The sequence below is a fragment of the Anomaloglossus baeobatrachus genome, chromosome 3 (assembly GCF_048569485.1).
Source record: "Anomaloglossus baeobatrachus isolate aAnoBae1 chromosome 3, aAnoBae1.hap1, whole genome shotgun sequence".
NCBI lineage: Eukaryota > Metazoa > Chordata > Amphibia > Anura > Aromobatidae > Anomaloglossus > Anomaloglossus baeobatrachus.
In genome coordinates this window covers 301,099,216-301,171,304 of record NC_134355.1, presented here as the reverse complement: position 1 = coordinate 301,171,304, position 72,089 = coordinate 301,099,216, and the positions used below count along the sequence as shown (strand labels likewise).

General features: G+C 48.4%; 1 protein-coding gene across 1 annotated transcript; it reads right to left on the bottom strand.

Moving 5' to 3' along the window:
* Positions 1–27,444: 27,444 nt before the first annotated feature.
* Positions 27,445–68,659, bottom strand: SERINC1 (serine incorporator 1). Its single transcript, XM_075340000.1, has 10 exons — positions 68,542–68,659; positions 61,755–61,916; positions 61,462–61,655; positions 53,538–53,617; positions 52,964–53,101; positions 48,274–48,443; positions 46,856–46,946; positions 37,766–37,907; positions 36,969–37,196; positions 27,445–28,738 (listed from the first exon to the last, which is right to left on the bottom strand). The coding sequence occupies exons 1-10, from the start codon at positions 68,578–68,580 to the stop codon at positions 28,600–28,602; spliced, it is 1,383 nt and encodes a 460-aa protein (XP_075196115.1). The 5' UTR covers positions 68,581–68,659; the 3' UTR covers positions 27,445–28,599.
* Between the last annotated feature and the right edge of the window lie 3,430 nt (positions 68,660–72,089).

Below are 72,089 nucleotides of genomic sequence, written 5' to 3'. Positions count from 1 at the left end.
AAGAGATCATGTGAGGGAAGGCCCCTGGACACCACAAGAAGGTCGGAGCTCCTCAAATCTCAGGGAATCATGTGCGGTCAGGAAGGCTATTCACTCCCTCTTTCCACTCTTGGTGGGGAGCGACGTCAGGGTTCTCTCCGACAACAAGGTGGCAGTATCCTACATCAACCACCAGGGGGGCACGAGGTCCCCCTCCCTTATGTGGGTGACGGAGCAGATTTTTTTCCCTGGCACAATTACATCTGTCTTCCCTCACGACACTTCACATTCAGTGGGTGGACAATGTAAGGGCCGACTTCCTCAGCAGGAATCCTGTGCATCAGCGGGAATGGTGCCTGCACGAAGAGTTCTTCCGACAGAGTGCAGCTTTGGGGGTCTCCGACTATGGACCTTTTTGCTACCCGAGCCAACAGAAAGGTCAGTCAGTTTTGCTCCCTCAACCTGCCGGACAGGCCCTAGACAGTGGACGCCTTTCTTGGGGCTCCGGTCTCCTTTATGCCTTCCCACCCATCATTTTGATTCCGGCAGTTCTGAGGAAGACCTGGAAGGACAAAGCTCGGTTGTTGCCCCTTTTTGGCCCAGGAGGGCTTAGTTTTTCTGGCTTCTAAAAATGTCAGTGTTAGACCCTTGGATCCTCCTGTAGAGACACGATCTCCTCTCCCAGGGCCCTCTACTTCATTCTCAACTTCCGGGCCTTCATTTGACAGCCTTGAATTTGAGAGGCAACTGTTAGAGGGTCAGGGTGTCACGGGGTCCTTCTGCCATATCACACAATCAACAGAGTGAGAGATGGCGGTACAATCCGAAGAGCATTTATTCCAAGCAAATCAAATGGTCCATAAAATAATCCACAAAACAGAGTGTAAAATTGTCCAGTAGTGGCATAAATGTCTCCGTCTCTCTGAAAAGTCCCAGCTTCTCCCAGAGGATCAATCCTTCTTCCTTAAAGTTCTCAAACAGAGTGACAAATCTCACAGGTAAGCAGAGAGTACACAGTAGGTGGACTCTAGGCCAACCTCCCCCCACACCCAGGGATGGAAGCACCTCAAGAGGCTATAACCTTGCACTATAGGGGGTGATTACTTACAAACAATACAGTGTACACAGAAGCAGTACAAATAATAGACAGTGAACCAAGCTTAAAATAGGAATCTGTACAGCAAGATACACCTCCCCCATATCCCACCATCACACAGGAGTTCTCCTCTAGTCTGGTTTCCACTCTCCTGTGGAGTAAGAAGCCAACTACCACCAAGATATACGCCAGAGTATGGAGACGGTTCTTGTCCTTTTCCGGGAGGAGTCCATTGGGCGAGCCTCTGGTGGAGGACATTCTGGAGTTTCTTCAGAAGGGGTAGGAGATAGGATTCTCAGTCAGCACTTTGAAAGTCCAGGTATCAGCCTAGGGGTGTTATATAACTCAGACTTAGCTGGTAATCGGTGGGTTAAGCGGTTTATTTCATCCTGTCAGAGGGCAAGGCCTCTTCCCTGTTTAACAGTTCCTCCATGGGATCTCAATCTGGTTCTGGACTCCTTGACAGGGCCCCTGTTTGAGCCCCTGACTGGTGCTTCTATTAAATTCCTGACTTTTAAAGTTGCCCTGTTGGTGGCTCTGACATCAGCTAGACGAGTCAGCGACCTTCAGGCCCTCTCGGTGAACCTCCCCCCTCCTATACACAGTTTTTTGATGACCGAGTACTCCTGCGGACTGACCCTGCCTATTTACCCAAGGTAGCTAGGTCTTTACATAGATCTCAGGAAATTGTTCTTCCTTCTTTCTGTCTAGCCCCTAGGAATCCTAAGGAGGAACGTTTACATACATTAGATGTGTCTAGGGCCTTAAGTCACTACATTGAGGTCACTAGGGCCTGGCGGAAAAGTCAGGCTCTTTTTGTGTGTTTTCAGGGTCCTAGACAGGGGTGTTCCGCTTCCAAGGGTTCGATAGCTAGATGGGTCAGGGAGGCGATTAAGGCAGCTTCTGTAGCCCAGAATAGACCCATCCCGCAAGGTATCACGGCTCATTCTACCAGAGCGGTGGCGATTTTTTTTTTGGTCCGAGAGAGAGGATGTCCCCTTGGATCTCATATGTAAGGTGGCTACCTGGTCTTCTACGACTTTTTTTCAGCACTACCGTTTAGACTTGTCAGTTACGGTGGATCTGACCTTTGGTAGAAGGGTACAAGAGGCTGTGGTCCCTCCATAAAGTTGTCTTCAGAATCTCTCTGGTGGCGCTGTCGTGGTGAAGGGAAAAATCTTAAATTACTCACTGGTAATGATTTTTTCCAGAAGCTACGACAGCGCCACTGCTTCCCCCCACTTTCTTACTTATCACCCTGTGGCTTCTTGAGATCCACGGTCCGACAGATTTTCATTTCATTGGGTGTAGGTGATGGTATTGTGTTTGATTTATTGTGTTTCTGGTATTCCTCTCTTTGCTCTGTAACCAAACTGATGCGGTAGAGAAATGCCGCCCTCTTATTTCAGTGGGTTTCCTGTCCTAAGATGGGCGGACCTATCTCTCTGGTGGCGCTGTCATGGCTTCTGGAAAAAATCAATAACGGTGAGTAATTTTAAGATTTTTTTTTTTATCTGTATTTCACTGAACACAAGAACAATTTCTAAAATTTTGACAAGACTGCATTTTATAAACCCGTTGTTTTTTGGGGGGTTTTTTCATCCATAATACAAAGGTAAGGTCAATAATATAACTTTCATTACAAAATCTTCAGTTTTTCTCAAACTAGTTGATGAAAAAATTGAAGACACTCCACATCAAAAACTACTACTTCCAGTTTTTTTAAGGACATTATCAACTTTTCTAGGCATGGAATGAACAAATTGGTAACAGATGTTGCAGTATCTTTTCCCATTCTTCAAGAACGATCTCTTAGAGCAGGGGACTCAAACTCGGCTGGGTGTATGGGCCGCACAGCGGAAAAAAATAATTTCGGGGGCCGCATTCTTTGCAGGACAAAGTGACATTTTTATTGGTACCATATTTTTATTTTTTTTATTTTTTTTTACACACACCTTTTGGATTACTGGTTTTGAACATTTTGCACTTGTTTATTATAACAAACGTGCATGTTCTTTGTTTAACCCCTTAAGGACGAAGCCAGTTTTGTACTTAATGCCAGGGCCATTTTTTGCAATTTTGACCAGTGTCACTTTATAAGGTTATAACTCTGGAATGCTTCAATGGATCCCGGTGATTCTGAGATTGTTTTTTCATGACATATTGGGCTTCATGTTAGAGGTAATTTAGGATGATTTTTTTATTTGTGAAAAAATCTGAAATTTGACAAAAAAATTAAAAATTTTGCAATTTTCAAACTTTTAATTTTTATGCCCATAAACCAGAGAGTTATGTCACACAAAATAGTTAATAAATAACATTTCCCACTTGTCTACTTTACATCAGCGCAATTTTTGAAACAAAATTTTTTGGGGTTAGGAAGTTAGAAGGGTTCAAAGTTCATCAGCAATTTCCCATTTTTTCAACAAAATTTACAAAACCATTTTTTTTTTTTAGGGACCACATCCCATTTGAAGTGACTTTGAGAGGCCTAGGTGACAGAAAATACCCAAAAGTGACACTATTCTAAAACCTGCACCCCTCAAGGTACTCAAAACCACATCCAAGAAGTTTATTAACCCTTCAGGTGCTTCACAGGAACTAAAGTAATGTGGAATGAAAAAAAATAAAAATTAACATTTTACCAAAAAATGTTGCTTTAGCACTAATTTTCTTACTTTTTCAAGAGGTAACACCAAAAATTGGACCTCACACTTTGTTACCCACTTTCTTATGAGCACGCCGATACCCCACATGTGGTCAGAAACCTTTGTTTGGGTAAATGGGAGAGCTTGGAACGAAAGGAGCAATATTTGAATTTTGGAAAGCAAAGTTGGCTGAAACAGATTGCGGGCACCATGTTGCATTTACAGATCCCCTAAGGTACCTAAACAGCAGGAACCCCCCTCAAGTGACCCCATTTTGGAAACTAGACCCCTTAAGGCTTGTATCGAGGGGTATAGTGAGCATTTTGGACCCACAGGTACTTCACAGATTTTGATAACATTACGTTGTCATATTGAAAATTGTCATTTTTTTCTCACAAATGTTGCTTTAGCATCAATTCTCTCACTTTTTCAAGAGGTAATTCCAAAAATTTGACCCAAATGTTTGTTACCCACTTTTTTATGAGCACGGTGATACCTCACATGTGGTCTGAAACCTTTGTATGGACAAATGGGAGGGCTTGGAACGAAAGGAGCAATATTTGAATTTTGGAAAGGAAATTTGGCTGAAAAAGATTGCAGGCACCATGTCGTATTTGAAGGATCCCTAAGGTACGTAAACAGCAAAAAAACACCACAAGTGACCCCCATATTGGAAACTAGGCCTCTCAAGGAATTTATCTAAATGTTTGGTGAGTACCCTGAACCCCCAGGTGCTTCACAGAAGTTTATAACGTTGAGCCATGAAAATAAAAAAATAAAATTTTACCACAAAATTGTTACTTCAACCAGGTAGCTTTTTTTCACAAGGGTAACAGGAAAAAATCACCATGAAATTTATTGTGCAATTTCTCCTGAGTTTGGTGATATCTTATATGTGGTGGAAAGCAACTGTTTGGGGACACGGCAGGTCTTAGAAGGGAAGAAGTGCAATTTGACTGCAAAATTGGCTGGAATCAATAGCGGACACCATGTTGCATTAGGAGAGCCCCTGAGGTGCCTAAGCAGTGGAGGTCCCCCACAAGAGACCCCATTCTGGAAAATAGACCCCTCAAGGAATTTATCTAGATGTTTGGTGAGTACCCTGAACCCCCAGGTGCTTCACAGAAGTTTATAACGTTGAGCCATGAAAATAAAAAAATAAAATTTTACCACAAAATTGTTACTTCAACCAGGTAGCTTTTTTTCACAAGGGTAACAGGAAAAAATCACCATGAAATTTATTGTGCAATTTCTCCTGAGTTTGGTGATATCTTATATGTGGTGGAAAGCAACTGTTTGGGGACACGGCAGGTCTTAGAAGGGAAGAAGTGCAATTTGACTGCAAAATTGGCTGGAATCAATAGCGGACACCATGTTGCATTAGGAGAGCCCCTGAGGTGCCTAAGCAGTGGAGGTCCCCCACAAGAGACCCCATTCTGGAAAATAGACCCCTCAAGGAATTTATCTAGATGTTTGGTGAGTACCCTGAACCCCCAGGTGCTTCACAGAAGTTTATAACGTTGAGCCATGAAAATAAAAAAATAAAATTTTACCACAAAATTGTTACTTCAACCAGGTAGCTTTTTTTCACAAGGGTAACAGGAAAAAATCACCATGAAATTTATTGTGCAATTTCTCCTGAGTTTGGTGATATCTTATATGTGGTGGAAAGCAACTGTTTGGGGACACGGCAGGTCTTAGAAGGGAAGAAGTGCAATTTGACTGCAAAATTGGCTGGAATCAATAGCGGACACCATGTTGCATTAGGAGAGCCCCTGAGGTGCCTAAGCAGTGGAGGTCCCCCACAAGAGACCCCATTCTGGAAAATAGACCCCTCAAGGAATTTATCTAGATGTTTGGTGAGTACCCTGAACACCCAGGTGCTTCACAGAAGTTTATAATGTTGAGCTGTGAAAATAAAAAAAATACATTTTTACCACAAAATTGTTACTTCAACCACATAGCTTTTTTTTAACAAGAGTAAAAGGGAAAAAAAGCAGCATAAAATTTATTGTGCAATTTCTCCTGAGTATGCTGATACCTTATGTGTGGTGGAAATCAACTGTTTGGGTGCACAGCAGGGCCCGGAAGGGAAAAAGTTCCATTTGACTGAACATTTGGCTGGAATAATTAGTGGACACTATGTCGCATTTGGAAAGCCCCTAAAGTACCTAAACAGTGGAGGTCCCTCACAAGTGACCCCATTCTGGAAACAAGACACCTCAAGGCTTTTATTTAGGTGTATAATGAGCATTTGGAATCCACGAATACTTCACAGAATTTGATAAGCTTAGGTTGCCATATTGAAAATTTTCATTTTTTTCACAAAAATGTTTCTTTAGCATCACATTTCTCACTTTTTAAAGAGGCAACAACAAAACGTGGACCCCACAGGTTGTTATCCAATTTCTTGTGAGCGCAAGGATACCCCATATGTGGCCAAAAACCTGTTTGGATAAATGGGAGGGCTTGGAATGGAAGAAGCACCATTTGAATTTTGGAAAAGTTGAAATAAATTGCGTGCACAATGTCACATTAGCAGGGCCTCTTGGGTACCAATACATTAGAAACCCCCCACAAGTGACCCCATTTTGGAAACTGGACCCCTCAAGGATTTTATTCAGGAGTATAGTAAGCATTTTGAATCCACAGGTACTTCACAAAAATGTTGCTGTAGCAACAATATTCTCACTGTTAGGCTATGTGGCCATGATCCAGCGACACGGCGTCTAGTACACAGTGTCAGCCTTCCTGCAGAGATGTGGGTGTTGTCCACGGGAGAACGCAGCTGCCCATGCCCACGATTTGGGTTCAGGCTGCTGTGGACTTTAGTTCTATTCTACCTGCAGAGAACACTCATCTCCGCAGCATAAATTGACATGCTGAGGCTTGGGAAGCTGCACCACAGGTCGGTTTATGCTGCGGAGAAAAGAAGCTCAACGAACACGCGATTTCTAAAAATCCTTCCACTGTGCTTCTACCGCACAACGTAGCGTTATGGATGCAGGGAAAACACTCTGCGCCCAAAACGCTGCAAACCCTGATTGTGGGCACACAGCCTAAAATGCTACAATAGATGAATGGATAGATGTCAAACATATATAACGTCCCACCCCCTGCATATTCTAAGCTGGCGCCCTTTAGTGCCTTTCATGTGGCAGTAAAGGATGCCTAGCCTTGTATTTAGCCCAAAAAGAGAAAAAATAATTAAAATAAATGACGTGGGGGTCCCCCCTACTTTTGATAGCCAGCTAGGGTAAAGCAGATAGCTGTAGCCTGCAAACCACAGCTGACAGCTTCACCTTGGCTGGTGATCAATTTGGAGGGCTCCCCAAGCTGTTTTTTTTTTAATTATTTATAAATAAATAATTAAAAAAACAAAACAAATGTAGGGTCCCCCCAAATTAGATCACCAGCCAAGGTGAAGCTGACAGCTGGGGTCTGGTATTCTCAGGGTGGGAAGAGCCATGGCTATTGGACTCTTCCCAGCCTAAAAATACCATGTTTTTCCAAAAATAAGATACTGTCTTATATTTTTTTTGCCCCCCAAAAAAGCACTAGGGCTTATTTTTGGAGGAGGTCTTATTCTTGGAGAAACACGGTTGGGGGTTAGTTTACCCCCCCAAAAAGCAGACCCCCCCCACTTCCCAGGAGACTCATACTCACCAGACCAGGACGTCTGCGTGGTTCCCAGGTCCTCCTGTGATCTCCGGTAGGTGCTGCACGCCGTTCTCCCCTGCTGCTAGCTGACACGCTGACACACACAGCAGATCACACACACACACACACACAGATCGCAGATATACACAGCAGATCACACACAGCAGATCGCAGGCACACACAGCCGATCACAGATACACACAGCCGATCACAGATACACACAACCAATCACAGGCACACACACACAGCAGATCGCAGATATACACAGCAGATCACACACAGCAGATCGCAGGCACACACAGCCATCACAGATACACACATCCTATCGCAGGCACACACAGCCATCACAGATACATACATCCGATCGCAGGCACACACATCCGATCGCAGGCACACACAGCCGATCACAGATACACACATCCGATCGCAGGCACACACAGCTGATCACAGATACACACATCCGATCACAGGTACACACAGCCGATCACAGATACACGCAGCCGAACGCAGAAAAACACAGCCGATCGCAGACACACACACAGCAGATCACACACACACACATCACATCACATCCAACACTTACGGCAGCAGGGAATGAGAGCAAGTCACGTGTCTGGCCGCAGGTCCTGTTCCTTGCGCTCCAACTGCACTGCCTCTCCGGATTCTCCTGGCGAGAAGACATCGGTGTCGCTGGATGAGGGGAGTGTGTATGCGATCCGATGTGTGTGCGATCCGATGTTTGTGTGTGTGATTTGATGTTTGCGTGTGATCCGATGTTTGTGTGTGCGATCTGATTATGTGTGCGATCTGACTGTGTGTGCGATCCGATGTTTGTGTGTGAGATCTGGTGTGTGTGAGATCTGATTGTGTGTGTGTGTGTGTGTGTGAGAGAGAGCTGATGTGTGCCGGAGTGTGATCACTGCAGGTCCTGCCGCTCAGCATCGGGTGAGTAATTGCCGGGTGCCGCTGTCTATAATGAAGTGTTCTACAGTATCTGTAACTTTTTTAGCGCAGGGACACTTCATTATTGATCCGCGACTAGGGCTTATTTTCGGGGGAGGGCTTATATTTAAGCCTTTCTCCGAAAATGCTGAAAATCCCTGCTAGGGCTTATTTTTGGGGGAGATCTTATTTTTGGAAAAACACGGTAGCAGGCTGCAGCCGCCCCAGAAGTGGCGCATCCATTAGATGTGCCAATCCTGGCGCTTCGCCCCAACTCATCCTGTTGCCCTGGTGCGGTGGCAAACGGGGTAATAAATGGGGTTGATACCAGATGTGTGATGTCACCTGGAATCAAGCCCAGCAATTAGTTATGTCACGGCGTCTATTTGATACCAGACATAACTAATTGACAGTAATAAAAAAAAAAAATTGACAACAAAAAATAATTATTTGAAAAAACACTCCCCAAAAACATTCCCTCTTTGACCAATTTATTGAAAAGAAAAAAAAAAAATCGGGTCCCTGCTGTAATCCATTGTGAAAGTCCCGTGGCGATTCTGGACCTTCTAGAATATGGGGGGCACGTTCAGGGAACGTATCCCCCATTTTCTAGGAGTGCAGACCCTCCATTTGAGAAGAGTGGGTGCAAAGAATTTGCATCCACCCTCCCCGGGTCACAGCTGCAGTGTGCGAGCAGCAGCCAGCGTCTCTGAAAGCAAACCAGGAAGCTGAGCTGTCAGCTGCGCTCTGCACATGTGACTGGCGTGCACTGTGAAGGAGGAGGGGGCCGCGGGGGATCAGAGCTGGCAGGTACGGGGGACACCGGGGAAGACCAGGGTGGGAATAGGGGGTGACCTGGCAGGGCCTGGGGAGCAGTTTTCTGTCGTATGTGTGATAGCACATGCGACAGAAACCAGAGGAACAAGGTAAATGCGGCCGGCGCTGCTATGCGCGTCGGTGTGCGCGGCACCATGTTAGATTTTCGGGAGGGAGGGGGGGGGTTTGACACTTTGGCGACACCAGGGGACCGGAGAGGACCGGGGGATGAGATTTATCTCCCATCTGACATGTTGGTTTATGCCAGATGGGAGATAAATGATTTTTTACCGGCGCGGTCATTTACTGTAAGGTGATCACGTGAGCGGGGACCGGAAAAAACGGCCAGAATCATGATCTCCAGGGTCTCAGCTACCCCCGGCAGCTGAGACCCCGGAAATTTTCCGACTGTGGGGGGCGCTAGACCCGTTTTTCCAACCGCCGTTAAAAAGCAGCGGTTTGGAAGAAGTACCCTAATTTGTCGCCGTTAAAAGGCGTATCGGCGGTCGTTAAGGGGTTAAATATATAAACAGAACCAAACATTTTTGATGGTAAAAAAGTCATGCCTTATTTTGATTTTATTTTTTTATTTTTTAACATTTTATCTATTACTTGTAACTGATACTGTTACAATTAGCACTATATAGAAATTTTGGTCAACATCTTTTAGTAAAGTTGCCCATCTTGTTGTAATGTGCCCATCCTTGTCCCCTTGTAATATTGTGCCCCATCCTACAGTAATGTGCCCAACCTTGTCCCCATCTTGTAGTAATGTGCCTCATCCCTATCCCCATCCTATAGTAATGTGCCAATCCTTGTCCCCATCCTATAGTAAGGTCCCCAGCCTTGTCCCCATCCTATCATAATGTGCCCATCCTTTAGTAATGTTTTCATCCTTGTCCCCATTTTTTTTTTTTAATCAACTTTTTATTTTTGAAAAAAGATTTTAAACAAGTTTTACAGTAAATCAGAAACAGATAAACATGGGAAGAAGACATTTCCCAGGTATGCCATTAGATACATTATGCAATACACAGATGTAATATCGGGTAGAGAAAAAGGGGGGGAGAATCCCCCAGCACACTCCGGCCTTGGAAAGGGGAGAGAAATCAACACCACTTATTCGGGCTCAAATCTGGAACGTATTTCCAAAATCATCCCACAGAGACCATATCTTTACAAATCCATCCATTGTGTTGTGGAGCTGGGCCGTCAATCTCTCCATATTTCTCACGTCTTTTATCCTAGCATAAAGATCTGAGATTGACGGCGGTGCTACCCTCTTCCAGAATAGTGATATTAGACATTTGGCCGCGGTGAGAATATGCAAGAGGAGCTTTAATTCAGATTTGCTTAAAGACGGAGGGAGGGCGTTTAGTAAATATACCACCGGATCCCTACTCAGATTTCTACCTACCAATCTACCCATCAGGGACTCGACCTCCTCCCAAAAACCACCGATAGCTGGGCATGTCCAGAATATATGATATAAAGAAGCTCCCCCATGTCCACATCTCCAACATTCATCTGGATAGGAACGGTTGAACTTATGCAAAAGCTCTGGAGTGTGATACCATGTCATAAGGACTTTGACTTGGTTCTCCTTATAGAGAGTGCTGACTGAGGACCGAAATGTCCTAGTCCATATTACCGACCAGAGTGCTTCTGATATAGGTCGACCGATCCAGCCCTCCCATCTCTTCATATATGTGTGCTTTACTATCTCTAAAGAGTTCCCTCTTGACAATATGTTGTAGATGGCTGAAATCAAACCCTTAGTTGAAGTGCGCCCTGAGCAGAGGGCCTCAAAAGTTGAGGGACGACATGACGCCATCTGTCCTCTAATGGTCGAGAAGAAATGCGCTATCTGTTGGTATGAGAAATGGAGGTAGAGAGGTAATCTGTATTGGTGTCGTAGGTCTGAGAATGTCTTTAATTTTAAGGTGACTGGGTTAACAATGTCACGGAAACAGTACAAGCCCGCCTTTGCCCATTGCCCCACCACACCCGGGCTCATGCCCTGTGTCAAGTGTGGAGTGAACAGGAAGGGAGTGAGTAGGGAAGACTGCGTTGCCAGTTGGAACTTTATCCTGCACTGCCGCCACAGCTCCCTTATAAATGCCATTGGGCCTAAAAGATCTCTCGAATGAGTTTCACTAGGGCGGCCCCAGATTAGAGAGCTTGGGTGGAAAGGTGCCATCCAGAGCTTCTCAATCTCCGTCCATTTATTATATGCTGGCAGGGTTGTCCAAGAGGCCAGGGTACGTAAATGAGAGGCATAATAATAGAGTATAAGATTCGGGCACGATAGACCCACTTTTGAACGTGGTGCACACAGGACTGAGTCTGGGATGCGATGCCTCCCCGAGTGCCAGATGAATTGCATAAGCATTGACTGGACTCTTTTCAACACCCCCATAGGGACTCGTACCGGGAGTGTTTCGAACAGGTACAGAAATTTTGGGATTATTGACATTTTAATTGTAGCTATTTTGCCTAGAAAAGAGATCTGCAGGGAAGACCATTTCTTTAGGCTATTTTCAACATCTCGAATCAAGGGTGGGAAATTTGTCTGATATATTGTTTTGTAGCTGGGGGTTATTTTAACCCCTAAGTATCGTAGGAAGTCCGAACGCCAGGAATACTTAAAATTTTGCTTAAGGGACCGCACTTTACCTTCCGGGATGTTAATGGGTAGTGCCTCCGTTTTATCTGAGTTAAGTTTATATCCCGAGAACCTCGCATACTGGGCTAAGACTGCATGCAGGTTTGGCAGTGAGACAACAGGGTTAGTCAGGGACAACAAAACATCGTCCGCAAATAAAGCCACCTTAAAGGATTTTTCCCGAACTTTGACCCCCATTATATCTGGGTTAAGCCGAATTTGAGCTGCCAGCGGTTCAATGCTAAGGACATATAAAAGAGGGGACAGTGGGCATCCCTGCCTCGTTCCATTTCTGATAGGGAGGGATTCTGAGTGAGCGTGAGGGAGGCGAATTGTTGCTGCCGGACATGAGTATAAGCCTCTTAATGCCGAGACAAATGGCCCCGACAGTCCGAAATGGCCCAACACAGAAAACATGAAGGACCAGTCCAGCCTGTCAAAGGCCTTCTCCGCGTCCAGGCTTAGAAGCAAAGCCTCCCCTCCCTCCCTGTTCACCACCTCCACCAAGTCCAGAATCCTACGTGTGTTATCTCCCGCCTGACGGTAGCGAACGAACCCAACCTGGTCTTTATGGACCAAGGACGGGAGCCAATTATTTAGACGTTCAGCTAAAAGTTTAGTAAATATCTTGAGGTCCGAATTTAAAAGGCTAATCGGGCGGTAGCTCGCACATTCCATCGGGTCCTTACCGGCTTTGGGAATAATAGTGATATAGGAATGTAGGAATGTATTTGGAATGTCTACACCCTCCATGAACAGATTGAAGAGGTGTGTTAGGTGAGGAGACAGCTCCTCTACAAAAGTCTTGTAGTATAGGTAAGTGAACCCATCAGGACCCGGGGCTTTATGACCTGGCAGGTCTTTGATCACTTGTTGTATCTCATCTGGGGATATATTCCGATTGAGTTCTTCCACTGCCTCTTGGGATAACCTTGGGAGGTGACAGGTGGCCAAGTAATCATTCACTATTTTTGCTCTATCTGGTTGGGACTCTGGAAATGGCGAGGGGATAGAGTATAATGATGTGTAGTAAGCTTGAAACAATTGGGCCATTTTTGTGGGGTCATATTGGGGGATACCCAAAGTGTCCTTTATCGCGCAAGGGGCAGTAGCCATCGTTTGGTCTCTGAGTTTTCTGGCTAACATCGTGTGCGGTTTATTCCCATATTCATATTATTTCTGGCGAGAATACCGGAGAAGTTTTTCTACGTGACCCTGCGTAATCTCTTTTAATTTAGATCTCAGGTCTATCACTTTTTTCAGGCGAATCCTAGAGGGACGGGTACAGAGCTGTTCCTCTGCTGCACGTAGATCCTTTTCACATTGGCGATAGAGCTGTTGAGAATCCTTTTTAATCCTAGAGGAGAGGGCTATGCACTCCCCCCTAACAACTGCCTTGTGGACTTCCCATATCAGCGGGAAGGATGGAGGTGACTGAGAGTTTTCCGTAAAATAATTCTGTATGGCCCGTCGGAGGGATTCTCTAGAGGAAATGTTAGTTAATAAAGATTCATTAAGTCTCCAGTGGGTTCTCTTTAAAGGGGCAGTTGTCAGGTTCAGAAATATCGATACGGGGGCATGGTCCGACCAGGTGATGCTACCAATCTGTGCCTGCTGAAGTGCTCTAAGTGTGGGGATATTGCCAAAGATGTAGTCTGTTCGACTATGTGAGTTGTGCGGATGTGAGAAGAAGGTGTATTGTCTTGCTGTTGGGTTGTCTATTCTCCAGAGGTCATACAATTGGTGTTTACGGATCAGCCTGCGGAAACCAACAGATAATTGTGATGGTCTATGTTGACTTACGGGATGTGAGGGTGCATGCATTTTATCAGCATTCTCCGAGAACACCATGTTAAAGTCCCCTCCTACAATGTGTATGGCCCCACGATCTGCTGAAAGACGTGCCAAGACAGATGAAACAAATTTAAGCTGATTGACGTTAGGAGCATATAGGTTACAGAAGATTATCCGCTTCCCATTGAGAGTTCCCCTGATAATCAGATAGCGGCCTAACGGATCTGCCTCACACTTGCTCACTTGAAATGGGCAAGTGCGGGAAATCAATACGGCCACCCCTGCTCTCTTCTTTGAGTTAGTGGCTGAAAAGGATTGAGGAAACCAATGGCGGGCAAAGCTAAAAGACCCTTTGTTTGTAAAGTGTGTTTCTTGCAGTAACACTACTGCCGCCCTTGACTTCCGCATCTCCTGGAGGACCAGCCTCCTCTTCACATCAGAATTCAACCCCTTAACATTAAGACTCATTATCTTCGCCATCCCATGACCTCTAGATGTGCTCGTGTGGAGGCTAATATCTGAGACTTTCGTTTAGTGTGCGTGGCAGGTGGTCCCCCTGAACCCCTCTGTGATATAGCAGATATAATTTGATAAATTGCATACCTGTGGATCTTATCAAGACCTAAAATAACAAATTCAAACATAACTATGTTCAACTATAAAAAAAAGTAACTTTCAATTATGAGATAAGTATACGGCAGTCGAAACTAACCGCCCACTATCCCAATACCAGAGCCGACTTATATTTACTCAGAGTAGAGAGTATTACACTGGATATAACCTGCACTATAAACTAGAGTGCGAAAAACTTTAGTACGACTCTGCCAGTGGGTAGGTGGCAAAACTCCACAAGTCTGGCACACTGGCCCCAATCCCCCCTATATAGGTAAACCCATTAGGACGAAGTAACTTCCCAGGGTCTTTAGACATCTTTGGGGGCTTCTTCTTCCCCATTTCGGATCCTCCAAGCTGATATAAAGGTGCTGATTATGATCCCAGGCGAGGGAGCTCAGGCCTCAGGCGTCCTGCCTCATGGAGTTCCAGACACGCCCCCCCTTGTCCCCATTTTATAGTAATGTTCCCCATTCTTGTCCCCTTGTAGTAATGTCCCTATCCTGTAGTACTGTGCCCATCGCATAGTAATGTCCCCATCCTATAGTAATGTGCCCATCCTGTAGTAATGTTTCCATCCTTGTCCCCATTTTATAGTAATGTTCCCCATCCTTGTCCCCTTGTAGTAATGTCCTATCCTGTAGTACTGTGCTCACTGTGCACTGTGTAGTACTGTGCCCATCGTATAGTAATGTCCCCATGTTTGTCCCCATCCTGTCGTAATGTCCACATTCTATAGTAAAGAGCCCCATCCTATTATAATGCCCCCATCCTGTAGTAATGTCCCCATCCTTGTCCCCATCTTATAGTAATGTTCCTCATCCTTGTCCCCTTGTAGCAATGTCCCTATCCTGTAGTACTGTGCCCATCCTATAGTAATGTCCACATTCTATAGTAAAGAGCCCCATCCTATAGTAAAGTACCCACCTTGTCCCCATCCTATAGTAATTCCCCCATCCTGTAGTAATGTGCCCATACTTGTCCGCATCCTGTAGTAATGTGACCACCTTGTCCCCATCCTATAGTACTGTCCCCAGCCTTATCCCCATCCCATAGAAATGTGCCCACCTTGTTCCCATCGTATAGTAATGTCCCCAGCCTTGTCCCCATCTCACAGTAATGTTCCCACCTTGTCCCCATCCCACAGTAATGTTCCCACCTTGTCCCCATCCTATAGTAATGTCCCCAGCCTTGTCCCCATCCTATAGTAATGTGCCCACCTTGTCCCAATCCTGTAGTAATGTGTCCCATCACTGTCCCCTTTTACTAATCTGCCCATGGAGGTCCTCTTCTTGTAGTAATGTGACCTTTCCTGGTCCTCTGCTTGTAGTTTTGTCCCATACTGGTCCCTTAATGTGCCGTTATATACACACACACACACCAAAAACCATTCTTGTCACCTGTGCCCTGTTCCCTCGGATGCCTCATCACTGCTTCTTGCTGTCTGCAGGCCCGTGCCCCCGTTGACTATCGTGGCTGGTGCAGGGGCAGTAGCCACTGTCAGCGCTTTATGTCAGATGATTGTTTTGCCACCGCTGCGCGCGCAGAGTCAAGCTTTGTGCACAATATTTCCAATGCAGCCGTAGCCGTCCGCCAACCAGAGGTAAGCAGCTGAGGTCAGGCAGTTTCCATTGGAGGAATAGTTGTGCACAGAGCGCATGACTCTGAGCGCGCAGTGCCGGCAAAACATTCATCTGACATAAAGCGCAGACAGTGGATGCGGCCCCTGCAACAGCCGCGATAGTCAACAGGGGCACGGGCCTGGGGGCCGCACGAAGCAGCCTGAGGGGCTGCGTGTTTGAGACCTCGGTCTTAAGGGTGCTTTACACACTGCGACATCGCAGGCGATCTTGTTAGCGATGTGACACACCAGATCGCAGATGTGATCTGCCTAGATCGCACATGTGACCGACACTACAAAAACAACCTATGTGCGATCTCGGGATATCGCATCTGCGATCTGGCGTGTCACATCGCTAACGAGATCGCTAGCGATGTCGTAGCATGTAAAGCACCCTTTAGAGCCTGGATGCAGGATGGAGAGTTATGACAACTTGTCTCTTCAGAATTCTGCATAGGTATTCAATTGGGCTCAAAACAGGAGACCTACTTGGTCACTGATTCCCTTTCATCCTGTACTTCAGAAATGAAACAGATGTGTGTTTTTGATCATGGTCATGTTGTAAAAGTGCCCATCTATCAAGGGCATGGAGTGATGATAGAATGTTCCTTTCCAATATAGAGCTGCACATTTGTGAATTCATGATAACTTCTATAAAATTTGAGTTGCCTGACACTAGCAGCACTCGTGCAGCCCCACATAAGGACACTGCCACCACCATGTTTCACTGTAGGCACCATACATTTTACTAAATTAATTTTTCTAATTTCTCATTAAAAATGTTTTCCATTCTCAAGAACAGTACTAGTTTACTGATCCTTGCCTAAGTTACCAGCCTCCACAGCAATCTATCCGTGGTAGCCAGTATAGGCACAGACCTCTTTTCTCACCAGCTTTTATATACAGCTTGTAGAGATGAGCGAACTGTCTGCTTCACCTAGCTAGTTATCAAAAAAAAGAGAATTTTGTTTACTTACCGTAAATTCTTTTTCTTATAGTTCCGTATTGGGAGACCCAGACATTGGGTGTATAGCTTCTGCCTCCGGAGGACACACAAAGTACTACACTAAAAAGTGTAGCTCCTCCCTCTGAGCCTATACACCCCCTGGAGAACGAGATCTAGCCAGTTTAGTGCAAAAGCTGAAGGAGAATAGCCACCCACAAGTAAAAACAGAGCAAGAACCGGAACAACCAGAGACACTATCCACGACAACAGCAGGTGATAACACGCGAAACAAGAAACTGGCAACAGGCAACAGGGAGGGTGCTGGGTCTCCCAATACGGAACTATAAGAAAAAGAATTTACGGTAAGTAAACAAAATTCTCTTTTTCTTTATCGTTCCTATGGGAGACCCAGACATTGGGACGTCTCAAAGCAGTCCATGGGTGGGAGTAAACAGAAAAACTGAGAAGTAGGCGAAACCTAACTTCACAAATGGACGACAGCCGCCTGAAGGATGCATCTGCCCAAGCTCGCATCTGCCGAAGCATGAGCATGCACTTGGTAGTGCTTTGAAAAGGTATGCAGGCTAGTCCAAGTGGCAGCCTGACAGACTTGCTGAGCCGTAGCCTGGTGCCTGAAAGCCCAAGAGGCACCGACAGCTCTGGTCGAGTGTGCCTTGATCCCCGGCGGGGGAGGCACCCGAGAACCCTGGTAGGCATCGGAAATGGTCGACCTAATCCAACGGGCTAAGGTCGGCTTAGAAGCAGAGAGGCCCTTACGCCGACCTGTGGTTAGCACAAAAAGAGAGGTGCACCGCCGAAGAGCAGCGGTGCGAGACACATAGATCCGGAGCGCCCGCACCAGATCCAGAGTATGCAACGCTTTTTCCAAGCGATGAACAGGAGCCGGACAAAAGGAAGGCAGGGTAATGTCTTGGTTAAGGTGGAAAGGAGAAACCACCTTAGGGAGAAAGTCCGGAGTCGGACGGAGAACCACCTTGTCTTGATGGAAAATCAAAAAAGGTGACTCCGAAGAGAGCGCAGCCAAATCAGAGACTCTCCTGAGGGAAGTTATGGCCACTAGAAAGACTACTTTCTGTGAAAGACGAAACAAGGAAACCTCCCTAAGAGGCTCAAAGGGGGGTTTCTGCAAGGCCGTAAGGACCAAATTGAGGTCCCAGGGATCCAAGGGCCGCCGGTAAGGCGGAATCCGTTTGTGTGCCCTCCAGATCCCACAGCCCGGACCCCCAAGCAGCTTAGCAGGGATGCTGCAGCCAGCGCTGATCGCAGAGAAAACCGCTGATAAAATGGCGCCGGAGCGAGGAGAGGGGACGGGACCTGCTCTGAGAGCGGGATCTGGAGGGCCAAGGAGACTTACAGGGGTGGGGACATGTACTCAGAGAGGAGTGTCCCTCCCCTGTGCCGAACGGCCGCTGGGCGGAGCCGCACTGTCCCTCTGCATGATTGACATGCGAGGGCAGTGAAATCGAAAGTAGGCCTCCAGCGAAGCCGGGGCCTAAATTTGAGCGATGCGGCCGGCGCCCAGGCACCATCGGCGCGGTTCTCAGGCGACAGCCAGAGAACCGGCCGGAAATGTCAGAAAAGTTACACAGCACACTCTCCCACCATAATAAAGTACAGGGACCCCCAGAATATAAACGTCTCAGGTACTTAGCTTGCTGAGACGCAGGGTTCCAAGTCCCTGGGGATGAGTGCTCCGTCCAGCAGGATCCTGAAGGGCTGCGGATGGAGACGGGTCTCCTGCAAAGCATGGAGAACCGTGCTGGCTCCCACTTCAAGCCAGAGCCCGAGGGATGGTGAAGGAGCGCGGCATGTAAGGCTCCAGCCTTGGAATCAACCTTAACAACACCGCCGACACAGTGGGGTGAGAAGGGACATGCCGGGGGTCCAGACTTGGACCCGCTTTTCTTTAAAATCTTTCCAAAAATGAAAAATCAGATGAGAATGCATGTGTGGATGTATGCCTCCTGAACACAAAGCAATGAACTGGCTAGATCTCGTTCTCCAGGGGGTGTATAGGCTCAGAGGGAGGAGCTACACTTTTAAGTGTAGTACTTTGTGTGTCCTCCGGAGGCAGAAGCTATACACCCAATGTCTGGGTCTCCCATAGGAACGATAAAGAAAAGAGGGGATCACCCACAGTTTTTTTTGGTTTATTTTTTAAATGTATTGTTTATTATTTATTTATTTGTGGGTAAAATGTTTGGAGGGTTTTTAAGGGATACTATTATGGAATGTCTCAATGTTAATAATTGTTTAACTCCATATCAACATGGATTTATGAAGGATCGCTCCTGTCAAACTAACCTGATCAGCTTCTATGAGGATGTAAGCTCTCACATGGCCCGAGGAGAATCATTGGATGTCATTTATCTCGACTTCGGTAAAGCATTTGACACTGTCCCACATAAAAGACTGCTAAGTAAAATGAGAAAGCTTGGGCTCGGGGAAAATGTGTGTAGATGGGTAGGTAGCTGGCTTAGTGGTAGAAAACAAAGAGTGGTTATTAATGGCGCATACTCAGATTGGGCCAGGGTTACTAGTGGGGTGCCACAGGGGTCTGTATTGGGGCCCCCTACTATTTAATATATTTATTAATGATCTGGTGGATGGTTTACAGAGTAAAATATCAGTATTTGCAGATGATACAAAACTATGTAAGGTAGTTAACACAAAGGAGAACAGTTTGCAACTACAGATGGATTTGAGTAAATTCGAGAATTGGGCTGAAAAATGGCAAGAGGTTTGAGGCTATGTGCGCACGTGTGCGTAATTCATGCAGTTACGCTGCGCTTTGTAGCGCAGCGTAACTGCATGCGTCCTGCGTCCCCTGCACAGTCTATGTCACATGTGCTCTTCAGATTGCTGCAGAAAATTCTGCAGTGACTGTACGCAACGTGCGCACATAGCCTAACACAGATAAGTGTAAGGTTATGCACATGGGAAGGAGAAACAGATGCTACGATTACTTACTAAATGGGAAACTGCTGGGGAAATCAGACATGGAAAAAGACTTAGGCATCTTAGTCAATAAGAATCTAAATTGGAGTGCCCAGTGTCAGGCAGCAGCCACCAAAGCAAATAGGGTGATGGGATGCATTAGAAGAGGTCTGGGGGCACGAGATGAAAACATCATTCTCCCTCTGTACAAATCACTCGTCAGACCACACTTAGAGTATTGTGTGCAATTTTGGGCGCCGGTGCTCAAGAAAGACATTCCTGAACTTGAAAAGGGTTCAGAGGCGGGCTACTAAAATAATAAATGGAGTGGGTGCATTACAATACACGGAAAGGTTATCAAAATTAGGTCTTAGGGGAGACCTAATAAATATGTACAAATATCAGAGGGCCATATAGAGATCTCTCCCATGATCAGTTTGCACCAAAGACTATGACAAGAACAAGGGGGCATTCTCTTCGATTGGAGGAAAGAAAATTCCTACATCAGCATAGAAGAGGGTTCTTCACGGTAAGAGCAGTGAGGCTCTGGAACTCTCTTCCTGAGGAAGTGGTGATCGCCAACTCACTGAATGAATTTAAGAGAGGAATGGATGCTTTTCTTGATAGCAAAAGTATAGAAGGTTATAAATACCATAATCTTACAGGTAGAAGAGCGACCAAGATTATTAGAGGAATGGGCGGGCTGCAACACCAAGACAGGTTATTAAACTTGGGGTTATTTAGTTTGGAAAAACAAAGGCTTAGGGGGGGATCTAATCACAATGTATAAACATATGAGGGGACAGTACAGAGACCTTTCCAAAGATCTCTTTACACCTAGGCTTGCGACTGGAACACGGGAGCATCTGCTACGTCTTGAGGAAAGAAGGTTTAATCATAATCACAGACGAGGATTCTTTACTGTACGAGCAGTGAGACTATGAACTCTCTGCCGCATGATGTTGTAATGAGTGATTCCCTACTAACATTTAAGCAGAGCCTGGATGCCTTTCTTGAAAAATATAATATTACCAGTTATGTATATTAGATTTTATGACAGGGTGTTGATCCAGGGAACTAGTCTGATTGCCGTATGTGGGGTCAGGAAGGAATTTTTTTCCCCATTGGAGCTTGTTTGACACATTGGGGTTTTGCCTTCCTCTGGATCAACATGTTAGGCTACGGGTTCAACTAGATGGACTTAGAGTCTCCCTTCAACCTTAAAAACTGTGAAACTATGAAACCATTCCCATTTTATTTAGGTGTATCCTATCCATATAAATGGGCCACCTTGTTATATAGTCATTACAAACAATGAACTTTGAGCATCAAAGTTAAATGAGCGCCATATGCGTGACCAGCATTCAATGTTTTGGGGGGGAAGTCATGGGTTTCATATCATAGCATTTCTGTATGCAAGGTGTTGATTCGTATTGCATTCATGATGCCCTACAACTTTGTAATTCACTTTTTTTCTCTATCTCCTTCCGTTTTCGAGACAAAAATGCTAACTCCATTGTTTTCCACCAGGTGGCGCTATAGGTGGTTTCATTGTGTAGCGCATGGCTACTTTACTATACCTAGACACCACTGCTATGCCTATAGCTGCCACCGTTCTCAAGTTAATGGCGGTGGACACACTGTATACAAGGATGGGAGACGCATATAACTGGAAGAGGCACAGGATGGGAACATTAGTACAGAATTGGAGAACATTACCCCCATAAAAAATGTCAGCAGCAGATCCACCGCAAAACAGTGCATGATGACCACAATTTTTGCTTCAATTTTTTTCTATTTTCCTCCTCTAAAACCTAGGTGCGTCTTATGCTAAATTGCGTCTTACAGTCCAAACAATACGGTTGATAAAAACTACTGAATAGTGTTAATTAGGCAGTTCAAAATTATATATCTACCATTTTTATCAATAAATTGTTTAGTTATAGGAAATGCTACTAAGTCTCATCGCAATAGAAACACCACATTTTTTTATAGATGTGGAAGTAGTTTGTTCTTAAGACTGAACAGATCACTACTGTTAAATGCAAAGAAAGTAACAGCTGATTTCAATACGTTCTCTCCACAACAACGAGCTTTTGTAGGGAGAGTGCAAAACTTTAGTATTAATAGATATAATCCTAAATACCACTGGGTAAACAAAAATAATTGCTGTGAGTCTTAGGGTCCCGTTACACATAGCGACGTACCAGCGATCCCACCAGCAATCCAACCTGGCAGGGATCGCTGGAATGTTGCTACATGGTCGCTGATGGGCTGTGAATCAGGCAGATCTCCACAGCGACCAGCCATCAGCGACCCGTGTAACGACGGCTCACTGCACAACTCAGAACCGGTGCTCATTGGTCTCCCGCCGTCAAACACGCCGATGCGTGCCGCACAGTGGGAGACCAACAAGCAAAATATGGTCCTGATCGTTGTGTCACAATCAGCAACCTCGCAGCAGGGGCCCGCTGGCTGTTGCTTGTCACACAGCGATATCGCTGATATATCACAAACCTGTGATGTTTCAGTGATCTCGGTATGTGTGACGGGGGCTTTAAAGGTGGTATCAATCATGAGTACGTATGTGAGAGATAAGTGTAGGAGAGGATGGACTGTTGTTTGCAAAGCTAACAAAAGGAATGAATCATAGTAGTAAAGCATACTAAATAATGATGAGTGACCGTGCTCACCACTGCTTGATACTTTATCGAGCTTCGGGGTACTTGGATGTGTCATTCCTGAACGATCTGACACAAAGAACCGGCTTGCTTCAGTGAATGAGAGCCTGCACCCCAATGAGTGCCACTTACTCACTTACTGCCTCAGAATGGCTCTCAAAACATGCTCAGATGCTTTGTGTAACCCCCCCCCTCCCCCCCCGAAAAAAAAAAAAAAAAAAAAAAAAAAGGGGAAGGAGAAGAGAAAAGTAATCCACCAAAAATCTTTTAAGGGCATCTGTTTTAACCTATCATCAATGTCCGCCATTTTAATAGTGTCTAATTCTTCCTCTGTAGCGGTAAATAAATCCACCATTGTATGCTGAAGTTAAATCCGCCATTTTGTTTTCTACATGGGATGTGCATTCTTCTAAAAAGGAGATTTCTCTTTGCAAATTAGTAAAAGCATATTACAGATCGTTTTATTCTGCCAATAAAATGCACATTGTGGATTCTGTTGTAGGACCTGAGGAAATCGCATCCCTGGTTCACCCTGTGCTGTTCAGGGAGGCAGCATTCCAGGTCTAAGGAGTAGGTTGGAGAGCCGGAGTGGTGGCAGCGATAACATGGCTAATCCCAGTCTCTGGCATTACTTTGGTGGCATTAGAGGTCAACTCCAAACACCCTCCGACCAATAATACAGAAGATGGCCTGTTTGCAGAGGATGCCAGCATCAAAGGCAGGTCTGCGAAGGAGAGTGGTTCATTCACCTTGCTGGTAACGCTGGACGCTGCTTTCCTTGTCAGCACCCTCAGACGCCGGGAAAAACTTTTTTTTTTAGCGAGCTACCCTTCTGTCTCCTCCAATTCTTTTAATTTCCATCATGCTGTTTATGGAAAGGGGGCAGTTAGCAGAAAGAGTCAGGTTTTAAGGCTGCTACTGGCTGGTTTGATCTGCTTTATAAGCCGAGGAGCACGACTGCTTCCATACGCTGCTGACACATCACCCCCACATCCCGTTCTTTTATTCACTAAAAGAAAACATGATCTTAAGGGACTGTCAGCACAGAACAGGTTCTCCGTGCATCCTGCTGTGCCAAACATTTAAGTGCACCTTCTCACCTGCTGGTTTTCTATCTATCTCCTCCCTTTTCTAGCTCTATGAAGCTACAACCATCAAAGATGGAGGGTAGAGATAAAGGGAAAACAAGCAGGTGGAAAGGCGCAATTAAATGTTTGGCTACGCCATGACATACCAAGACTCTACAGCATTGAATGAAATCTGTCAGGTTCACCAAGAATCCCAAACCAGAATTATGACTAAAGCTCTATTCCTGCATTCCCAGCAGGTCCCTCATATTACAATTGTATGCAAATCACTTAGGGCTAGTCCAGCAGGATGTCTCTTCATATTCCAACCTCTCACGGTGTAAGGAGGTTCCCATACCCCAGGTGAATTTGATGTCCTCATCACCTGCAGAGATGATGTGGCAAGTGAGTGCTACGGGGAAGGGGGGGGTTATTTGGTGGAAGAAGTCTTACTCCACTGTCTGAGATTGGATTCTTCTGGGTGAAGACGTGTCCTGCCAGACTAGTCATGGTATTTTCCAGCAACTGTCTGGACATCAAGATCATGATGGGAATGCAAGATTTAGGTTCTAACTCATAATGGTGACCTTTTGGGATGCTTTGTAAATAAATCTTACAGTGGTTCACTTTAATGCCGTATGTTAGCATCAGTATCAGCTAACAGTACGTTAGTAGAATTTTTTTTTTTTTAAGGTAATGTGCATGTGTGGCCTTACTATGACATATTACTCTAGCTGTTGCCATTTTTCTGATTGCATGTTATTTGAATGCGCTAAAATTCTGAGAACAGCAGCTTCCAAACTAATCGATAGAGGTTGTAGGATCTGTGTAGGAAGAGGAGACAATTAGGTCAAGAAATATTTGGACAGTGACAAATTTTGGCATTTTAGCTGCTGACTTTTGTACACACTACATCTGATAACGCTGTTTTTACCCCCAAGTGCGAGCCATTGAAAAACTGTAAGCAGCTCACACTGGGCCGAGCGTACCCAAGCACACCGATGCTCGATCAAGAGGTTTGCATACATAAAGCACACAAACTCGTCACAGATTTTTTTATTTTTTTTAACCCCTTCAGCCTTCGGGCACTTTCCGTTTTTGCGTTTTTGTTTTTTGCTCCCCTTCTTCCGAGAGGCGTAACTTTTTTATTTTTCCATCAATCTTGCCATATAAGGGCTTGTTTTTTGCGGGACGAGTTGTACTTTTAAATGAAACCATAAGTTTTACCATATAGTGTACTGGAAAACGGCAAAAAAATTCCAAGTGCGGAAAAATTGCAAAAAAAGTGTGATCGTACAATAGTTTTTGGGATATTTTATTCACTGTGTTCACTATATGGTAAAACTGAGGTATCTATGTGATGCCTCAGGTCAGTGCGAGTTTGTAGACACCAAACATGTATAGGTTTACTTGTATCTAAGGGGTTAAAAAAATTCACAAGTTTGTCCAAAAAACGTGGCGCACGTTTTGCGCCATTTTCCAAAACCCGTAGCGTTCTCATTTTTCAGGATCTGAGGCTCAGTGATGGCTTATTTTTTGCTTCTCGACCTGACGTTTTTAACGGTACCATTTTTGCGCAGATGCTAAGTTTTGATTGCCTGTTATTGCATTTTGCGCAAAATTTGCGGCGACCAAATAACGTAATTTTGGCGTTTGGAATTTTTTTTGCCGCTATGCTGTTTACTGATCAGATTCATTGATTTTATATTTTGATAGATCGGGCATTTCTGAACGTGGCGATACCAAATATGTGTGTATTTTCTATTTTTTTAACCCTTTAATTTTCAATGGGGTGAAAGGGGGGTGATTTGAACTTTTAGGTGTTTTTTATTTTTTTTAATTTTTTTAAAACTTTTATATTTTACTAGTCCCCCTAGGGGGCTATTGCGATCAGCAATCCGATCGCTCTGCACTATCTGCAGATCTCAGCTACAGAGCTGAGAACTGCAGATTTGCTGCTTTACTGTACCCAGTACGTCATGGGTCGTTAAGGGGTTAAAGCCAGTGTTCAGTACGAGCCCCTAACATTACTGTTCAGCTTCACTCATCTCTAGTATTGACCAAAACATATTCAAGATACAGTTATATACTCAATATGGGTTTAAAGGGCAGTCTCCCAGCTTTAATTTGAGGGTATTCGCAACATCCACCCAAGTGAAGAACACTATTTAGGAATTAGATGTTTCAGTATCTAAGTCTACCATAAAGAGAAGACTTAATGAGAGCAAATAGAGTTTACCACAAGGTGCAAACCATTAATAAGTCTTAAAAATTGAAGTCTCATCTCATTTTTAAATTTCATTTCAAAACATTAACTGATTTAGAAATTATCAGCAACATCTCAAAAAAGTAAGGGCAGGGCCACATCTACCATAGTGAGGCATCTCCTCCTCTTTTTACATGTAAATGGCTGCTGGAAAGAGAAGCTACAAGAAGTATGTTGGTCCCATTCTTGTCTGATGTAGGATTCTAGCTGATCCTCCTTGGTTTTGTCTATTAATAAAAGGTCTGGACTGCAGAGGGCCAGTTCATCACCTGAACTCTGCTTCGGGAAAGCCATGCTGTTGTAAAGGATTCACTGTGTGGTTTATAGTCTTGCTGAAATATGCAAGGCCTTTTCTGAAACAGACCTCGTCTGGATAGGAACGCATGTTGTTCTAAAATATCTACACTGCCTCGAAAAAGTATTCATGCCCCGTGAACTTTTTCACATTATAACCACAAACTTAAATGTATTTAATTGGGATTTTATGTGGTATTACCAACAATAAAGGCCGCTTTACATGCTACGATTTATCTGATGATCTCATTAGCGATGTGATATGCCCAGATCGTAGTTACGATTTGCCGAGATCGCACATGGGTCGTTTATTAGCAGTCACACGTAACAATCTCAAAAACGACGCAACATGGTTCAACGATATATTGTTTGACAAAGGCGGTCGTGTGGATGTTGTTCGTCGTTGGCAGGGTGTCAAACGTAGCAATAGGTCTGCTGCGATCCAAATGACGATCAATATTTTGAAAATGAACTACGTGTCAACGATCAACGATTTTCAACCTATTTGAGATCTTTCGGAGTCGCACGTAGGTGTCACATGCAACTATGTAGCTAACGATGACGGAAGTGCGTCACGGAAACCGTGACCCCGAAGACATATCGTTAGATAAATCGTAGCGTGTAAAGCGGCCTTAAGTAGTAAGTATTTGTAAAGTTTAAAAGGAAGTGATACATTGTTTTCAAAAGATTTTAGAAATATAAATTTGAAAATTGTGACATGCATTTGTATTTAGCCCAACTAAGTAAAACATTTTTGGGACCATCTTTTGTTACAAGTACTGCTGCAAGTCATTTGGGGTATGTAGTTAATTGATGTTTGCCAGCCATCCTGTTACTCAGCACTGACATTCTAAGGCTATGTGCCCACAGGAGCTCGCACCTGCGGATAGTTCCTAAGGTATGTCTGCAGGTTTCCCTCAGCAGCTCCCCAGAATCCGCAGCTATCTATAGCTGCGGGATTCCAGCGAAATAGCTGTGGAAAACCTGCAGACATTCAGCGACTTACCTGTGGAAGTCCCGACCTCTATCTCCATAGTAGAGAGCTGGGATTTCCGCAGGTAACTCCGCAGGAATAATTGACATGCAGTTATGTGCGGCTGCGGGACATCCGCGGCATGTTCCGCAGCCGCACATACCGCAGCATGGACACAGTACTCCCCATGTCCCATAGGATAACATGGGGAGTTTCTGTACTTGCTAAAACCTGCGGATTTATCTAGAAAATCCAGATAAATCTGCAGGTTTTCTGCGGCAAAATCCGCAGGTACAGAGTCCCGTGAGCACATAGCTTAAAATGTCAGTACAAAGTAAGGTGTAGACTTCCCAAATGTTTAAACAGTCTATGAACTATCCAGACATCGTTAACTAACATCTCATATAAAGAAAAAGGGTCTGTGCGGCAATAGAGGTCTTTGCTTTATTTAGTAAGACAAGACATAATTCCACAAATAGGAAGAAACTGAAGGAATTGCATTTTAATATCACAATGAAATGAAAGGCTTCCATTTACACAAAAAAAAAAAAAAAAAACAGGAAAAAAATTAAAAAAAAAAACCATGTACATAACTCACACTTACACTATACATCAATTGTCACAAAAGCATCGGAGAGCGGGTGTGCCACTTTACAATACTGACCTGTGTACAAGTGACTGATCATTTTTCACACACAATTTATTGACGGTATATCTGTGCCCAACCAAGCTTTCGACAGAATTACCATCTATGTCACATCTCATCCAGGTCAACTGTAGCTTCTGTGCAAAACACATATCTGTAGCAATTAACACTGGTAACTGCAAGTTTCCTCGGAAATGGAGTAAAGAGGGCACACATTTATATCATTGACCTAAGTGTTCGACATCAGTTTTGGTGACTCTAAAGCACTTATACAAGGGACTAGGCAGACATCTGAGAACACAATGTTATAGCAGTAGTAATAAGGTATCTTGAAACTTTTCGGATGGAATTGTTGTGTAGTATTGGTGGCCAGTTATCTCATCTCGTGCAGGGGACATTGGAGATATCTAGATCATTTCTGTTGAGATGGCTGGCGCTTCCAAAGTAATGTCCTGGCAGTGCAGGATTTGTTATAATGTACTTTATTGCCTCTGCTATACCACAGATGTGTTCAGAAATGTTTCTCTAGGCGCTATATACTGTTAGACTCGTCAAATTTGACAACTTTCCTTTAAAATGAACGCGGAGTCGTTTTTTCCCCACTGTCAGATAGTGACAAGTTCCAATTTGCTTGTACGGCGATGTCTCCTCCATCACCTACTACTGCTGCCTTATGTGCCAAATGATTATTTTACAAATATGTATCACTTCAGATGCAATATCTCACACAATTACACTAAAACATACTGCAGCGAAAATGGGAATGAGATGCCTGTTCTATGGAGTGTAGCTTTAAATAACTAATCTTACAGGCAGACTGCGCCATCATGCAAAGGTAATGGGAAGAGAACATGCAAAACTGGCAAATGTTACTATACAAGCCTAGTGCACCCGGCACATGGTGGCGTACTGCATACTATAGCGAATTTACTTCTCTAGTCAAAGTCACGATTGGTCAGCACCAATGGAGCAACCAGTGTCCAAACATACAGAACAATGCAAACCCAGCTTGACGAAATCTTCACCCAGACTGAAGGCCACTTGCTCGTCATAGTCTCGTAGGTAGAGTCAGGGCTAAGAACACACAAAAAAGAAAATTAAGTCAATAGAGGGTTCTAAATTAGATGCATACAATAAAATTTACAAAGTATATAATATATGCAGCAACGACTGGACTTTCAGAGTTAGGGGTACTTCTCACGTAGCGAGATCACTGCTGAGTCACAGGTTTTGTGAGATACCAGTGACCTCATCAGCGATCTCGCTGTGTGTGACACTAAGCAGTGACCTGGCCCCTGCTGTGAAATCGCTGATCATTACACACTGTTCTGGTTCATTTTTTGCTCGTTGGTCTCCCGCTGTGCAGCACACATCAGCGTGTTTGACGGCGGGAGACCAACGAGCACAGACTCTGTAAGCAGCGTACGCTGGTAACCAGGATAAATATCGGGTAACTAAGCAAAGCGCTTTGCTTGGTCACCCGATATTTACCCTGGTTACCAGCGTACACCGCTTATAGGTGGCCAGCGCTGGCTCCCTGCACACGTAGCCAGGGTAAATATTGTGTACCTAAGCAAAGCGCTTGGCTTAGTAACCCGATGTGTACCCTGGCTACGTATACAGGGAGCCAGCGCTGGCAGCCTGTAAGCAGTGTACACTGGTAACCAGGGTAAATATTGGGTAACCAAGCAAAGCGAAGCTTACCCGATATTTACCCTGGTTACCAAGCGCAACATCGTTACACGAGTCGCTGGTGGCTGGTCACTGGTGAGATCTGCCTGATTGACAGCTCACTAGCGAAGTACCAGCGATCCTAACCAGGTCGTATCGTGGTCGGAATCGCTGGTACGTCGTTTAGTGAGACGGTACCCTAAAGGTGAATTTACACTAAGACAAATGTGAATGATTGTGGTTAAAAGCCCTTATTTCACAGTTATCTTGCGGTGTAAACGGGCTGCTGATGAACCAATGGACAAGTAAAACACATTCATGGGCGTAAAATGATGTTTTTCAGAGTATACTCCCGAGGAAGCCACTCATGGTGGCATAACGCGTGGGGCGTGTGGGCGTTTACACCACCTCTAATTCATGCTACTCTGGTAATTATCAGCAGGCTTTCTTTATTTTGCACCAAATATGACCACAGGATTGTATTTTTGACTATGTATAGTGCAAACCAATGGTTTTTGTTAGCCTGTTCATGCTGTATATACTAATATCTGAGGTCTCATGGTGTATACATGCTGCATCATGGAGGGACTCTCTTTTTTGAGTCTCCTCCTTTTTAATTATGTTTTAAAGTGTGTACAAAAACTCTCACGTTTTGCTTATGATTACTTGGACTCTGTGGTTTTTCTAGATTGGTATTTACTGATCTACTAGGATCAGCACTGGATTGGCTGGGAGAACTTGTCAGTAAAGCTGGTTATATACAAGGTGAACTTCTAAACAAGCGTTCAGCCGGTAGTCATCTCTCACGGCTCCGCCCAACATGAGCGGGTTTTGCCGCCTTTCATCCAGAGTCTACGGTGGACGTTGTATTCAAATTCCAGCAGAGAAAACAAGGTGCTCGCTGAAATCATGGCTGGTGACGTGCTGAACAGGTCTAACTGAAGGATTTCTCTCTATTCCTAACAGGATATTAAAAAGGCAATGGACTGCAAAAATTACATGAAATAAAATAATAGATCACAGGCCCAGCAGCTGAGCTTCCGGACGCCTCCGTCTCTAGCTCCTTCGCTATTCACCTAAGCTCAATTCTCATTAAATTAAATCAGAAATGAACTTGGATTTGTATTCAGAAGACAGGCGTAACTGGAGATGGCTTACGATCTGTAACTCCGACCAGTGGTGGTATATCAGCTCAGAATATATAGTATTCACATAAGATTGGTGATAGTGTTACCTGGTGTATAGGGCTAAGGTGCATCAATATACATGATATTGAATTCACAAGACCATCAGTAGAAAATGCACTGGTAAAGTATTTGGATGCCATCATATGTCGTGGCATACCATGGTCTGATACACAAAGGCGTATTTCTCATATGTCAGCATATGATCTATAGGAATCCCCAGACTTGTGAAATGCCATGACAAGGATTGCATGCTGCCGAATAGGAAGAAGGGAATTTTGTTTACTTACCGTAAATTCCTTTTCTTCTAGCTCCAATTGGGAGACCCAGACAATTGGGTGTATAGCTTCTGCCTCCGGAGGCCACACAAAGTATTACACTTAAAAGTGTAAACCCCTCCCCTCTGCCTATACACCCCCCCGTGCATCACGGGCTCCTCAGTTTTGGTGCAAAAGCAGGAAGGAGGAAACTTATAAATTGGTCTAAGGTAAATTCAATCCGAAGGATGTTCGGAGAACTGAAAAACCATGAACCAAGAACAATTCAACATGAACAACATGTGTACACAAAAGAACAACAGCCCGAAGGGAACAGGGGCGGGTGCTGGGTCTCCCAATTGGAGCTAGAAGAAAAGGAATTTACGGTAAGTAAACAAAATTCCCTTCTTCTTTGTCGCTCCATTGGGAGACCCAGACAATTGGGACGTCCAAAAGCAGTCCCTGGGTGGGTAAAAGAATACCTCGGTAAAAGAGCCGTAAAACGGCCCCTTCCTACAGGTGGGCAACCGCCGCCTGAACGACTCGCCTACCTAGGCTGGCATCTGCCGAAGCGTAGGTATGCACCTGATAGTGTTTCGTGAAAGTGTGCAGACTCGACCAGGTAGCCGCCTGACACACCTGCTGAGCCGTAGCCTGGTGCCGCAATGCCCAGGACGCACCCACGGCTCTGGTAGAATGGGCTTTCAGCCCTGAAGGAACCGGAAGCCCAGAAGAACGGTAGGCTTCAAGAATTGGTTCCTTGATCCACCGAGCCAAGGTTGACTTGGAAGCCTGCGACCCTTTACGCTGGCCAGCGACAAGGACAAAGAGCGCATCCGAGCGGCGCAGGGGCGCCGTACGAGAAATGTAGAGTCTGAGTGCTCTCACAAGATCTAACAAGTGCAAATCCTTTTCACATTGGTGAACTGGATGATGGCAAAAAGAAGGTAAGGAGATATCCTGATTGAGATGAAAAGGGGATACCACCTTAGGAAGAAATTCCGGAACCGGACGCAGGACCACCTTATCCTGGTGAAACACCAGGAAGGGGGCTTTGCATGACAGTGCAGCTAGCTCAGACACTCTCCGAAGTGATGTGACTGCCACTAGGAAGACCACCTTTTGCGAAAGGCGTGAAAGAGAAATATCCCTCATTGGCTCGAAAGGTGGTTTCTGAAGAGCAGTTAGCACCCTGTTCAGATCCCAGGGTTCTAGCGGACGCTTGTAAGGAGGGACTATGTGGCTAACCCCCTGCAGGAACGTGCGTACCTGCGGAAGCCTGGCTAGACGCTTCTGAAAAAACACAGAGAGCGCCGAGACTTGTCCCTTAAGAGAGCCGAGAGACAAACCCTTTTCCATTCCGGATTGAAGGAAGGACAGAAAAGTGGGCAAGGCAAATGGCCAGGGAGTAAAACCCTGATCAGAGCACCAGGATAAGAAGATCCTCCACGTCCTGTGGTAGATCTTGGCGGACGTTGGTTTCCTGGCCTGTCTCATAGTGGCAATGACCTCTTGAGATAACCCTGAAGACGCTAGGATCCAGGACTCAATGGCCACACAGTCAGGTTGAGGGCCGCAGAATTCAGATGGAAAAATGGCCCTTGAGACAGCAAGTCTGGTCGGTCTGGTAGTGCCCACGGTTGACCCACCGTGAGATGCCACAGATCCGGGTACCACGACCTCCTTGGCCAGTCTGGGGCGATGAGGATGGCGCGGCGGCAGTCGGACCTGATCTTGCGTAACACTCTGGGCAGCAGTGCCAGAGGAGGAAATACATAAGGCAGTCGAAACTGCGACCAATCCTGAACTAATGCGTCTGCCGCCAGAGCTCTGTGATCTTGAGACCGTGCCATGAATGCCGGGACCTTGTTGTTGTGCCGAGACGCCATGAGGTCGACGTCCGGCGTTCCCCAGCGGCAACAGATCTCTTGAAACACGTCCGGGTGAAGAGACCATTCCCCTGCGTCCATGCCCTGGCGACTGAGAAAGTCTGCTTCCCAGTTTTCTACGCCCGGGATGTGAACAGCGGAGATGGTGGAGGCTGTGGCTTCCACCCACAGCAGAATCCGCCGAACTTCCTGGAAGGCTTGACGACTGCATGTGCCGCCCTGGTGATTGATGTATGCCACCGCCGTGGCATTGTCCGACTGAATTCGTATCTGCCTGCCTTCCAGCCACGGCTGGAACGCCTTTAGGGCTAGATACACTGCCCTTATCTCCAGAACATTGATCTGAAGGGAGGACTCTGGCTGAGTCCAGGTACCCTGAGCCCTGTGGTGGAGGAAGACCGCTCCCCACCCTGACAGACTCGCGTCCGTCGTGACCACAGCCCAGGATGGGGGCAGGAAGGATTTCCCCTTCGACAAGGAAGTGGGGAGAAGCCACCACTGAAGGGAGGCCTTGGCTGCCCGAGAAAGGGAGACGTTCCTGTCGAGGGACGTCGACCTCCTGTCCCATTTGCGGAGAATGTCCCATTGAAGTGGACGCAGATGAAACTGCGCAAATGGAACTGCCTCCATTGCTGCCACCATCTTCCCTAGGAAGTGCATGAGGCGCCTCAAGGGGTGCGACTGTGCTTGAAGGAGAGATTGCACCCCTGTCTGTAGTGAACGCTGTTTGACCAGCGGAAGTTTCACTATCGCTGAGAGAGTATGAAACTCCATCCCTAGATATGTCAGCGATTGGGTCGGTGTTAATTTTGACTTTGGGAAATTGATGATCCACCCGAATCTCTGGAGAGTCTCCAGAGCAATGTTCAGGCTGTGTTGGCATGCCACCCGAGAGGGGGCCTTGACAAGAAGATCGTCTAAGTAAGGGATCACCGAGTGTCCCTGAGAGTGTAGGACTGCTACCACTGTTGCCATGACCTTGGTGAAGACCCGTGGGGCTGTCGCCAGGCCGAAAGGCAGTGCCACGAACTGAAAGTGTTCATCCCCGATGGCGAAGCGCAGGAAGCGCTGATGCTCTGGTGCAATCGGCACGTGGAGATAAGCATCCCTGATGTCGATTGATGCTAGGAAGTCTCCTTGGGACATCGAGGCGATGACGGAGCAGAGAGATTCCATCCGGAACCGCCTGGTTTTCACGTGTCTGTTGAGCAGTTTGAGGTCCAGAACGGGACGGAAGGATCCGTCCTTTTTTGGCACCACAAACAAGTTGGAGTAAAAACCGTGACCCCATTGCTGAAGGGGAACAGGGATCACCACTCCTTCTGCCTTCAGAGTGCTCACCGCCTGAAGAAGAGCATCGGCTCGCTCGGGGGGCGGAGATGTTCTGAAGAAACGAGTCGGAGGACGAGAGCTGAACTCTATCCTGTAACCGTGAGACAGAATGTCTCTCACCCATCGGTCTTGGACATGTGGCAACCAGGCGTCGCAAAAGCGGGAGAGCCTGCCACCGACCGAGGATGCGGTTTGGGGAGGCCGAAAGTCATGAGGAGGCCGCCTTGGGAGCGGTTCCTCCGGCGGTCTTTTTAGGACGTGACTTAGACCGCCATGAATCAGAGTTCCTCTGACCCTTCTGTGGCCTGTTGGACGAGGAGAATTGAGACCTGGCTGAGGGCCGAAAGGACCGAAACCTCGATTGTACCTTCCGTTGTTGAGGTCTGTTTGGTTTGGACTGGGGTAAGGACGAGTCCTTTCCCTTGGATTGTTTAATGATTTCATCCAATCGCTCGCCAAACAGGTGGTCGCCAGAAAATGGCAAACCGGTTAAGAATTTTTTGGAAGCAGAGTCTGCCTTCCATTCACGTAGCCACATGGCCCTGCGGACTGCCACTGAATTGGCGGATGCTACCGCCGTACGGCTCGCAGAGTCCAGGACAGCATTCATGGCGTAGGACGCAAACGCCGACGCCTGAGAGGTTAAGGACACAACCTGCGGAGTAGAGGCACGTGTGACTGCATTAATCTCAGACTGACAAGCTGAGATAGCTTGGACTGCCCAGACGGCTGCGAATGCCGGAGCAAAGGACGCGCCTATAGCTTCATAGATGGATTTCATCAAGAGCTCTATCTGCCTGTCAGTGGCATCCTTAAGTGATGCACCATCTGCCACTGCAACTATGGATCTAGCCGCCAGTCTAGAGACTGGAGGATCCACCTTGGGACACTGAGCCCAACCCTTGACTACGTCAGGGGGGAAGGGGTAACGTGTGTCATTAAGGCGCTTAGTGAAGCGCTTATCCGGAAAAGCTCGGTGTTTCTGGACTGTATCTCTGAAGTCGGAGTGATCAAGAAACGCACTCCGTGTACGTTTGGGAAACCTAAAGCGGAATTTCTCCTGCTGAGAAGCTGACTCCTCAATTTGAGGAGCTGGGGGAGAAAGGTCTAACAACTGATTAATGGACGCTATAAGGTCGTTTACTATGGCGTCCCCTTCAGGTGTATCAAGGTTGAGAGCAGTGTCAGGATCAGAGCCCTGATCTGCCACATCCGCTTCATCCTCTAGAGAGTCCTCATGCTGAGACCCTGAACAGTGAGATGAAGTCGAGGGAAGCTCCCAGCGAGCCCGCTTAGCCGGTCTGGGACTGCGGTCCGTGTCGGAGTCCTCACCGTGGGACCTATGAGTCGCCCCAGGAGCACTTTGCTGCTCCAACCGAGGGGGGCCTGGGGGCAATGATTCAACAGTGCCCGGGGCCTGTGTTACCGGTCTGGACTGCAAAGCTTCTAGTATCTTAGCAGACCATCTATCCATAGACTCAGAAAGTTTGTCAGCGAATACTGCAAACTCTGTCCCTGTCACCTGGACAGTGGCAGCAGGTGGTTCCAACTGGGCCGAGGGTCTCACCAGTGGCTGAGGCTCCTGCTGAGTGAGTGTCACCGGGGCCGAGCATTGCACACAATGAGGGTAGGTGGAACCTGCAGGTAGCATAGCCGTACATGAGGTACAGGTTGCAAAATAAGCCTGTGCCTTGGCACCCTTGCTTTTTGCGGACGACATGCTGTTGTCTCCTCTAGAGCAATCAGTGAGGGTATATAGCCAAGAGCAATAGTGCGGCCGTACAGAGTAAATGTATACGATATAAGCATATAAATATACACTTCGGCACCCAGGGGGGCCAGCACCTAGTAACAGGTGCGGCTTACCGACCGCCCTCAGCGGTTGTGTGACCACCAGATTCCCTGCCTGGGCCTCCCAGAGCTGTGGAGCTCGTCTCTGAAGTTCTCCAGCGTCAGAAGTGCTGATAGGAATGGCTGCCAGCGTTCTGAGAGGAGGAGGGAGCCGTGGGCGTGCCTCAGAAAGTGCGGGAATCTGGTGCCCCACGGTGCTCAGTGAGGGGGGAGGAGTATACTAAGTATGCTCCAGCCCTCAGCGCTGACGTCCAGTGCAGCGTCCCGCCCTTACCCCTGACTGGCAGGCCCGGGGACGGGAGTATGCGGTACTAGGCCGCAAAAGCCGGGGACTAAAGTTATAAGCGCGGCCGGCAAACGAGCGCGGTCAGCGCGGTAGTCCCGGCGCACAAACACACCCAGCAGCTGCTGCAGCGTCCATTACACAGGCGCTCTATGCGCCGTCCCCAAGAGGACACAGAGTACCTCAGAGGAGCAGGGCCCTGTCCCTGACGATACCCGGTCTCCTGTCCAGCAGATTCCCCCAGGGGCTGCGGAGGGAGCACGGTCCCAGTGCCTGGTGACCGGTTAGGATCCCACTTCACCCAGAGCCCCTAAGGGATGGGGAAGGAAAACAGCATGTGGCTCCAGCCTGTGTACCCGCAATGGGTACCTCAACCTTAACAGCACCGCCGACCAGAGTGGGGTGAGAAGGGAGCATGCCGGGGGCCCTGTTATGGGCCCTCTTTTCTTCCATCCGATAAAGTCAGCAGCTGCTGCTCACTAAATTGTGGAGCTTGCGTGCATGTGTGCCTCCTTCAACACAAAGCATAAAAACTGAGGAGCCCGTGATGCACGGGGGGTGTATAGGCAGAGGGGAGGGGTTTACACTTTTAAGTGTAATACTTTGTGTGGCCTCCGGAGGCAGAAGCTATACACCCAATTGTCTGGGTCTCCCAATGGAGCGACAAAGAAATAGTGCAGTCTTATGGAAACGGAAAAGTATCTTGCTGCCATACATCAGGGAACATGTCCCTGCTTTCCCCATCCAGGATCTGATTTGTAGCACAATTGGATCATTCATACAGTCATGCATAAAAAGCTGTGTGGTAGTATATTCTAGAAATATGATAGCACACACCTATACCAATTGGTAAGGGTCATCATGATGTAAAGAGATGCCAGGAAAAGCATGAAGTGAAAGAACGAATAGCTGTAGGTGACCCCATCCCGCTCATTGTCAACAGCGCGGTGCACATCATCAGATTCGCCCAGAGACCCATCACTTCTACTCCCATCTTCTATCAGAGTGGATTCATCACTGGTCAGCGTCAGCTTGTTCACCTGGCTGTTAGTTGATGTCCGAATGCTGTGGAACACAAGCCATAATTAATGTGCTTATAAGAATGCATGATGACAAAGGATATCCTTAATACAGAAAAAAGGAAAAAATATGTATCTAAACAAAATATACAGCTCTACACCTAAGGGTTCAACCTGCAGGCCAGTGGCCACTTGGGTCCCTCAATGCTTTTCTGGGCGGCCCTCAGCTATCTGTCACGGATATGTCCGACAGTGTCCGATGACTGCTCATATCTACAGTATTTCCCACAGTAGAGGAATGTCAGATGGTGCCATAGGGACAGGTAACTTATTGGTGCACTGTATGGCCACATCATTATTTAGGGGAGGAGGAGATGGAGTAAAGATGCAGACGTGCAGGAGTGCCACCATAATCATAGTTTATGGGAGAAGTGAAACTCTACTGTGTCAGTCTGTCATAAAGTACAAGTAGAAAGCAGTATCCATGCTCTCTTGTTTCTGGATTGTGCACAAGAGAAAAGAGGACCTCTTGTCTCAGATTGTCTCCTGATAGGTGGGGGTCCTATAAGGGGAACTATTATGCTGTGATGTTTATGATGTTTGGTTTGCACATACCTGGAATACAAGACGCAGAGCAAGAAGAGAACAAGTCCAACAATTCCTTGTGCATCCCACCATTGCACTACCTGAACCTGACCTGGCGAGGTAGTGGAATTGTAGCCGATGATGCGGAGCAAGCTGGGATTGCATTTCCGATCTACAAACCAAAGTACAAAACAGTCATTTTTTATCAACTGTACTTGCTAAGAAGTCTTTATTGGACCATATTTTAAGGCAATCTGTCACTAGGTTTTTGCCACTCCATCTCACAGCAGCATGATGTAGAGGCAGAGATCCTGATTCCAGCAGTGTGTCACTTACTGGGCTGCTTGCTGCACGTTTCATAAAATCAGTCATTTTTCTCAGTATTTATTAAGCCAGCCATACACTTTAGATAGCTGTCAAACGAATGATGGGTTGGCTGGTCTTTCGTCTAGCAGCTAACTATCTCATACACAGAACAGCTCGCTCTGCAAAAACCTCCTATGTTCTCTATGAGAGAACCGCTGCCAGGTATCTCTGGGGGTGGTTTATGTCAGAGAGAACAAAATGATAATAGTCAATAATCGGACATGCCGGATCCTTAGCTACCTTGACATCTGTTTAAAAAGTCAGGAGACCCCATGTACATTAGACTGTCAGCCAAACCGGTCAATGATCAGTGATTTCGGCCAACTTTAGTCAAAGGTTGAGCCCACGTGTCCAGTAATGATCCGCTAGAATGGGTTCAACAGCAATATGTTGCGAAAAAGCTGTGCAAACAACTTTTTTGTTTCAACTGGATCCATTTTTTTTTCCAAAACACTGAAGTCCATGAAAAATGTATCCATTAAATAGCTATTCATTTTCTTGAATTTGAAACTGATCAGAAAGTCAATCCTTTTCAAATGAAGGAAAAGGCTAGGTAATGGATCAATTTTCCACAGACTTCAATGAGAAAAAAAAACAAAAGAAGGGAATTTTGTTTACTTACCGTAAATTCCTTTTCTTCTAGCTCCTATTGGGAGACCCAGACAATTGGGTGTATAGCTACTGCCTCCGGAGGCCACACAAAGTATTACACTTAAAAGTGTAACCCCTCCCCTCTGCCTATACACCCTCCCGTGCATCACGGGCTCCTCAGTTTTGGTGCCAAAGCAGGAAGGAGGAACTTATAAATTGGTCTAAGGTAAATTAAATCCAAAGGATGTTCGGAGAACTGAAACCATGAACCAAAAGAACCCTTCAACATGTGTACTCAAAAGAACAACAGCCCGAAGGGAACAGGGGCGGGTGCTGGGTCTCCCAATAGGAGCTAGAAGAAAAGGAATTTACGGTAAGTAAACAAAATTCCCTTCTTCTTTGTCGCTCCATTGGGAGACCCAGACAATTGGGATGTCCAAAAGCAGTCCCTGGGTGGGTAAAAGAATACCTCGATAAAACGAGCCGAAAAAACGGCCCTCTCTTACAGGTGAGCAACCGCCTCCTGAAGGACTCGCCTACCTAGGCTGGCATCTGCCACAGCATAGGCATGAACCTGATAGTGTTTCGTGAAAATGTGCAGACTCGACCAGGTAGTGCTGACACACCTGCTGAGCCGTAGCCTGGTGACGCAATGCCCAGGATGCCTCTGCGGCTCTGGTAGAATTGGCTTTCAGCTCTAAAGGAATCGGAAGCCCAGAATAACGGTAGGCTTCAAGGGTCAGTTCCTTGATCCACCGAGCCAAGGTTGACTTAGAAGCCTGCGACCCCTTACGCTGGCCAGTGACCAGGACAAAGAGCGCATCAGAACGGCGCGGGGGCGCAGTGCGCGAAAGAAGAGCCGGAGTGTTCTCCCGAGATCTAACAAGTGCAATCCTTTTCACAATTGTGAACTGGATGAGAGCCAAAAGAAGGTAAGGAGATATCCTGATTGAGAAGAAAAGGAGGATACCACCTTAATTAGGAATTCCGGGACCGGACGCAGAACCACTTCATCCTGGCGAAACACCAGGAAGGGGGCTAGCACGACAGCGCTGCTAGCTCAGACACTCTCCGAAGTGATGTGCGTGCCACTAGGAAGACCACCTTCTGCGAAAGGCGTGATAGAGAAAACTCTGAGAACGCTAAGAGCCAGAACTCAATGGCCACCCAGTCAGGTTGAAGACCGCAGAATTCAGATGGACAATGGCCCTTGAGACAGCAAGTCTGGTCGGTCCGGGAGTGCCCACGGTCGACCCGCCGTGAGGTGCCACAGATCCAGGTATCACGACCTCCTCGGCCAGTCTGGAGCGACGAGGATGGCGCGGCTGCAGTCGGACCCGATCTTGAGTAACACTCTGGGCAGCAGCGCCAGAGGAGGAAATACATAAGGCAGTCGAAATTGCGACTAGACCTGAACTGATGCGTCCGCCGCCAGCGCTCTGTGCTGGCGGTTGATGTACGCGACCGCCGTGGCGTCGTCCGACTGTATCCGGATCTGCCTGCCGTCCAGCCACCGCTGGAACGACTTTAGGGCTAGCTACACTGGCCTTATCTCCAGGACATTGATCTGAAGGGAGGACTCTGTCAGAGTCCAGGTTCCCTGAGCCCTGTGGTGGAGGAAGACCGCTGTCCACCCTGACAAACTCTTGTCCGTCGTGACCATAGCCCAGGATGGGAGCAGGAAGGACATTTCTTTCGACCAAGAAGTGGGAAGAAGCCACCACTGAGGAGAGGTTTTGTCTGACAGTGAAAGAGAGACGTTCCTGTCTAGGGACGTCGACCTCCTGTCCCATTTGCGGAGAATGTGCCGTTGAGTGGACGCAGATGAAACTGCGCAAGGGGAACTGCCTCCATTGCTGCCACCATCTTCTCTAGGAAGCGCGTGAGGCGCCTCAAGGGGTGAGACTGGGCCCGAAGGAGAAAGTGCACCACTGTCCGCAGCGAACGCTGTTTGTCCAGTGGTAGTTTCACTATCTCAGAGAGAGAATGAACTCCATCCCGAGGTAAGTCAGTGATTGGGTCGGTGTCAATTTTTACTTGGGAAATTGATGATCCACCCGAACCTCTGGAGAGTCTCCAAAACAATGTTCAGGCTGTGTTGACGTGGCACCCGGGAGGGTGCCTTGACTTAGGAGATCGTCTAAGTAAGGGATCACCGAGTGTCCCTGAGAGTGTAGGCCCATCGCCACTGATGCCATGACCTTGGTGAAGACCCGTGGGACTGTCGCCAGGCCGAAAGGCAGAGTCACGAGCTGAAAGCGTTCGACCCGGATGGCGACACACCGGGAGCGTTGATGCTCTGGTGTAATCTGATGCTAGGAAGACTCCCTGGGACATCGAAACGATGACTGAGCGGAGAGATTCCAATAGGAACCGTCTGGTTCTCACGTGTCTGTTGAGCAGAATGAGGCCCGGAAACGGACCGGAATGATCCGTCCTTTTTTGGTACCTCGAACAAGTTGGAGTAAAAACCGCGACTACGTTCTTGAAGCGGAACGGGGATCACAACTCCATCTGCAGAAACGAGTCGGAGGACGAGAGCTGAGCTCTATCCTGTAACCGTGAGACGGAATGTCTCTCACCCATCGGTTTTTCATCCAATTGCACGCCAAACAAACGGTCGCCAGAAAATGGCAAACCGGTTAAGAACTTCTTGGAAGCAGAGTCTGCCTTCCATTCGCGTAGCCCCATAGCCCTGCGGACTGCCATCGAATTGGCGGATGCTACCGCTGTACGGCTCGCAGAGTCCAGGACGGTGTTCATGGCGTAGGACGAAAAAACCGACGCCTGAGAAGTCAAAGACACAACCTGCGGAGCAGAGGTACGTGCGACCACATTAGTCTCAGACAGACAAGCTGAGATAGCTTGGAGTGCCCGCTCGACTGCGAAGGCCGGAGCAAAGGACGCGCCTATGGCTTCATAGATGGAATTCCTCATGAGCTCTATTTGCCTGTCAGTGGCATCCTTGAGCGATGAACCATCTGCCACTCATACTACGGAACTAGCCGCCAGTCTGGAGACTGGAGGATCCACCTTGGGACACTGAGCCCAACCCTTAACTACGTCAGGGGGGAAAGGGTAACGTGTGTCATTAAGGCGCTGAGTAAAGCGCTTGTCCGGAAGTGCTCTGTGCTTCTGGACAGCATCTCTGAAGTTAGAGTGATCGAAAAACGCACTCCGGGTACGTTTGGGAAACCTACACTGGTGTTTCTCCTACTGTGAAGCCAACTCCTCTATAGGTGGAGTTGGGGGAAAAGGACTAGCACCTGGTTGATGGACGTTATAAGGTCATTTACTATGGCGTCCCCTTCAGCTGTATCCAGATTGAGAGCAACGTCAGGATCAGAGCCCTGAGCTGCGACCTCCGCTTCATCCTCCAGAGGGTCCTCATGCTGAGACCCCGAACCGCGTGATGCCGCCGGGGAAGGTTCCCAGCAAGCCCGCTTAGCCTGTCTGAGGCTGCGGTCCGTGTCGGAGTTCTCACCGTGGGATCTGGGTGCCACCCCAGGAGCCCTTTGCTGTACCGACCGAGAGGGCCTGGGGACGATGAACTCACGGTGCCCTGGCCCTGTGTTACCGGTCTGGACTGCCAAGCTTCTAGTATCTTAGCAGACCATCTGTCCATGGACTGAGCCATGGAATGTGAAGCGACTCAGAGTTTCTCAGTCAAAATTGTAAACTCTGTCCCTTCCATCTGTGCAGTGGAAACCGGCGGTACCTCCTGAGCCGAGGGTCCCACCAGTGCCGGAGACTCCGGCTGAGGGAGCCAAAAGCAAATAATGCTGCCGAATAGAGAAAATGTATAATTATATATTATATATTTATATATATATATACACACACTACGGGACCCAGAGGGGTCCCGCACCTGACAACTGGTGTGGCTTACCAACCGCCCCAAGCGGTGGTGTGTCCACCAGTTCCCTGCCAGGGACTCTCAGAGCTGCAGAGCTCCTTCTGAAATCCCCCACCGGCAGAAGTGACTGACTGGTAAGCCCGGGGGCGGGAGTACCTGTACTAGGCCGCAAAAGCCTGGGACTAAAGTTAAAAGCGCGGCCGGCCCACAGGCGCGGTCGGCGCGGTAGTCCCGGCTCACAAAACACACAGCAGCCGCTGCGGCGTCTGTAACACAGGCGCTGCATGCACCGTCCCTAAGGGGACATAGAGTACCTCATGGGTGCAGGGCTCTGTCCCTGATGATATCCAGCCTCCTGTCCGTCAGATTCCCCCAGGGGCTGCGGAGGGAGCCCGGTCCCAGTGACCGGCGACCGGTTAGGATCCCACTTTTCCCAGAACTGCGGAGCCCGTTCTGAAATCCCCCACCAGCAGAAATGATTCACAGTGCTCAGTGAGGGGGGAGGAGGATACCAAGCATGCTCCAGCCCTTACTGCCGACGTCCAGTCGGCCGTCCCGCTTTTACCCCTGACTGGCAGGCCCGGGGGCGGGAGTACATGTACTAGGCCGCAAAAGCCGGGGACTAAAGTTAAAAGCGCGGCCGGCCAGCAGGCGCGGTCGGCGCGGTAGTCCAGGCTCACAAACCACAGAGCAGCCGCTGCGGCGTCTGTAACACAGGCGCTGCATGCGCCGTCCCTAAGGGGACACAGAGTGCCTGATGGATGCAGGGCCCTGTCCCTGATGGTATCCAGCCTCCTGTCCGTCAGATTCCCCCAGGGGCTGCGGAAGGAGCCCGGTCCCAGTGACCGGCGACCGGTTAGGATCCCACTTCTGTCAGAACTGCGGAGCCCGTTCTGAAATCCCCCACCGGCAGTATTGATTATAACAATGGCTGCCAGCGTTCTGAGGGGAGGATGGAGCCGTGGGCGTGCCTAATAAAGTGCGGGAAACTGGTGCCCCACAGTGCTCAGTGAGGGGGGAGGAGGATACCAAAGTATGCTCCAGCCCTCACTGCCGACGTCCAGTCGGCCGTCCCGCCCTTACCCCTGACTGGCAGGCCCGGGGGCGGGAGTATATGGTACTAGGCCGCAAAAGCCGGGGACTAAAGTTAAAAACGCGGCCGGCAAACAGGCGCGGTCGGCGCGGTAGTCCCGGTCTCACAAACCACACAGGAGCCGCTGCGGCGTCTGTAACACAGGCGCTGCATGTACCGTCCCTAAGGGGACACAGAGTACCTTATGGATGCAGGGCCCTGTCCCTGATGATATCCAGTCTCCTGTCCGTCAGATTCCCCCAGGGGCTGCGGATGGAGCCCGGTCCCAGTGCCTGGATGACCGGTTAGGATCCCACTTCTCCCAGAGCCCCTAAGGGATGGGGAAGGAAAACGGCATGTGGGCTCCAGCCTCTGTACCCGCAATGGGTACCTCAACCTTAACAGCACCGCCGACTCAGTGGGGTGAGAAGGGAGCATGCCGGGGGCCCTGTGGGGGGCCCTCTTTTCTTCCATCCGATACAATCAGCAGCTGCTGCTGACTAAAATGTGGAGCTTGTGTGCATGTGTGCCTCCTTCAACACAAAGCATAAAAACTGATGGGCCCGTGATGCACGGGAGGGTGTATAGGCAGAGGGGAGGGGTTACACTTTTTAAAGTGTAATACTTTGTGTGGCCTCCGGAGGCAGTAGCTATACACCCAATTGTCTGGGTCTCCCAATGGAGCGACAAAGAAACTAACCATACCCATTGAATAATTTTTTTTTTAGCCAGACACAGAAGTGATTGCTGCTATACAGTGAAAAATATACAGCAACTGAAAGAGGGAGGAAAAAAAAAAAAAATCATTTTTATTCATATTGTTAAAAACAGCAATGGTTCTAAACCATTGAAAAACATTTTAGACAGTGTCTCATTTTTTTTTTTTATCTCCTGCTGACTAGCTCCATTCCCAAGTGGTTACCTGAAACCCCACATTTGGCTATCTTTTGGCCCACTACAAACATACTAATGCTGGGTTCACACACAACGACGTCGCTGTTACGTCACCATTTCCTGTGACGTAACAGCGACCTTAGATGATCGCTAGTAAGCTGTCAAACAGGTAATTTTAACCAGCGACGGAGCAGCGATCATAGCGACCTCGACGGTCGTTGGGACGTGTCACGCGCGTCGCTCTGCGACGACTCAGACCTTGATAGAGGCGTGGTGTTTACCCCTAGACATGTTTTGCGTTGCCTCTTTTCACGCCCCTCTGTTCCGACTGGTGATCGCTACAGCGCCTCATGCCCTGATTGGGTGACCGTGCCAAACAAAGGAAGACACAAAGAACGACACACTAGGGACACCAGACAGAGACTCTACTACGTGGAATACAGAATGGAACTTAAAGAATGAAATCACTAACGCTTTCTGCAAGTTACCCAATCCGAACACTGCTATGACCACCAATCGGAGTCGTGGGGGCGTTGTAAAATACACCGCAAAAACACGCCCTTGTTCTCCCTTCAGTCCTACGTCACTGCCTTCAGCGTCGTCGCGACCGTCGCTGCTGCGGTGTCAAACACAAGGATGCATGTGGTGCAGCGGGATAGCAGCAATCAAAAAATGAGCTGGAATATTAAGGAGCGAGCAGCAGGGGTCTGATCGTTGTTATGTGTCACACACCGAGACGTTGCTGCGGAGGTCGTTGCTACGTCACAGAAAATGGCGACTTAGCAGCGATGTCGTTGTCGTCGTCGCTGTGTGTGACACCACCATTAGGGAGGCTTTAACTGCAGCCCATTATCTTACAGAATAAAGCACGCACAAATTTTGCACCCTGGGTAGACGAAATTCCCCAAATATGTCACACTTATAATATTGCAGCCAAGCAGAGAGTATTATTAAAACATACCTTTTATTTGTGTCACTTAAAATTGATCAACAATTTCCATAAAGAGAGAGAATAAAAGAAATAAAAACCTTAGGGATATACCCAATCATTAATCTAAGGGGAACACCTATCTACTATGTGTGCAGCCACAACAAATATATGACAATGGTCAGACACAGAAAATATATCCCAACCCTACAGTACAAAAATGACAAACGTGTGAGGTAAGGGTTAATAGAGTAATCTCATCCATTCAGCAGTGCAGGGATTGGGGACCTTGGATATAAGGACAGAAGAGAGCCTGTATACTGCAATCCTACAGGGGTCCATCCATATCAGCAAGAGAGGATCTAGCCATATACAATAGCAAAAAGGGTCATATTTATTTTATTTTTTTTATAGCAAATGTTGATCAATTGGAAGAGACATTAAAAAGTTATGTTTTAATAATACTCACTATCTGCTTGGTTCCAATTATCTTACAGCCAGAAGACAGTGAGCAGGAAATGACTGATTCCTAAGAAACAGACATGATATCTTCACATAATTCTTAAGGCTGCTTTACACGCAGCGACATCGCGAATCGCTGCCCGTGGCGCACAACATCGCTAGGACTCATCACATGTATTTACCTGCCTACCGACGTCGCTATGGCCGGCGAACCGCCTCCTTTCTAAGGGGTCGGTTTGTGCGACGTCACACGGCAGCCGTCCAATAGAAGCGGAGGGGCGGAGAGCAGCCGAAAGAAAGTCACGCCCACCTTATTGCCGGAGGACACAGCTACGGTGTTGTTTCTCGTTCCTGCGGTGTCACACGTGGCGATGTGTGCTGCCTCAGGAACGACGAACAACCTGCGTCCTACAACAGCAACGATATTTGGCATTAGAATGACATGTCAACGATCAGGTGAGTAATTTTGATCGTTAGCGGTCGTTCGTACGTTTCACGCGCAACAACGTTGCTAACAAGGCCGGATGTGCGTCACGAATTCCGTGACCCCAACGACCTATCGTTAGCGATGTCACTGCATGTAAAGCCCCCTTTAGTCTTTGGGGGTCACATTTTTAGTCAGTGGGCCGTACATATGCTTAATAGACAACACAGTAAATTGAGAATAACCAGAGTGCCTGTGCACACCAGAATTGTAGCAGCCCCTAGTCTAGTCTGGTATGATTTACAGGTCAAAATAGTGTATGACAATAAGGACAAGCACAAAAGCTGCACAATGAACCAGTCCCATCCGTCTGTGTTCGTACACGGCTGAACCTAGCCTTAAGAAAGATACAATTGGATCAAAGAGATTTAGAAGATACAGGAACAAAGTGCTTGGACATTTATTTTTTAGGCATTCTCTATGCTTACTATTTCTTAATTGCTCATTGTGCCATGTAATGTACATACCGGGCTCATTGGTCATGGCAGACCATGTGAGATACATAGTGTAAATGGTGATCACAGAAGATTGCAGCAAACCAGATCTGGGCTGGGATTCCTATAAAAGACAAATCAGAGTAACTGGCTAGATTACAAAAATATTTACCTCATCTGTATCATCTTGAAAAATAGGTTCCATATAGTAGGTTATGGTTTTAAACTGTTCGTGCCAAAGGTTAAAAGGGTTGTCCACTACTAGCACAACCACTTCTCATTCCACGTGACCCCTAGGTAAAATAATAGAGCCTATACTCACCTTTATGGCTGGCATGGTTACAGCAGTATCCAGGCTCGCGGTGCAGTGGTTCACGTTGAGTTGTGGCGTCACGCGAGCCCCGCTTCCAATCAGCGCTGGCTTCTGTCTCTCCACCTTTGGGCCAAACAAGTTAATCAACAGGAACTGAGTGATGCGGCTGCACTCATTTCCTGTTGATTGGCTTGTCCGCCGGTCCCTCTGTGCGGACATCACAAACACATCTGTTGTGTTAGTGGGGGAAGGGTCCTACCAGACAGACGCGGAGGACAACAGTAGTGGCAGGCGGACCCCAAACTGTGCAACCGGTCTGTAGGTGGGAAATCAGGGTGACAAATTACCCCCTGTTGCCCTTCTCTAGGTGGGAAATCAGGGTGACCAATTACATCCTTTTGCCCTTAGAGCTGTATCTAAAGAAAAAAAACAAGGGTAAAGATTGATAAAAACACAACAATAAAAACCTAAGGGGCTGAGCACAGACCTATGTCCACCTCCTACGGACACTAAGTTAAAACTGATCAGCTCAGCTCCGGTTGATGGGTGCATACTACTGGGGAGGAGCCAGCATTTTTTTTTATAGCATAGTGTCAGCCTTCTAGTGGCAGCAGCATACACCCATGGTTGCCTGTGTCCCCCAATGAAGTGATAGAGAAAGCTGGTGCCGATTGGATGTGGGGCTCGAATGACATCACAAGCCCTTGTAAGTCCCGACTTGAAGGGCGCCGGTACAGAACGTGAGTATAGATAGGCTTTATTATTTTACCTAGGGGAAACATGTGGAATGAGAAGCTGTTGTGCAAGTAGTCGACAACCCCTTTAATGATTTAGCACCTTACATTAGACCTTGTATTTGCCCGGTACAGCCCTTTCTAGGGTTGTGGCAATTGATCATGTACAGTGGCTACATTTTCTCTGCTTTTAACACACAAAAGAAGTTATAGATATTCCCATTTAATAAGGAGAGCAGTCAAAGCATTTCAGACATATCTGGTAAACAATGGAGCCAATGTCTGATCCATAATGCCTTTGGGTCATCATTATGAATTAGCTGTCAGGTTCATTTCAGTACTATATGGGCACACATGAGATGCCACATGAGATGCCATTACCATCTTTGTCTATATAGCCATACCTGGATTTTAGGTAGAACCGACATTATAGAAGCTCCAACGCATAGAAGCAAATTCACACTGATAAAAGCTTTATTTTCAGTGCAGCCGTCGGGATGAGTGTAGTAGACATAGAATAGCACTATTGCTATGAGTGACAGGCAATAGTTAATACCAGTGGCGGAAAGCAGCGCTAAGAAAACAAGAAATCTGATTAAACAAGTGAAGAGCCTTTATACACAAATTATTATAGAATAACACAGTGAATATATTTAGCACTATAAAGAGATTATCTCTGTATAACTCACACTGTGATCCTGAACGTCACAAGTGACTTAAAATTACATTGTTCACCTTTGTGACCACTTTTTCTTACTTAAATGTATTTAAACCTAAAAAACATTTTTGCTAAAATTTTGCACACTTTGCTTTTACAGGTGTTATTTCCCTGCCAGTTCAACTTTGATGTGGTCTGTGCCATAAATCAGCTGAGAAGATCCTAGAAAAAAAAAAAAGTGATTAAAGGGAACCTGTTACCAGTTTTTTGCCCTGTAAGCTGCGGCCACCACCAGTGGGCTCTTATATACAGCATTCTAACCTAAACCGGTCGCTGCAGTGGATGGGGCTCAAAGGGGCGTTTTCGTCCTCCGGTGCCAACGCCTCCTCTTTCTGACATCTTCGTCCTCCTTTTGAAGCGTCTACGTCATACACACTCGCCGGTCCCACGCATACGCACTACCATACTTTGATCTGCCTTACTCAGGACCTGAATGCCGGCAAGTGTGTATGATGTCGGACCCGTCATGCACCGCGGCTTCATAAAGATGGAGGACAAAGATGATCAAAAGAGGAGGCGCCGGTACCAGAGGACAAAGACGCCCATTTGAGCCACATCCACTGCAGCTACCGTTTAGGCAAGTATTATAAAGTGTTTTTTTATGTTCTCACAGCGGCCTGGGCTCTTATATACAGCATGTTAGAATGCTGTATATAAGAGCCCACTGGTGGTGGCCGCAGCTTATAGGGCAAAAAACTAGTGACAGATTCCCTTTAAACAGTTACAAACTCTTACAGAACATCATAGTGGGCTGACTGATGGATTCTCAGTTAAATGGAATCTGTCAGCAGGATTTTGCTCCCTCATCTGAGAGCAATATGATATAGGCAAAGAGATTCTGAATCCAACAGTGTATCACTTAGATTATTGGCTGCAGCCGTTCTGACACCATCTGAATTTTTAGCTTTAGGCTGGGGCCACACGGGGACTACTGCGATCCCCTTGCATGACACTCGGCTCATGCGTGTGTCCTTGCAACTGAGGTCCGTTCGTGCGAGCAGATTTCTCTCCCTCTCTCCTGCGTAGCCGGCTATTGCCATTCTCGCACTGCACTAGCGGTACACCGGTGTACTGCGAGAGCAGTGCGATTTTTCTCTCGCCCCATTCACTTGAATGGGTGCGAGAGAAAGAGTCTCAGCTTACAATCGCAGCATGCTGCGATTGTTTTCTCGGTCCGATTAGGGCTGAGAAAATAATCGCTCATGTGTGCTGACACACAGGCTAGAATTGGTCCGAGGGGAATGTGATGTTTTATCGCACTCCACTCGCACTGTTTTTCTCGCCGTGTGGCTTAGGCCTTTGTCATGTAGCTGAGCCCAGGGAGCTGTTCCTGCCCACACCAGGCTGTCAATGGAGATTGTATATTAACAGTGAGTTGTCAGAGGACTGCAGTGCATTTGCCAGCTAGAACTAGCAATGATAATCACTAAGTGATAAAGCCTTTAGTTTAAGCAAACAACAGCATGGAGCCTGATGAGAGAAGCATAGTTGATTTGTTTTTATAACCACTACAGCATGCTGGCTTCAACTTATATAGCAAAAAGATACTGACAGATTCCCTTTAAGTCACTGCAGCCAGAAATAGACAGTGAAATATAGAGGCTAAGAAAGTCAAATGGTGCAAAAAAGAGAATTTTGTTACTTACCGTAAATTCTTTTTCTTGTAGTTCCGTCATGGGAGACCCAGACCATGGGTGTATAGCTACTGCCTCCGGAGGACACACAAAGTACTACACTCAAAACGTGTAGCTCCTCCCTCCTAGCATATACACCCCCTGCTAGCCAGTCCTAGCCAGTTTAGTGCAAAAGCTGAAGGAGGACATCCACCCACAAGAAGAGACAGAGTAAAACCCGGAAGAACCGGAACCTCTGTCTACAACAACAACAGCCGGTGAAGACACACGGAACAAGAAACCTGCCAACAGGCAATAGGGAGGGTGCTGGGTCTCCCATGACGGAACTACAAGAAAAAGAATTTACGGTAAGTAACAAAATTCTCTTTTTCTTTAACGTTCCTATGGGAGACCCAGACCATGGGACGTTCTAAAGCAGTCCATGGGTGGGAATAAACAGACAACTGAGAAGCAGGCGAAACCTAACTTCACAAATGGGCGACAGACGCCTGAAAGATGCGTCTGCCCAAGCCCGCGTCTGCCAAAGCATGAGCATGCCTTGGGTAGTGCTTCGAAAAAGTATGCAGACTAATCCGAGCTGCAGTCTGACAGACCTACTGAGCCGTAGCCTGGTGCCTAAAAGCCCAAAAGGCACCGACAGGTCTGATCAAGTGTGCCCTGATCCCCGGCGGGGAAGGCACTTGAGTACACTTGTAGGCATCGGAAATGGCCGACCTAAGCCAACGAACCAGGGTCGGCTTAGATGCCGCGAGACCGCTACGCTGACTAGCGGTCAGCACCAGAGAGAGGTGCACCGCCTAATAACGGCGGTGCGAGACACATAGATCCGGAGCGCCCGCACCAGATCCAGCAGTAACCACCTTAGGGAAAAAGTCCGGAGTCGGACGGAGACCACCTTGTCTTGATGCAAAAGACCAAAAAAGGGGGTGACTCCGAAGAGAGTGCAGCCAAAACTCTCTGGTGGGAAATTATGGCCACTAGAAAGACTACTTTCTGTGAAAGATGAAACAAAGAAACCTCCCTAAGAGGCGCAAAGGGGGGTTTCCGGGAACCATGAGGACCGGATTAAGGTCCCAGGGCTCCATAGGCCGCCGAAAAGGCGGAATGATGTGAGATGCGCCCTTGAAGGAGCGCACCGGAGCCAGCCGGACTATACGCCGCTGGCACACACTGACAGAGCCGAGACCTGTCCCTTAATGAGGGATAGTCCTAGCTGTAGACCGGACTGTGGAAGGGACAGGAGGGTCGGCAAGGCCAAAAAGGTCAAAGGACACTTTGGAGCTCGAGTCATAGTGGAGATGACTTCAGGAAGGATACCAGAAGTCGTCAAGATCCAGGACTCAAGAGCTACGCCGTCAATCTGAGAGTCCAGAGTTCTGGCGGAAAAAACTGACCTTTTGAGAAAAGGTCTGGACGGTCCGGAAGATGCCATGGCAACCCAACGGACAGAAGGAGCAGGTCAGGGTACCAAGCCAGCCTGGGTCAGTCTGGAGTATGAGAATGACCCGACGGCCCTCTTTACTGATCTTGCGCAGGACTCTGGACAAGAGCTAGAGGGTGAAATACGTAAAAGAGACAAAACTGGGACCAAACATGAACCAGTGCCTCTGCCGCAAAACCTGAGGATCGTGGACCACGGTTGGACAGCTGAAATAGTCTGCCTCGCAGTTTTCACATCTAGGATGTGGGCTGCGGATACGGTGGACTAGGAGTCCCTCGTCCACTGAAGAATGCGTTGAGCCGCCAACATTGCCAGGCGGCTGAGTGTCCCGCTCTGGAAGTTGATGTAGGAAAACGCTGTCACGTTGTCCGACTGGACTCGAATGTGCCTAGCCGCCAACAGATGGTGAAAGGCTTAGAGAGCTAGAAATACAGCTCTGATTTCCAGCACATTGATCCAGAGGGCTGATTCGGACAGAGTCCAAGCGCCCTGCGCTCCACGGTGGAGATATACTGCTCCCAAGGCGGATAGACTAGCATCCTGGTGAGGATCACCCGGGACGGGGCCAGGAAGGAGCGTCCCTGAGACAGAGTGGCCGAAGCCACCACTGAAACGAGCCCCTGGTCAGTGGCGAAGCCACCACCCCGTGGAAGGAGGAAGTTCGCTTGTACAGCGGAAAACATCCAGTCTCAGAGGACGCAGGAGAAACTGGGCAAGGAATCGCTTCCATTGACGCCACCATCTGACCAGCACCTGTATTCGGTGTCTGATAGAACGACGTCGACCGCCATGAAAAAACACACGGAACAAGACCGAGACTCCATGTGAAAACGCCACACCTGACCATGCTTGAAAAGCTAAAGATCCAGGTCGGAAGGCACCGCCCTCTTCGGGGACTAGGAATAGATTTAAGCAAAAATCTCAGAACCGTTCCCAGTCGGGAACTGGTACAATTACTCCATTGGCCTGCAAGAAATGCCACGGCCTGTGAGAAGGCGGCGGCCTTGGAGCCGGGGGGAGTTGACAGAAAAAATCTGTTTGGCGGGTGGATTCCTGAAACACAAAGCATTGAACTGGCTAGGACTGGCTAGCAGGGGGTGTATATGCTAGGAGGGAGGAGCTACACGTTTTGAGTGTAGTACTTTGTGTGTCCTCCGGAGGCAGTAGCTATACACCCATGGTCTGGGTCTCCCATAGGAACGTTAAAGAAATCTTTAATGAAACCCTGTAATATTTAGCTCTGATAACATCTATTAAGGACTTTTATCACTTAATACAAAGGACTGGAGAGTGTGGCTCACCTGCGTACCAACACCGCGAGTTTCCTTCTTCCATCTTTTCAACCCAAGATTCATTCCAAGAATGAGCAAAGTCAATCAGCAAAACAAGCTGGATGAGTATGAAGCAGAATGCGCCACCCATGCCAACATAGAACCACACTAGGATGAAAAGAAATAACAGGTTATAAAATCGTCCAAAACTAGAGCAGGAAAAGCACAATGTCCATCACGCCAGCCATGTCTTTCTGTCCAAATAGTAGGAAGAACTTCCACACTTTCCCTGTGCAATGTTAGGGACCACAGATAATGTCTGGTAATATACACAGCACTGACGATCACTGGCTATCTCAGTCCCGCCACAGCGGCCATATGCTGGAGAATGTGTGGGTTCCTTCAGATGGGCCTCATACCCTTATTTATTCCTCTAGTTTGCAATTAGTTCTTTATTGCATTGAATTCCTATATGAAATGTCCGCATAGAAAAGGCTTGTTAAAAGGCCACTTGTGACTTTTAGGATTGCTACTTCCAATAGGTGGCGCTAGAGTTTGTCTCCTTTCCTGGAGAGACAATTCACATAGAAAAGGAGAGGCTTACCTGTTGTGAAAGGTCCTTCAGGGATGAAAAACGCACCAACAGTAATTCCAACAGCTGCCGCAAACTTAAAGAACCAAAAGCTGCAGAGAAAAAGGCGCACATGAAGAATCTGCCCATGTAGAAGGATTAAATTAGATATACTTCACCTCTTTAAACGGAAACTGTCATGTCGTTTTTTGATATTAAACCGCCCCCAATGTGTTTTAGATGATGCAATGTGCATCACTAACAAGATGTTAAAAAAAAGAGAATTTTGTTTACTTACCGTAAATTCTTTTTCTTATAGTTCCGTCATGGGAGACCCAGACCATGGGGTGTATAGCTACTGCCTCCGGAGGACACACAAAGTTACTACACTCAAAACGTGTAGCTCCTCCCTCCCAGTATATACACCCCCTGCTAGCCAGTCCTAGCCAGTTTAGTGCAAAAGCTGAAGGAGGACATCCACCCACAAGAAGAGACAGAGTAAAAACCGGAAGAACTGGAACCTCTGTCTACAACAATAACAGCCGGTGAAGACACCGGAACAAGAAACCTGCCAACAGGCAATAGGGAGGGTGCTGGGTCTCCCATGACGGAACTATAAGAAAAAGAATTTACGGTAAGTAAACAAAATTCTCTTTTTCTTTATCGTTCCTATGGGAGACCCAGACCATGGGACGTTCCAAAGCAGTCCATGGGTGGGAATAACCAGACAACTGAGAAGCAGGCAAAACCTAACTTCACAAATGGGCGACAGACACCTGAAAGATGCGTCTGCCTAAGCCCGCGTCTGCCAAAGCATAAGCATGCCTTGGATAGAGCTTCGAAAAAAGTATGCAGACTAATTCGAGCTGCAGTCTGACAGACCTACTGAGCCGTAGCCTGGAGCCTGAAAGCCCAAAAGGCACCGACAGGTCTGATCAAATGTGCTCTGATCCCCGGCGGGGAAGGCACTTGAGTACACTTGTTGGGCCTCGGAAATGGCCAACCTAAGCCAACGACCCAGGGTCGGCTTAGATGCCGAGAGACCGCTACGCTGACTAGCGGTCAGCACCAGAGAGAGGTGCACTGCCTAATAACGGCGGTGCAAGACACATAGATCCGGAGCGCCCGCACCAGATCCAGGATATGCAACGCTTTCTCAAACGATGAACAGGAGCCGGACAAAAGGAAGGCAGGAAAATTGCCCCGGATAAGGTGGAAGCAGTAACCACCTCAGGGAAAAAAGTCCGGAGTCGGACGGAGACCACCCTGTCTTGATGCAAAAGGCCAAGAAGGGGGTGACTCCGAGAGAGTACAGCTAGAACTCTCTGGCGGGAAATTATAGCCACTAGAAGACTACTTTCTGTGAAAGATGAAACAAAGAAACCTCCCTAAGAGGCGCAAAGGGGGGTTTCCGGGAACCGGGAGGACCGGATTAAGGTCCCAGGGCTCCATAGGCCGCAGGAAAGGCGGAATAATGTGAGATGCGCCCTGAAAGGAGCGCACCGGAGCCAGCCGGACGATACGCCGCTGGCACATACTGACAGAGCCGAGACCTGTCCCTTATGAGGGATAGTCCTAGCTGTAAACCGGACTGTGAAAGAGACAGGAGGGTCGGCAAGGCTAAAAAGGTCAAAGGACACTTTGAAGCTCGAGTCATAGCGGAGATGACTTCAGGAAGGATACCAGAAGTCGCCAAGATCCAAGACTCAAGATCTGCGCCGTCAATCTGAGAATCCAGAATTCTGACGGAAAAAACGGACCCTTTTGAGAAAAGGTCTGAACGGTCCGGAAGATGCCATGGCAATCCAACGGACAGAAGGAGCAGGTCAGGGTACCAAGCCTGCCTGGGTCAGTCTGGAGAATGAGAATGACCCGACGGCCCCCTTAACTGATCTTGCGCAGGACTCTGGGCAAGAGGTAGAGACGAAGCTGGGATCAAACATGAACCAGTGTGCCTACCGCAAAACCTGAGGATTGTGGACCACGGTTGGACAGCTGAAATAGTCTGCCTCGCAGTTTTCACATCTAGGATGTGGGCTGCGGATATGGTGGACTAGGAGTCCCTTGTCCACTGAAGAATGATGAGCCGCCAAGATTGCCAGACGGCTGAATGTCCCGCCCTGGAAGTTGATGTAGGAAAACGCTGTCACGTTGTCCGACTGGACTCGATGTGCCTAGCCGCCAACAGATGGTGAAGGCTTAGAGAGCTAGAAATACAGCTCTGATTTCCAGCACATTGAACCAGAGGGCTGAATCGGACAGAGTCCAAGCGCCCTGCGCTCCACGGTGGAGATATACTGCTCCCAAGGCGGAAAGACCAGCACCCTGGTGAGGATCACCCGGGACGGGGCTAGGAAGGAGCATCCCTGAGACAGAGTGGCCGAAACCACCACTGCAACGAGCCCCTGGTCAGTGGCGAAGCCACCACTCCGAGAAGGAGGGAGGTCGCGTGTACAGCGGAAACCCTCCAGTCTCAGAGGACGCAGGAGAAACTGGGCAAGGAATCGCTTCCAATGACGCCACCGTCTGACCAGCACCTTATTTGGTGTCTGATAGAACGACGTCGACCCGGAGGGACTACTGATCGACTAAGAGCAGCTTCACAAGTGCCGACAGAGTCTCGAATTGCGTCCCTGAAAACCTCTGGTGCGAAGTCAGAGTGGACCTGGACAGAATGACAAGCCACCCGAATAGATTAGAGTGGCGAGAGTAAGCGAAGTACTCTACTAAGAGTCTGCGCTGGATGAAACCCAGAGAAGAAAACCGTCCAGGGCAAACGATCACTGCCAACCCCTAGGGGTGCAGGACCCTAATCACAGTAGCCCCATGGAGAATACTCGAGGGGCCGTGGCTAACCCAAAGGGAAGAGCCACGAATTGGACCACTCCGATGGCAAAACGTAGTCAACGCTGGTGTGAAACTGCGATTGATCCTTGCCGAAAGGCATCCCTGATGCCGATGGCTGCTAGGGAATCTCCTTGGGTTCTTGATTGATCCGGTGAAAAAACACACGGAACAAGACCGAGACTCCATGTGAAAACGCCACACCTGACCATGCTTGAAAAGCTAAAGATCCAGGTCGGAAGGCACCGCCCTCTTCGGGGACTAGAAATAGATTTAAGCAAAAATCTCAGAACCGTTCCCAGTCGGGAACCGGAACAATTACTCCGTTGGCCTGCAAGAAATGCCACGGCCTGTCAGAAGGCGGCGGCCTTGGAGCCGGGAGGAGTTGACAGAAAAATCTGTTTGGCGGGTGGACAGAATTCCATCCTGTAGCCATGGGAGATATAAACTCGCCCCCACTGAACGGAGACGTGGTAGAATCATACGTCGCCAAGTGGAGAGAGCCTGCCACCGACCAAGGAGGTGGTTGGCGTGGCCAGATAGCTCGGAGGAAGCTGACTCCGAGGTAGCATCTCCTGTGGTCTTCGGAAGACGCAGCTTCAAGCCATTTGGTTCTATGAACTAAGGCCGAGCTAGAGGACGATCAGAAGGAGGAACGGAAACCACCGAAACCTCAACTGATTCCTGCCCTGGTTTAGGTTTGTGGCAAGGAAGAACTCTCGTCGCCGAGAGCTTCCTAAATTTCACCTAGTTGGTTCCGAAGAGACTGGTCCCACCAAAGGGGAGCCCAGCAAGGAACCTCTATAGAGGCATCTGCCTTCCATTGCCGAAGCCACACCTGCGGATAGCGAGGAAAGTAGCCAAAACCACCGCTGTGCGGTGTCCAGCATGGCAGACTTGGCAGAGGATGGAAAGACTGAAGTCTGGAAGTTCAGGCAACCGTCTTGGGCATAGAGTCCCTGTGAGGGAATGCATCTCCTCTGAGGAGCCATCAGCCACTGACATAACGGTCCGGGCTGAGCCACCTGAGGTGAATGAGCCCACCTCTTGACCATCATTGGTGGACGGGGGAAACCCAGTCCTCAGAATCACGCTTCATGGGAAGCGACTGTCAGAGCGGACCCTGCTGGTTACAGGGGCCTGAAAACTGGCGTGGTTAAGGAACACACGTTGTGTTCACCTAGATAAGGTAACTCCGGCGGATTGAGGTCCAGTACAAAGTTAATGTACCGTGGGATCCTTATAGAGGTGCCGTCAGCCACTGATACAACTATCCGGGCTGAAAGTCTGGACACCGGAGTGGCCACGCTTGGCGAATGAGGACACTCCTTGACCACCTCTGATGGGAGGGGGAGACAGGCAGCAGAACCCCGCTGTGGGATCTGCAGGACAGGCTGCGGGCTTGGACGCAGCGGGTTGAAAACTGGAGTGGTTAAGGAACACACTCCTCGTCTTGTTAAAGGTATACTGATGCCTTTTTGCCAGCGGGGAATACTCCCCTGATACAGGCGGCTGGAGGTCCAATATAATGGACTCTAATCATTCGCATCCCCGTCATCTACGGACGGATCAAAGTACGTAAAGCAGCGTCCGAGCCCCTGATAGAGACATCCTCCTCGTCCAGTGGGTCAGCTCGTATCGGAGCTGCGGGACGGGGAGGACAGGGGACCCTGCGTCTCCCTGTCAGGAGGACGGGGTCTGTGAGCTTTGCTGAGCAAGCAAAAAACGCCCTGAGAAGGGGGTTGCATGCTCAGGGGATGCCGGGACGGCCGACCCCTGGAAAAAGAGATTCCCCCAGGGGTCAGCCACCGAACCCGGAGCAGCTGGAGGGACCATGCATGAGGCTCTAAGCTGAGGGGCCACAGCGGTTATGAGCTCGGTACAGCCGTACGAGACTACCAGCAGTGGATAATAAAAAACAGCCTGCAGCCTCGCTCTGTGAGACCTGCTGCAGAGGTGGGGGGCTCTGTCTAGAATGTCTAGAAAACACAAGACAGGGGTTCAGCCTGGGGAGACTCCAGGCTGAGGCACCACCACCTAAGAACCATGACAGTATGGGTCTGTGCCGGTTCAGGCAATATGAGCTTACATGCAGAACATGTAGTGTACAGCCTTGGAGCTTTGCTCCTAGTGAGACATGCTGCTGAGGAGGGGGTTCTATAATAAAGAATTAACTCCTTCACGATGCCCTGATAGTATATAAAAGTGCACAACCAGAGGTTGTGACTTGTCAGGCCGCTGTGAGTGCCCCCCCAGGTTCCAAGCCTGGACCCCCAGCCATATATTCACTCCCTCTGCACTGCAGAGCAGCCAGCGCCGATCAGCGTACTAAGAACGCTGAGAAAATGGCGCTAGAGTGAGGGGGGAGGGCGGGGGTAACCCAGGAGCGGGAAACGGAGGGCTAAGAAATGTACAGGGGAGGGAATCATCTCCTCAACAAGGAGTGTCCTCCCCTGTGCAGAGCGGCCGGCGGGCGGCGCTGCAGCGTCCCCCTGCATGACTGACATGCAGGGGAACGAGACGAAACTAGGCCGCGGCTGAAGCCGGGACCTAGAGTTAAACATGCGGCCGAAAATCAGGCATCATCGGCGCGGTACACAGAAAAAAACAGTGGAACCGGCCGGAAATACAGTACAAGCAGCATTATCAAAGTCAAACACTGTCCCCCTAATAAAGTGCCCCACATTGCAGAAGGACCCTCTGAATAACATCTCTATACTTAGCTTTGAGACGCAGGGTCCAGTCCCTGGTGGGGTGGGGGTCCAGTGCTCCGTCCAGCAGGGTCCTGTCAAAGGGCTGCGGATGGAGGCCGGTCTCCTGCAAAGCAGTGAGAACCGTGTTGGCTCCCACTTCAAGCCAGAGCCCCAGCATGGGATGGTGAAGGAGCGCGGCATGAAGGGCTCTTGCCCTGAATCAACCTTAACAGCACCGCCGCCAGGGGGGGTGTGAAGGGACATGCCGGGGGTCCAGTGGACCCGCTTTTCTTCCAAATCTGTAGAAAAAAATGAAAATCAAAAAAGGATGCATGTGTGTGTGTGATCTCTCCTGACACAAAGCAAAAAACTGGCTAGGACTGGCTAGCAGGGGGTGTATATACTGGGAGGGAGGAGCTACACGTTTTGAGTGTAGTAACTTTGTGTGTCCTCCGGAGGCAGTAGCTATACACCCCATGGTCTGGGTCTCCCATAGGAACGATAAAGAAAAAAAGTTTATATGCTTAGGGAAAGCCGTTAATACCTTAGGTGTCAGTAATAGGGGTGGAGATTTGCTGAGATCAGTCACTGTCACTCATGGTGAGGTATGATTCATTTTTTAACTTAGTCATGCCCCCAGCATTGTAATTTATTACACCATAGGTCCTTCAACAGCACATCTCTGCGGAGTTCTCCAATTTATTATTAAAGATGTTCCCACAAAGCGCCGTTGTAGTCAAAGATCCATGAATGCATCTCCAAATAGTGAAAGCAGCTTTATGCCTTAAGGTCCAGTCGCTACTACGTCACAGTTCCCGGATCGTCGCTGAGTCGTTGGTGAAATCGTATGTGAGGTGTCACACACACCGACTTTAGGAACGAACATGCGACCCGTATAACGATCTTGTAAATCGTCGGGACCCTGTCACACAACAGCTGGTGTAACGATTCCGATATCGATTAGGGGCTTAGTGAAACGCAGTGAGCCACGTAGGCGTGCATTTGCGTCGCGTTTTCCACACCCCTCCGCTCCGATTGATGGCCAATACTGCGTTCTGATTGGGCGGGTGGGCGTGCCTAAAAGGTAACTTTTGTATCGCGTCACCCTGTGTCACTTCTTTTGAGCTTTGCTTTGAGAATAGAACCTGCAACTCCACCCTGATTCATTCGTACTTTGTTCCCGGTTGCTTGCTTGCTTTTCGGATCGAAGGTGCATCTGCACCTGGATTCATCCCTCCTTCGTTCCCGAGTGTTTATCAGCGCCAACCAATCGGTGCAGAGGGGGCGCGGAAACGGGGACGCAACTACACGCCTACATGCCACACTAAAGTTCTAATCTAGGTCGTTAACGAAATCGTCGGTAGGTGTCAAACATACAGATCCATCCTGCCCAGCAGGACTCCAACGAGCCAAAAATGGCCCAGGCTGTTCAGCATCGACCAACGATCTCACAGCAGGGGGCGGATCATCGGTACGAGTCAAACATGACGAGATTGCTAGTAAAGTCGTTGTTGCGTCACAGAAACTGTGACGTAGCAACGATCTCGTTCGCGATCTCGTTATGTGTGAAGTGGCCTTTATTCTGCAGGTCAGGACAATTAATAAGATACCAAATTTACATTATTTTGTTTTCCTTTGTTGCACAAGCAGTGCACTGACTACTTTACATGGTGTCAAAAGTGTCATATCTTCACTGTTGTCCCGTGAAAAGATATAGTAAAATATTTACAGAAATGTGAGGGATGTACTCATTTTTGTGATATATTGTAAGTACTATGCAATGAAAGGGTTGATTCTGTGTTTATAACTGCATAAGGCAGCGCACAAGATACACTACGTATCCATGGTAGGAACTTGTATTGTGCTGCGTCGTACCTCCATGAGGCACAAAACTCTCCTCCACGAGCATGTCCAAACATTCAGAGGCAAGTGGATGTACAGTATCACCCCATAGCAGGTTGTGTGGAGCGTAGAGATTCCAAAAATGGCAATAGGCATGAAGACGTAAAGTGTACCTGTGATTTAAGGTGACTGAGCAAATTAAGCTGTCATGTCTACATAAAAAGAAGTGTTTTTGACAATCACGTGACTTATACCCTACTTGGCCACCACAATGATGCACCGAGCACCATAATTAGCATATTGGATTAAAGTTCAATTTCTGCAAAACAGGGGCCGCCATTAGAAGACTAAGCTTGCAGTTTTGTTTAGGGATTATATCCCCTACAAGTTATGTTTAGTGTCTTTAAAGAAAGAAGGTGCAGAAATGCATAACTAAAGAAATGTGGCATGTAGGAACCAAGGAAAGCTATATGATAACCAATATGGAGGATGTAATGGCAGCATACTGGATGTCCTCCAGCTTTCCCACCTTCACATTTTATACATATGCTAATCATTAGCAAACAGATAAACCTCACCCATTATGCACCGCAGCACGGGGGTCCTGACTACTCTTCACTTTAATCATAAGAAGGGAAAAGAGAAGGAAAAACATGGCCATCCCGAAGCACACCCGGTACACCGCCTTGTACCCAACCAGCACGTCACAGTTCACATGTGCACTGACTCCTGGAATTGAAGATCCCATTCCTCCCTCACAAAAGCCAGGGATCTGGAAAAGTAATAAGCAATGCAGTTAGAAAAACATCGAGACATGGTAAAATATACATGGATTGTGTTCATTACTGTTGCAATACAGCAGTTTTCTGACCTTTTTTAGATGCTCCTCCATTCCTGGCATTAACATCACACAAGCAACGCCAACCCCAAGAAGTAAAAAGAAGGCGTAGATCAGGCGGGTGACGGTTGAGTTGTTCCCACTCGGGCAGCAGCGGCACAGGAGACATGGTGCACTGCCACATAGGCAGGGAAGCTGAAAAATCATCAGTCAGGAGCATTACACTGGTGGACATCGCAAGAATGCAACTAAGTCACTGCATACTACACAGAAATTGTTATTACCATTAATATGTTTCCAACCAATGACGTCATCTGCCCAGATGGAGGACAAATGCATCATTGTACTGCTGTGGTTGGGGTGAATGGAGCAACATGGTGGCACATGCCTCCTGCCATGCGATTCAATGTCTGGGGGACTTCTGAGAATAGCAGAATACAGCGCCTGTACACAATAAAAAGAACAGCATGTGAATGCCATCATGCCGCTCCATTCACCCCAAAAACAGTAGCGAGGGTGGACAGGAAGCTCGATATCCCTACTCTAATGATCAGTGGGCTCCCAAATTATTCGTTCATCACCGGGACCCCTACTCTAATGATCAGTGGGCTCCCCAACCATTCATTCATCACCAGGACCTCTACTCTAATGATCAGTGGGCTCCCCAATCATTCATTCATTAGCGGGACCTTTACTCTAATGATCAGTGGGCCCCCCAACCATTCATTCATCAGCGGGACCCCTACTCTAATGATCAGTGGGCTCCCCAACCATTCATTCATCACCGGGACCTCTACTCTAATGATCAGTGGGCTCCCCAATCATTCATTCATCACCAGGACCTCTACTCTAATGATCAGTGGGCTCCCCAATCATTCATTCATCACTGTGACCTCTACTCTAATGATCAGTGGGCTCCCCAACCATTCATTCATCACCAGGACCTCTACTCTAATGATCAGTGGGCTCCCCAACCATTCATTCATCACCAGGACCTCTACTCTAATGATCAGTGGGCTCCCCAATCAATCACTCATCACAGGGACCTCTACTCTAATGATCAGTGGGCTCCCCAATCAATCACTCATCACAGGGACCTCTACTCTAATGATCAGTGGGCTCCCCAATCAATCACTCATCACAGGGACCTCTACTCTAATGATCAGTGGGCTCCCCAATCAATCACTCATCACCGGGACCCCTACTCTAATGATCAGTGGGCTCCCCAACCATTCATTCATCACCAGGACCTCTACTCTAATGATCAGTGGGCTCCCCAATCAATCACTCATCACAGGGACCTCTACTCTAATGATCAGTGGGCTCCCCAATCAATCACTCATCACAGGGACCTCTACTCTAATGATCAGTGGGCTCCCCAATCAATCACTCATCACCGGGACCCCTACTCTAATGATCAGTGGGCTCCCCAATCAATCACTCATCACCGGGACCTCTACTCTAATGATCAGTGGGCTCCCCAATCAATCATTCACTCATCACCGGGACCTCTACTCTAATGATCAGTGGGCTCCCCAATCATTCATTCATCATTGGGACCTCTACTCTAATGATCAGTGGGCTCCCCACTCATTAATTCATCACCAGGACCTCTACTCTAATGATCAGTGGGCTCCCCAATCATTCATTCATCATTGGGACCTCTACTCTAATGATCAGTGGGCTCCCCAATCATTCATTCATCATTGGGACCTCTACTCTAATGATCAGTGGGCTCCCCAATCAATCACTCATCACAGGGACCCCTACTCTAATGATCAGTGGGCTCCCCAATCATTCATTCATCACTTACCCTGAGGAAAAGTATTAAAGGCAATCGACCACTAACATTTGCCCTGGGCAAGCAGAGGTAGTGCAGGATAAGGCGGTGTCAAACACTTCCATCCATGGATACCTATTTTGTCACTGTCAGGTGTCCATTGCACTCCATTCACATTTGAGTCATTTGGAAAGGACAGCACAGTGGATCAGAGGTCAACACTGAATTCAGATTGTGAGTCCCAAAGTGGCCAGTGGTGGTAATGTCTAGAGAGCACTGTGGAATATGGTGGCGCTATATAAGAGTAAACGATAAATGCTCAACAGTGCTCTGGAGGGCTAACCTGGGCACTTGTGGCCCCTCTTGGCCTCCCCCCACTGTCGCCACCCTCCGCTGCTGGAATGACAGTGTAGAAGAACAGTCTCTGTCTCCCCAGTGAGAAGACGTGAAGAGGGGCCAGAGACTATAGGTGCACTTGAGGCTATACTTCGCATTTGAATAAAATACAATAGGGCCCCAGATAACATGGATAGGTGTCCATGGGAATGTCTAAGGGGTATTTCTAACATAGCGAGATCGCTGCGGAGTCACGGTTTTTGTAACGCACCAGTGACCTCATCAGCGATCTCGCTGTGTGTGACACCGAGCAGCGATCTGGCCCCTGCTGTGAAATCGCTGCTTGTTACACACAGTGCTGGTTCATTTTTTGCTTGTTGCTCTCCCGCTGTGAAGCACACATCGGTGTGTTTGACAGCGAGAGAGCAACAAACTGAATGTGCAGGGAGCCGGCGTCTGGAAGCTGTGGACGCTGGTAACCAAGGTACACATCAGGTAACTAAGCGAAGCACTTTGATGGTTACCAGATATTTACCTTGGTTTCTAGCGTACGCCGCCCTCAGGCTGCCAGTGCTGGCTCCCTGCACATGTAGCCAGAGTACACATCGGGTACCTAAGCGAAGCGCTTTGCTTAGTAACCTGATGTATACCCTGGCTACGAGTGCAGGGAGCCAGCGCTAAGTGGTGTGCGCTGGTAACCAAAGTAAATATCGGGTAACCAAGCAAAGCATTTTGCTTAGTTACCCGATATTTACCTTGGTTACCAAGCACAGCATTGTTTCCACGAGTCGCTGGTGGCTGGTGAGATCTGCCTGATTGACAGCTCACCAGCGACGCACCATCGATCCTGACCAGGTCATATCGTGGTCGGAATCGCTGGTACATCGTTTAGACAGTACCCTAACGCTGCCCTATCCTGTACAGCCAGAATCTTTAGTGCTGATCATGTAATAACCCTTTTATGCTGGTATTCTCTGTATATTACAGACACTAGAGGGCGATGGACAGTTTCTGCACATCTGTTACATACCCAGCGAGATTCCCAATGACCAATGTAAGCTATCCATGGAGCGATGTCAGTGGGTGTGGAAGCATGAGCCTGGACAACCCCGTAATTGGCAGAAAGAACATTCCGGTGACAACTGCTTTATAGCTGAAATGCCTCATGCACATTAAATGTTGTCACGTTAGAAGTTGCTAATCATGGGTGTCTGGGTGCCAGGACACCTACCACTGAGCACATAAGAAATGCCTTAGAGTCTAGGAAGAAGGGAGGGAAAAAAAACAGAGGTATGGCAGTCACTGGTGAGCGTCCTGCTCAGGTGCAATGTGTCGGCATGACCATCCTCAAGGACTGCTCAGATTAAAGGGAACCTGTCACGTGAAAAAACACTATTAGCCTGCAGATATGGGGTTAATCTCCAAGATAATATCGATTGGAACCTGCCCAGAGCCTGCACATTAAGCCCTGATGCTGGGAGAAGAACTCTAATCTGCCCAACACTATTCTGATGTCAGTCATCGGGGTGACGCCGGCGTTGGTTCAGTCACCGCTGTGTATGGAGAGCAGCGGCTGTAACCGTCCCCCGCACTGACTCACAGCTGGTTCTAATACTGAGTGGCTGTAACCACGCCCCCGCACTGACTGACAGCTGGCTCTAATACTGAGTGGCTGTAACCGCCCCCCGCACTGACTCACAGCTGGCTCTAATACTGAGTGGCTGTAACCACGCCCCCGCACTGACTCACAGCTGGCTCTAATACTGAGTGGCTGTAACCACGCCCCCGCACTGACTCACAGCTGGCTCTAATACTGAGTGGCTGTAACCACGCCCCCGCACTGACTGACAGCTGGTTCTAATACTGAGTGGCTGTAACCACACCCCCGCACTGACTGACAGCTGGTTCTAATACTGAGCGGCTGTAACCACACCCCCGCACTGACTCACAGCTGGCTCTAATACTGAGCGGCTGTAACCACGCCCCCGCACTGACTCACAGCTGGCTCTAATACTGAGTGGCTGTAACCACGCCCCCGCACTGACTGACAGCTGGTTCTAATACTGAGTGGCTGTAACCTAACCGCGCCCCCGCACTGACTGACAGCTGGTTCTAATACTGAGTGGCTGTAACCACGCCCCCGCACTGACTCACAGCTGGCTCTAATAATGAGTGGCTGTAACCACGCCCCCGCACTGACTGACAGCTGGTTCTAATGCTGAGCGGCTGTAACCTAACCGCGCCCCCGCACTGACTGACAGCTGGTTCTAATACTGAGTGGCTGTAACCACACCCCCGCACTGACTGACAGCTGGTTCTAATGCTGAGCGGCTGTAACCTAACCACGCCCCCGCACTGACTGACAGCTGGTTCTAATACTGAGTGGCTGTAACCGCCCCCCGCACTGACTCACAGCTGGTTCTAATACTGAGCGGCTGTAACCACGCCCCCCGCACTGACTGACAGCTGGTTCTAATACTGAGTGGCTGTAACCGCCCCCCGCACTGACTCACAGCTGGTTCTAATACTGAGTGGCTGTAACCACGCCCCCGCACTGACTGACAGCTGGTTCTAATGCTGAGCGGCTGTAACCTAACCACGCCCCCGCACTGACTGACAGCTGGTTCTAATACTGAGTGGCTGTAACCACGCCCCCGCACTGACTGACAGCTGGTTCTAATACTGAGTGGCTGTAACCACCCCCCGCACTGACTGACAGCTGGTTCTAATGCTGAGCGGCTGTAACCACGCCCCCGCACTGACAGCTGGTTCTAATGCTGATTGGCTGTAACTGTGCCCCCTGCACTGACTGACAGCTGGTTCTAATACTGAGCGGCTGTAACCACGCCCCCCCCGAACTGACTGACAGCTGGCTCTAATGCTGAGACACTTTAACCTCGTCCCCCGCATTGACTGACATCTGTTTCTAATGCTGAGTGGCTGTAACTGTGCCTCCTACACTGACAACTGACTGTAGTGCTGAGTGGCTGTAACCGCGCCCTCCGCACTGAATGACAGCTGACTGTAATGCTGAGCAGCTGTAACCATGCCCCCTGCACTGACTGACAGTTGGCTTTAATGCTGAGCTGCTGTAACCACGCCCCTACACTGACTGACAGCCGGGTCTAAAGCTGAGAAGCTGTAACCACACCCTCTGCACTCACTGACAGCTGGTTCTGATGCCGAGTGGCTGTAACTGCGCCACCCCAAACTGACTGACAGCTGGTTCTAATGCTGAGCAGCTGTAGCCGCATCCCCACACTGACTGACAGCTGGTTCTGATGCTGAGCGGCTGTATGCAACCACATCCCCCGCACTGACAGCCAGGTCACTGAGTGGTTGTAACCGCGCCCCTTGCACTGACTGACAGCTGGTTCTAATGCTAAGTGGCTGTAACCACACCCTCCGCACTGACTGACAGCTGGTTCTAATGCTAAGTGGCTGTAACCACACCCTCCGCACTGACTGACAGCTGCTTCTAATGCTAAGTGGCTGTAACCACACTCTCCGCACTGACTGACAGCTGGTTCTAATGCTGATTGGCTGTAACTGTGCCCCCTGCACTGACTGATAGCTGGTTCTAATACTGAGCGGCTGCAACTGTGCCCCCTGCACTGACTGACAGCTAGTTCTAATGCTGATTGGCTGTAATTGTGCCCCCTGCACTGACTGACAGCTAGTTCTAATGCTGATTGGTTGTAATGCCCCCTGCACTGACTCACAGCTGGCTTTAATGCTGAGCGGCTGTAACCACACTCCCCTGCACTGACTGACAATTGGCTTTAATGCTGAGCGGCTGTAATTGCACCCCCCCGCACTGACTGAAAGCCGGGTCTAAAGTAGAGAAGCTGTAACCACACCCCCTGCACTGACAACTAACTGTAATACTGAGCGGCTGTAACCGTGCCCCCACACTGACTGACAGCTGGCTTTAATGCTGAGTTCTAATGTTTTAAATGAGTGTCTAAATGAGTTCTGACAGCTGGTTCTAATGTTTTTTCATGTGACAGATTCACTTTAAAGGAAATGTGTCACCATGTTTTTGCCAATTCTGAGAGCTGTGTAATGTAGGGGCAGCGTGTGTCACTTAATGGACGGCTTACTGTAATTTTAGTAAGATCACTAATTTATCAATTGGAGATAATCTCCAAAGGAATAATAAACCTGCTGCCATATAGTCCTCCATATCACCTCATCCCATCACTGATTGGCAGCTTTCTGCCTATGCACAGTGTACACAGAAAGCTGCCAATCAGTGGTGGGGCAGGGGTATATAGAGCGCCACATTCAGAGGAGTGGTAGATCTGAAGCATAGAAAACATTTTTATCAATGTTGTATCAAGCAGCCCAGTAAGTGACATTGTTGGAGTCAGGGTCTCTGTCCCTACACTCTGCTGCTCTCTGTGGTGACAGATTCCCATTAATTCTATACATTTAACCCTTATTTCTATCTGAAGGCTCTATGCTACTAGACGCAGACCACCCATGGTCTCATGATCGGTGCCCCCCAATCACACACGCTCAGCTGCCTGGAATATGACAAGCAGCCATCTTCATCCCTTCCTGTGTGTATGAAGGGAGTCAGCTGTGTCCTATCACAAGGTGCTGAGGGGACACAGGGCAGCCACGTCAATGGCACATGTCCACGGTGGATGCGTCAGCACCATACAACCCGTCACCCACACTGCAGCCCCCGGTAATTACCCAGCTGGCAGCGGAGCACAGGCCTAGGACGCCCCCCATATCGGCCTCGATGTCGCACAGCAGAAAATGGATCCTCTGCTCCTTGTTTACAGCACAGGCAAGCTGCACTACGTCACTTCCGCCTCTGGATTTCACCCAGCGAGTCACTAATGCAGAGTGACCGCCATATTACTGGAGACCAGTCTGCAATTGTAATCATGTAGTGACACCTGTAATGCAGACAGTCAGAGTGGGGAGAGTCTGCTCTCTTGTGTGCGGAGATATACTGTCACGTGATGTTGTTGTGTTCTGTTATCCTACGTCAGAGCAATATTGGGTGACGTCACTTTTCTACAAGGCGTCAGGAAAATTACGTGCATAGCTTATTCTTCAGCTGTCAGAGGATTTCAGTATGACATCCCTGCATGAAAATCCATCTATTGTACAGAATAGCAGTATGAGCTACAGCGACAGTCCGCTATATCGTGATAGTAAAGAACTTCCCGGACTGCTGCACACTTGAGCAGTGATATAGTCCTTTTTTACATATATATGTAATATGTCTACATACTTATATATCACACATTATACCACCACAGACCTACACACGCGCACACATGCACACACAGCTCTGGCAAAAATTAAGAGACCACTGCACACTTTTCAGTTTTTCTGATTTTTTTTTTATAAGTATATTTTTGAGTCAAATATAAATTGTTTTTTATTCTATAAACTACTGACAACATGTCTCCGAATTTCCAAGCAATAAATTTTGTATTTATTTTCTGAAAATGAGAAATGGTCAAAATAATAAAAAAAATGCATTGCTATCAAACCTCAAATAATGCAAAGAAAACGAGTTCATAATCATTTAGAAACAACAATACTAATGTTTTACCTCAGGAAGAGTTCAGAAATCAATATTTTGTGGAATAACCCTGAATTTTAATTACAGCTTTTGTCGCGGGCGGGGAGGAGGGTGTCGGCACACTACGCTCACCCCTTCTGCTCGGGTCCGGCAGCTGCTCAGTGGTGGCTGGAGCTGTGGGCCGGATCCCGGGGTTTCTCGAGCGACACTCCTCGCCCGTGAGTGAAAGGGGGGTTTTGTGGTTGGGTGTGGGGGATTGTTATAGTTCGTGACGCCACCCACGGTTGTGGTGATTTCACCACCGCTGCTCAATTCGGGGGTCCCGGGGATGGTGATGCGGAGCAGCCAGGTGTTGTGTTGCCCCTCCGTGGGTAGGGGTTGGTGATCCCGGGGCCCGGTGGTGGAGAAGGAGGTGCGGGGCCTGGTGGGCGCAGGGACGCGGGGGCAGCGCTGTGCCTTGCGGCACTGTGGTACTCACTCAGCCTGAGACATGGACACAGTTTGTACGGTAAACCAAACGGCTGGTAGGACGGTCCCACAGACGGCTGCACCTGCACTCCCGGTAGGTGACGGTGATGTCCCTCTTCCTTGCACCTATGTTTGACTTGTGGTAGCGGTGGATTCCCTCCGGTTACCCGCTCCCCGACTGCAATCTGGGCCGGAGGAGCTCTACACTTTGCCCGCAGGCGCTGGCCCTGAGAAACTGGTGCCGTGGCGGTGGCGGTGTCTCCCCTGTAATGGTTGGGCTGTTGCCTTCAATCGGGACTTGGTTGTTGGGGGATCTACGTCCCCTTCACTGACGGATTCGGCAAATTTGGCGACTCCTAGCCTTGCCGGGGTCCGAGAGGCCCCTGCCCTGGTGCTGACTGTCCTTCGGAACACTGCTCCAGACCGCCGGGCACACAGCCAACGGGGTCCTTCCAGGAACTTCCAAACGGTCCCCCTCCAGACAGTCACCGCCGTCGCTGACCTTGCTGATCTGGCCCTCCACAAAGCTGGACCCTCAGGCTTTCTTTCCTTTCTGTCACTTCACTTGCTTTTCTCCTTTACCACTTCTCTACTTTCACTACTCGTTTCCTCTCTCACTTCAGCTCCTCACACTTGCTCCTCCCTGAGCTGACTGCCTGGTTTCTCCCGCCTCCAGAGCTTTGACCTCCTTGGTGGGCGGAGCCAACCGCCCGGCCCACCCCCTGGTGTGAATCATCAGCCTCTGGAGGAAGGCAACAAGGATTTCTGGTTAGCATTGGTGTGCCTACATGGAGTGTGGGGTGTGGTGGTGTTGTGACCTGTGACCCCTGGCTTGCCCAGGGCGACACATTCCCCCTTAGCAAAATGCAGACCGTCCGCGGGCTGCCGTCCTACACCGGTTTTATTTTTCTGTAAAAGGGGGTAACAAGGTTAAGCAAACATGAATAACATTTTTAATAACTCTTCCCAAAACGGGAGGCACATTTCTTAAACGTTGCAACGGTTTACGGTTACGGTTTCCGCTCTCTCCCACCCAAGCAACCTGGCCCTGATGCTGCCCCTAAAGCCCAGGCAGCACCCCTTGACCCACAGTCCAGCACAAGTTACCCGAGCGGGATCTGTTCTTTCCTCCAGAGGGTAGCCACCGGTTCCTTTGGTGGCTGGGCCCCAGCCTGCTCTGCTCAGGGCCCTCCCTCCAACCTGCCTCTCCGGAGACGGCATTGCGGAAACGCTAACGGTAACCAACATATTTACAAGCCACTAACGTTTGTGGTTGCCCTGCAAGTTCATGGGCTTGTCCATAAGGAGTCCCTTATGCAACTTTTAAACGGTCCCCACAGGGACAACGGTGCCAGCTCCTGCCGGTTCAATCACAAGCAAATCAGGTAACTGTTCGGTATCATTTTCATTTTCCTTATCATTCTTCAAAACTTTTAAACAAACTTGAACTCAGTGGTGGTCCCAACGGGGACTGCTGCAGCGGGCATCCACTGCCCTACTCCGGTCCTCCAGGCTCCAGTGCTCCTTCCAAGGGAGGGGGCGCGGCGCTTGCTAGGGCCTCTTGGCTGCCCTTCAATCTAGCGTCCAGCGCAAACCACCCTCGCTCCCCAAAGAACCGAGTGTACTGGACAATATCACCCGGCATCAGATTACGGCCCGGATGCTCTTCGGGCAGGTGGGCATTCACATCCCGCCGGGCTACAAAAACTTCGGCCTCCAGGCCCGGCTCGTAGATGAACCCGTAGCCCCGGCGGACATCAAACCGCCTCACCTGCCCCACGTACAACGGTCCTCGGGCACGGGAGGTTGCCCGCCGGAGGTGCTCCTTCTCCCGGATCGCTCTGGCCACCAGTTCGGCCTTCTTCCGCTCCCTCTCATCGATCTCCAGGCCCAGCGGTGCCGGCTCCCTATCCCAGTACGGTGCTGCTGCCAGCGCCGGCGCACGGGTCGGGCCCCGCGGGACATCCAGAACGTTACCCACTGTCAGGAAGGTGGGCGGCGTATCCCGCGGTGTCATGGCCTTGGGCGCTGCCTTGCAGCAACAACCCGGCGCCACCTCAGCCGAGGTGTGGGGGATGGGCATAGGGGCTTTCCGCTGCCGGGCCTTGGGCTCGGAACGGGTCATCAGCTCCGGCTCCGGGAGTTTTTCAAGGGATGCCTCCGGTTCTACTTTCGGCGTCTTCCACGGTAACACCTCCGGTGTGCCGCGGGCTCCGGTTACAGGTCGGCCCGC

Bases quoted from the DNA above. Each gene is read 5' to 3' on its own strand.
- SERINC1 (XM_075340000.1), bottom strand. From the start codon at position 68,580: ATGGGGGGCGTCCTAGGCCTGTGCTCCGCTGCCAGCTGG. The intron at 53,618-61,461 runs GTGAGGTTTATC...TTTTCTCTGCAG, and splicing joins CGTGCTGCGGTGCATAATGG to CTTTTGGTTCTTTAAGTTTG. The intron at 53,102-53,537 runs GTAAGCCTCTCC...TTTTCATCCTAG, and splicing joins TGAAGGACCTTTCACAACAG to TGTGGTTCTATGTTGGCATG.